Source organism: Mesoplodon bidens, assembly GCF_964165515.1.
Source record: "Mesoplodon bidens genome assembly, chromosome: 4".
In the NCBI taxonomy this organism is placed as follows: domain Eukaryota; kingdom Metazoa; phylum Chordata; class Mammalia; order Artiodactyla; family Ziphiidae; genus Mesoplodon; species Mesoplodon bidens.
In genome coordinates, this window is record NC_138160.1 from 150,057,973 (window position 1) to 150,125,031 (window position 67,059).

A 67,059-nucleotide genomic window follows, 5' to 3' on the forward strand; every position below is an offset into this window, starting at 1 on the left:
ATTTTATTTTAGTTTTCATTTTATTATTATTATTATTTTCATATTTTTTTTGGCCACACTGTGCGGCATGTGGAATCTTAGTTCCCCAACCAGGTATCAAACCTGTGACCCCAACACTGGAAGCGTGGAGTCTTAACCACTGGACCGCCAGGGACGTCCCCGTTGTTTCCATGTTTTTAGATAAGGAAACTGGGGGGCTGCTGACTTGCCCAAAGCTGCCCAGCTGGGAAGTGATAGAAAATTCTCAGTATAGGAATCCGGCCGGTCACTTGGTGGCACAGAAGCAGAATTTGAGCTCAGATCTGTGGGGAGGGAAGAAGCAGCCCCGCCACAAGTGGTGGGACGCTGTGCCAGCTGGAAGGCAAGGGGAGCAGTGAGGGGATGGGGGGGTGTGGGCAGGAATGCGCCATTCATTCATTCATCCTTGAATTTTTCCACAAATGTCTCCCAAGGACCTGCCACATGAGCCAGTCCCTTGCTGATGCCAAGGGCTCAGCGGTGGCCAGTGCAAGCAGGGCGGGACTGGGCGTCCCTGGCCTCTGGGCCGGCAGGGGTTAAGGTCAGCTGCTCCCACGTGAGAGCACCTTGCAACAGAGCCACACACCCAACCAGGTCTCTCTCACTCTCGCTGGTTCGCCTGCACCTGTCTCCCTGCTGGCGGGACCGGCTAGCCTGTGGCCACCACAGGGAGGCAAAGTTGGGCAAACAGGTGGGGAGACCAGAGCTCAAGCCTCGGGTCCCCTCCCCGCCCCTGATGCCAGGCGGAAGTCCAGGCCCTAGCTCCTGTCGCCTGCCCAGAGGCCACCCAGCCTCCTAGACAGGTGAGTCCCCCACCCCGATCTGCCCACCATCCCGAAGGCACTGCCCAGACTGGGCTCCTCACTGTGGGGTCCTGGGCCCCCTGTCACCTCCCCCCACCACCAGGCTCCCCGGAAAGCAGGAAACTGACACTGCTGTGTGGGCATTTGACATAGTTTCTAAGGGATTATCTGGCCTGCAGTTACTGCCCCTGGCAGCCTGCCAAGGATGCCATAGCCACAGACTTCAGAGGGTCATTGTTGGCCCCGGCTGTTGCAGGGGGGCTGAGGGGGCACAGACTGGCCTCTGATCCCCCAAACTGAGGAGGCTGGCGGGGAGATGGCAGGTGAGGCAGCCTGGCACCTGCTTGGTATCTGGGCCTCCTGGTACTTCTTAAGAGGCCCCCAAGTTTTCAGACAATTGCATCTCATCTCTGTCCCCTCTCCCGGTGCTGGAGCGAGGGGAACGGGGGGGTTCTTGGGAGGCTTATCTTGCTTATCTTGATTTCTTCTCTGGGTGAAATCTCCCAGTGGAGAAGTGCAGGAAGGGGCAGATGGATGGTTGTCACAATAGTCTGCAGAGCTGACTGTGGGCAAGGAGCCAGGATGGTCTCCGGGCAAAGGAAGCTTAGACCCAGGAGAAGACAGGGATCCAGTGGCAAGAGCTTTTTCTGGGTCATTTGCTCCCAAAAAGTGCAGGACAAAGAGAACTTCCTAGCCAGCCAAGTGTCTGATTGCACCTCAAGGCCTCAAGGCTCTTTGTCTGGGCCCAAGAGGGCCCTCTGGGGCTCGGGAGGCATGAGTGTCCCAGTTGCAGGGTATAGAGCTGGCCTGGCATTTGGGGTCACTCCCGGGAAGCAGAGCTGCTTAAGATCTGGGTTCTGTGGGGTTGGGAGGGGGGACATCTCGACTGTCAGATCCCACCCTGCCTGGGTTTGGAGAGAAAAACCCATGGAGTCAAATAGAGCTGGCTTCAGTTTTCTACTCTGTAAACTGGGTATAATAGAGTCACCATGTTTCAGGGCTGCTGAGAACAGCATATGATAGAGCAAGTAATAGATTCCCAGTCATGCAGGGATCAAGGTAAACTGTCCCACCCCAAATCAGAACTCATGCCAAGCCAATGGTAATGTCCCATCGCCTTCCTGTTTTGTGGAGGTTGAACCCGGGCTCAGAGAGGGGCAGCCACTTGCCCTGGGCTGCAGAGTAAAGCAGGGCTGTCAATCTGATAGGAGTCAAATTGCAGAGAGTGGGGAGGTCTGGGGGCTGCCTATGCCCCCAGCCTATACCCCAGTTTCAGCATCTGTAAGAGTCCTGCCTCCCCGGCTCAGGGCTTCTGTGTGGCCCCAGTTCTGGGGAAAGTCCACTGCGGGAGTTTGGGTTCTTGTTCTTCCACCTCGGGTCTGGCCTGGCGCCAGGGGAGCTGTGTTTGCTCAGGGAGGAGCCTGACACCCTTTGGAATGGGCTGAGGTTAGCGGGGAACATGACTGGGGGGCGGGGGTGCCCAGGGAATGAACCTGCATTTATGGAGCACTTACTGTGTGCCGAGTGCTGTTCTGGGGCTTGAGGATTCAGGGGTGATCAAGAGAAACAAAGATCCCTGCTCTTGTGGGGCTTGTGTTTTGGTGGAGGAAGACAGGCAAGAAACAAGAGACACAATAAGGAAATAAATTGTATCCTAAATTGTATCCTGGGTTAGAGGATGGTCAGTCTTACAGGAAAAAAAAAAAAAGTGAAAGACATACAGGGATAGGAGTAAAACAGGCAGGGGGATGTTTTACAGTCTTAAGTAGAAAGATTAGGGGAGAATTCATTGAGAAGGCGACATTTGAACAAAGACTTGAAAGAAGTGAGTAGTTGGTGGAGGGGCATTGCAGGCAGAGCACACAGTCTGTGCAAAGGCCCTGGGGCAGTACCATGCCTGGTGAGCTGGAGGAACCGCTAAGAGGCCTGTGTGTCTGGAGCAGAGTGAGTGAGGGGGAGAGACGGAAGAGGGGAGGGCAGGGAGGGGATGGGGCAGGTCGTGCAGGCTGGAGGGCTGTGGGCAGAGGGGCCTGGGCCTGACTCAGGTGCTCACAGGCGCCCTCTGGTGGCTGCTGCATGGAGGACAGACTGTGGGCGATGAGGGCGTAACCAGGGACCTGGATGGAGGGGACTGAGCTGGTCCAGGTGGGAGAGGATGCGGTGGACCAGGTGCGGACTCAGAAGTGAGGAGAAGTGGGCGGATTCTGGACAGATTTGGGGAGAACCAACAGCATTTGCTGACTACGAAAGACAGAGTTCAGGATGATTAGGAAAAAAAGTGGGAAGAATGCCCTGGGACTTGAAGATGGTAACAGGTAAGACGGAGTAGTTGGGAATCTCCTCACGGAGGAGCCTTGGATGCTAGAGTGAAGGCTTTCGGTGTAATGGAGCTAAGGGATCATTTTTTTTTATCAAAAATGTAAAGCATGACTCTATACTAATATAAAACAAACAAGTGCTTTATGAGTTTACTTAACTCATTAATTAATATGAGAACCAGCAAGATTTTACAGATTGTTTAAAGGAGAGAACATTGGGACTTCCCTGGTGGCGCAGCAGTTAAGAATCCGCCTGCCAATGCAGGGGACATGGGTTCGAGCCCTGGTCCCTGGCCCGGGAAGATCCCACATGCCGTGGAGCAACTAAGCCCATGCACCACAACTACTAAGCCCACGTGCCACAGCTACTGAAGCCTGCGCGCCTAGAGCCCATGCTCTGCAGCAAGAGAAGCCACCGCAATGAGAAGCCTTCACCCCCCTCGCCGCAACTATAGAAAGCTCACGCTCAGCAACGAGGACCCAACTCAGCCAAAAATAAATAAATAAATAAATAAAAATTTTAAAAAGGACAGAATATTGAGAAAGAACACACACACAGGCAATCAATGCTGAAATGAATTTACAAATAGTTGTAAAGCTGGTCAATAGCCACAGGGTAATAATCAGTGGTCTCCACGGGACAAAATTCATTTGTATTTCTATGGACAAGAATCCTTTGAGATACCACCAGTTTCTTATAATTTACAGACTTGTAAAATAGTTCAAAGACCATAAGAAGCACAGATAACTAGAGAGGGTACCCAGAGCCTGGCATTGATCAGATGCTCAATAAATATCCTTGACCGAATGCTAGGGAGCTATGGAATATTCTTGAGCTAAAGCCACAGATTGTTAACTGCACGCTCATTGCTGAGACTGTTTGTTTACTTTTTGGTTTGGGGATCTTAGTTCCCTGACCAGGAATGGAACCCACGCTCCCTGCAGTGGAAGCGCGGAGTCTTAACCACTGGACCGCCAGGGAAGTCCCGACTTATTTGTTGAATATCTGCTCTCCGTGCTGGTCTGTGAGTTCTACCTCTGCAGTGTCCTAGGCTCCCAGAACAGTGCCTGGTATGCAGTAGGCGCTCCATAAATGAATGAATAGCTCATGGGGAACCACCTAAGATTCTGAACAGAATAGAAAGACCAGTGCTGTGTGCTTTAGCAGGACAGATTCCGGCTGTGGCAGGCTCAGCCTCAAGGCAGATAAGGGTCAGCAACATGAGGGGTGGGGTCTCAGGGGACCTTTCATGGGGTGTGGTGGGGGGAGCTGGTGTGGGTACAGGTGCAGAGGCCAGACTGAAACCAGGGATGGTGAGGAAAGTGTCAGGGGCCTGGGTTCTTCCCCCAGCCATTGCACACAATGATGGAAGCTTGAAATAGACAGTTTTGCAGGTGGTCCCCATCCAGCTCTGGAGAACACCATAACTCCCTTTCATTTTTTCCCAGTGGGGGCTTGTCTCCCTCCTTCTGGCCTGAGTGGAGGAACTTCAAGAAGCACCCAGGCAAACCTTTCTGTGCACCTGCTACATGCCAGCTGCTTTAATTTGTGAACCTTCCCGATCATAGCGCTCAGAGTCAGAACCAGGTCCCATTATACAGATGAGGAAACTGAGGCAGGAAGCAGAGGAGCTGGGATTCTCGCCAGGCACTGCTCTGCCCCCTGCCGTGGAGCTTCCTTCTAGGGCTTCCTCCCACCTAGGGGGTGGGGGGGGTGACACCCTCTGTGAGCCCCCTCCAGCCACCCCCCAGAAGGGTCTTCACCCCTCCTCGCCTTCCCCTCCCTCCAACAACAAAGTACTCGCCCTAAGGTGTCCCGGGACCCGCATGGTGCCAACCGCTGGGCCATTCCTCAGTGCTGTGCTCATCAGCAAGCCCACCCCACCCAGAAACTGCCCTTCCTCTTGCGCCCTCTGGCTGAACCCATAACTCCAGTCCAGGCATGAGGAAAGCATCAGACAAACCCCAAATGAGGGGCATCGTACAAAATCCCTGACCCGTCTCCTCCAGACGGAAAATGTCACGGAACAAGGGGAGCGGAGCCCCAGAAGACGTGATCCCACAGACGTGAACACACTGTGGGATACTGGATGCGCTCCTGGTGCAGATTTCACACGAGTAAAGCCTGAATACAGCGTGGAGTTTAGTTAATAGTGATGAGGATGTGGCTTCTTAGTTTTGGCAAATATACCGTGGCGGTCATGTAAAATGTTAATGTTGAGAGAAACTGGATAAGGAGCATAGGCGGACTCTCTGAATTATATCTACAACTTTTCTGTCAATTTAAAACTAGTCCAAAATAAAATGTTTCTTTTGTTTTTTGGCCACGCTGTGTGCCTTGTGGGATCTAAGTTCCCCGACCAGGGATTGAACCCGCGCCCCCTGCAGTGGAAGCTCAGAGTCCTAAACACTGGACCGTCAGGGAAGTCCTCAAAATAAAATGTTTATTTAAAACCTTTTTTTTTCAGGGCCTCTGGGTTTGGAGTCACTGCTCCCCCAGCTCCCGCCTACGGCCCCCAGTCTGTCCTCTCGGAAGTGGCCACCAGAGGGCGCCTGTGAGCACCGAGTCAGGCCCCGCCCCTCCTCTGCCCACAGCCCTCCAGGGTCCCACTTCCCTGGAGGTAAAAACCCAAATCCTCCCCGCATACCACAGGGACCTGCACGACCTGCCCCGTCCCCTCCCGGCCCTCCCCTCCTCCCTCTCTGCCCCTCACTAGCTCTGCTCCATCCACACGGGCCTTCTACATGCCAGGCATGGTCCTGCCCCAGGACCTTTGCACCAGCTCTCCCATGGCTCCTCCCTCACCTCCTTCAGGTCTATCTGTTACTTCTGCCCAGATACCTCTCACTTCGGTCACTCCTATTAATCTCAGTACCACCTCCTCAGAGAAGCCCTCCCAGAGCCCCCAGCCCAGGTTGTGCCTCTGTACCTATGCTCTCAGAAGTCTAGGTCGGACTTGTTATTTCTGTTACGTGATGATCTGATTATTGTCTGTCTCCCCTGAGGACCCTTGGCTTCCTTTAGGGCAGGGACTGGGTCTGCGTCAGTGCTGGGTATACACAGTGGGCGATCAGTAAACCTCGAGTGAATGAGCCAGCTCCCAGCCAGGCTGCAGAGCTGCTTCATTCTTGGGCTCTGGTCAGACCTGTTAGGCCACAGATAAGACCTCAGCCTCCTGCAGCCCCACAAAGCAGCCTACGCCAGGGAGACCCCAAGCTCCCAGCGTGAACGAACCCCCCAGGCTCCCACCCCTCCTGGCGGCCACGACCCACTGGGAGACCTCAACCCAGTCCCTACCCTCTTTGGGCCTCAGTTTCCCTGTAGGCGCTCAGAGGGGGCAGAGGAGGATCATCCCACAGGTTTCTCTGAATCTTCCCTTCCCCCACACCTTCCGGCCATGCGCACGCTGCCCCCTCCTGGTTGTAGTTGGCACTGCAATTTCAGACGGGAATTCCGTCCCCCATCACTTCTACTTTCTGTACTTGGTGCATAGCAGGGGCTTGCAATATTTTTGTTGAGTGAATGACTTGAATAGGTGGGAAAATGAATGCATGAATGACACCGCCTCTGGCCTGTGAGGCAGCACTGGATGCACCCTTCTCCAAAGCCCTGCATTTGAGCACAGCGTCATCCGACGGGTACTAGGAAGACACTGAGTGTTCTTTTTTTGAAATTTATTTATTTATTTATTTTTGGCTGCGTTGGGTCTTCGCTGCTGCCCGCGGGCTTTCTCTAGTTGCGGTGAGCGGGGGCTTCTCTTGCTGTGGAGCACGCGCTCTAGGCGTGCAGGCTTCAGTAGTTGAAGCACGCAGGCTTCAGTAGTTGTGGCTCCCTGGCTCTAGAGTGCAAGCTCAGTAGTTGTGGCACTCGGGCTTAGTTGCTCGGAGGCATGTGGGATCTTCCTGGTCCAGGGATCAAACCCATGTCCCCTGCATTAGCAGGAGGATTCTTAACCACTGCGCCACCAGGGAGGTCCCAGTGAGTGTTCTTGAGCAGGGCATGAATATGTGAGGTGGCTGAAGGAAGACCATGTATCATGTGGTGGTTGCCCCCCTTCTTAGAGGGGTTTAAAGTGGGGTTTCTCTATCTCAGCACTATTGGCTTTTGGGGCCCAACCGTTCCCTGGGGTGTCAGGCTGGGGGATGGGGGGCAAATTACCCTACAGTGAGAAGCACTGGTATAGACTGAGCGGTGTGGGGTCAAACAGAGCCAAATCCAGGGCAAAATCCAGCTCTTCTAGTTGGGCTTGCCACTCGACCCATCTGGCCTCAGTTTTCTCAGCTGCAAAATGGTCACGTGGATATCTGTGTAACAGTGGCTGGAGCAAAGCAAACACTCAATAAACATGAGCCAGCTTATTTGTCTGATTTTGCCAGACCTACATCCAATCAGTAACTCCTGCCCAGTCCTCCCCAGTAATCGCAGCCACGAACCCCTGCATGCACGTGGCAGTGGGGAACTTATTTATGTTTTGTCCTGAGTCATTAAAGCAAATACACATCTATTTAGAAAATATTTGACTTTCTCCTACCTAAAATCATGCTGTGTGCCACCTGCCGGTGACCCAAGGTCATGTCGGGAAAGGCTGAGCTTTCCCCTTTAGCCATGAGGTTCCAAGCAGGTCCTTAGAAGGGGGCTTCTGCAAATGTTTATTGCCTTGGGGACCTTTGGGGACCCTTGAGGTGTTGATTCTGGCTAACTGGGGTCTCCAGACTAGGTTTTGGGGGATAACTGCAGTGGGGAGTGGTGAGAAATCAACTTTGGGGGCCTCAAAGATTTTGATTATATTCTCTGCCTTGTACACTTGGCAAACTCTTATCCAACCCTAAAAACCCTAGTGGCAATACCCCCTCCTCCAGGAACACTTCCCTGATCCCCCATTTTCCCCTCTGCCTCCCCCTTACCACAGTCTGGTGTTCCTCTCTGCCCAGTGTTGACTGGATGAGGCTGGGAAGGGGTGTCTATGCCCACATTTGCCCCTTCAACCTTGGCCTGAGATGGGGCACAGGAATAGCTGGGCCTCAGGGTCTATTTTTTTTAAGCACAAAGGAATGTGTGGGTGGGGCCGATGGTGGCTCCACCCATCCAGGTGACTTCCTCCCTCCCTCACCCCCAGGCAGAGTGTTTCTTGCTCTCCTCCTGTAGTTCCTAGACCGGGCTCCTGAGGGTGAGGCTGGGTGAGGAGAAGGAAGCCTGACCTTAACTCAGAGGAGCCTAAAGAATTTCCTCCGCCCTCGCCGCCCCGCCCTCCCCAGCGGGGGACCCAGCCAGGTGCCAGGTGTGAAGACAGGCGGGTACCACTGGATTCAGGGCAGGCCCAGAGGCGGCCGCTGTGCACCTTCAGAGAGTCCATGCCCCTGGCCTCCCTGGGCCTCCGTTTTCTCTCTCTAAAATAGGATAAACCTCCCGAAGATGGGGGTGACCCGAGAAAGACAAGCCCTATGCTCCTGAGATCTCTGACCCTTGACTAGCTCCTAATCCAAGAGGTCTCCCTACTGAATTTCAACATGTAGAGTTTTTCGCGGATGTTAAACTTTCCGAAGCGCAGGCTCCGTTCCGAACGCGGCTGTAATCCCTGCCGGGTCTTCCTTGCAGCCTTGCCTGGCTGGTCTCCAGCCCTGCCGCTGGCTAGTGCTCAGCTGGGTGGAAAACCGGGCCTGGAATTCCCACCCCTGGGCCTGGATCCTGTGTTGGGAGGGGAAGGGGGGACGAAGGCTGCCTCGGCGGCGTCCCGAAGGCGTGTCGGGGCGGGGGCGGGGCCGGTAGGGGCCAAGGAGGAGGAAGAGGTGCAGGTGCAGCCGCGGCGGCGGAGCGGGCTGGAGGAGGGCGAGAGCCGGGCACCTGCTTCTCCGCGACCCTCCAGCCTCCTCCCTCACGCCAGGGTGGGGGCCAATTGTTTCTAGGGCCCCCTGGGGCAGAGGCACTGGACGGCCCCCGGGTGGACTATGGCGGTGAGATTCCAGGCGAGTACCCTGCCGAGGGCGGGAGGGGGAGGGGACCGAGCTGGGGTCAGGGCTGGGACCTGGATCCAGGACCCCAGATCACCCTCTGCCTAGGTAACAGATGGGGAAACTGAGGCGCAGAGGAATGTGGTGGCTAGCACGAGGCTGCACGGGCAGAGGCGTCCGCGCCCACTGGCCTCCAAAGCAGCCTCCGGGGCTTCCTCTGTCCTGGGTCTGCCTTCGCAGGTAGACCTGGGTTCAAATCCCATTTTTTCTGCGTAACTTAGGGCCGGTGAATCCATGCGTCTCCGAACCTCATCTATAAAGCGGACGATGGTCACTTTATAGAAGGGCGTAGGAAGGATTCCAGGACAAAAGTGTGTTGCAAAGCGCCTGGCACGTAGTAGGTGCCCGGTTTCCCGGGAGATCAGCGGAGTTAGGCTTGAGCACTAAGGGCGGAACCGTGGGCAGGGACTTCATTTGTGGGCGGGAGAGGCTTTGGCGAATGCGGCGAGGCTGCGGACGAGGGGATCCCCATTTATTGGGTGCCTACTGTATACAGAGCCGTTCACTTGGGCGACCTGGTAGACATGGGCGTCGAGAGCCCCGTTTTGCACCGAGCAAGCCGACCGGGGCTGCGAGAGGGAATCCCTGTGGCTCTGTCTGGGGGGACTTCACTCTCCAGGGCTGAAGCTTGAATCGACTTTGTCACACCCACCCCACTGGGTCTCAGGTCGGGCCCCAGAGGGGTAAACTGGCCTAGGCTGTTTACTTGGCTCGCCCCAGGCCGGACGGCCCGAGGCTCTAGGGCCGGGCAGTTCTGGTTCCCACCGCCTCCTTCCCGGCAGCAAGGAACCGCTCCCAGAATCCAGTCCCCAGCTCGAGTATTTGTGACCCCCCTTCCCCTCCCCCTCCCCACCCCCGCCGTTGTTCCCAGAGGTTGGAGTGGGGAGGGGGAGAGCGGACAGCAGCCTGGTAGCCAAGTGTCCGGGGCGGTGTGACTTGGTAAGACCTGTCCCTCTGGAGACGTCTCCTCTCCGGTGTTTCTGTCCCGCGCATGACAGGGGGCGAGGACGAAGGCCCGGGCCCCGCCCCCTCGGAGCGCACCTTGACGGGGGCGGGGCTGAGGAGGCTAGGAACTCAGGACGTACCTGGTTGAGTTCCTGGCGCAATCAGCCTTTTATTCCACCATTCACGCATTCCTCAAACTCCCGCATGCCTGGTCTTGTGGGGACAATGCTGGGGTCCCAGGGCCCCCAGCCCTGCCCACTAGGAATCTCCCTAACTAGAGGGATGTAGGGGAGACAGGTGGACTGGGACAACCCAGGCCCCAGTAATCAGAGACGTAAAATGTGTGTGGGTGGAGGGCGGGGGGGCCTTGAGGACTCATTTCCTGGAGGAAGAGACAGTGGCACTGGGGCTGTGAAGGATGAATAAGAGTTTGCCAGGGAGCGCAGCATGTGCAAAAGCCTGGAAAGGAACTGATTGGAGGGCCCGTCACCAACGTACCCAGAGAGACAGCCCCGCCCAGCCTTCACAGCCCAAGAGGAAAGACCAGAAACTCACTAATTGATGATTAAACAGGATAATTTAAGATGGTTTTGGATGTCATGAATAAAACCTCATAAATTAAGTAGGGAGGGGTGGTAGGGTGCCAGGGAAGATTGGCTAGTCTAGTAGGGTCCCCTGGGGAGGTTGCGTTTGAGCTGAGACCTGAGTGTCCGGGGCAGCTGTGTGCATCCTGGGAGGGTAACCAGGCACAGGGGACTGCCAGGGAAATGTTTGGAGGTGAACTAAGTTGAGGTGGGATGTGGCGTTAGGCATGACCCCATGGGTCACGGAGAGTCCTTCAGTATCCCTGGAGGCAAACCTACACAAGCTGGGACAAGCCCCAGCCACCTGTGCCTGCCCCCTTAGGGGCCCTGACTCCCTGTGGGCTGTTTCTTAAAATAAGGCCAGGAAATCAAAATTCTGGGAGGCTGTTTTTTTTTTTTTTTTTTTTATAATAGTGTTTACTTTTACTTGTTGACAGTTTGCTTTATTTATTTATTTATTTTTGGCTGTGGTGGGTCTTCGTTTCCGTGCGAGGGCTTTCTCTCATTGTGGCAAGCGGGGGCCGCTCTTCATCGCGGTGCGCGGGCCTCTCACTGTCGCGGCCTCTCTTGTTGCGGAGCACAGGCTCCGGACGCACAGGCTCAGTAATTGTGGCTCACGGGCCCAGTTGCTCCACGGCATGTGGGATCTTCCCAGACCAGGGCTCGAACCCGTGTCCCCTGCATCGGCAGGCAGATTCTCAACCACTGCGCCACCAGGGAAGCCCTGGGAGGCTGTTTAATGACACTAAGCATAAAATCAAAGCAAGTGAAAAGATTCTGTTCTGAAAAATAAGTTCAGAAAGAAAAAAAAAAAAAAGCAGAAGGATACTGTAGCCTGGTGGTTAAGATTAAAGGTATGGGATGGGCTGCCAAGGTTTGCGGAGCGCTGTGTGAGCTCCAGCAAGTCACTGAACCTCTATGGGCTTCCTTTTCTTCCCCTGGAAGGCAGGAAGGCAGGAATAGGAGAAGTGCCACTTTCTGAGGTCACTCAGGAGTAAATGAATGGGTACGTGTAATGCGCTCTCTGGCAGCGCACGGAATAGTGTTGCTTAGTGATATTATGCAGAGGAAGAAGGTCATTATTATTACTTCTCACAACAACACTGTCCCCTCTCCTAGAGGCTCCTTCTGCTATTCGTGCATGACTCCATGCCCGCTTCCCACACCTCAGTGCTGAAAGATGGGGCGGCAGGGGTGAGGGAGGTACCCATTTCACAGATGGGGAAGATGAGGCTGGGAGAGGCACCACCACAGCCAGCAAAGGGCAGACTGTAGGATTTGAGGCTCAGTTGAGGGAGCAGACCTGGCTCCCAGGAGTGTCCGTAAGGCCCTGCTCTTGGCTTTGTTTCCCTCTTCTCTGCCCCCTTCCTACCTCGGGGTGGGGGGCAGCCTGGAATGCTGCTCTCCCAGGAACCTCTAAGAAAAGGCACCAGAACACATCACACCAACGGAGGGCTCACAGGGAATCCCCCGCCCTTACAGTGCTGAGCTGCGCAACCAGGCTGGGGAGGAAGCGTCATTTCTACAAGGCCCCCAGGGTAGTGGGACAGCCCTGCAGAAGGTAAGGGATGGGTGGGGGCTGGCTTCCCGGAGGGCTTCACATCCCTTGCTTCTGCCAGCATCTCCTGGCTGAGTGACCTCTACTCCCAGAGCCTGTGATCTCATCTATACCCTGGGCTTGAAAATAACAGAATCCACGCCCTGCAGCCCCACCCTCCAACTGCTCTGTTGTCTTGGCAAGTGACTTCCCCTCTCTGTGCCTGGCTTTCCTCTTCTGTGACGGGGGATAATAGAATGCCCCTTAGTGAGCAGATTAAATGAGATCTTACCTGTGAAGTGCTTAGCGCAAAGGAAGTACTTCATTCCTTCATTCATTCCTTAGATAGTTAGAATTTCTCCTATGATCCAGGCACTCAGGCTCAACTTTGAATGAGGCAGATAAAAATCTCTGACCTCTGAAGCCAATATTCTAGAGGGAGAAGGGCAGTGACCAGATTTAAAAAATCTAGAGAGTGTCAAGGGATCACAAGTTCTGTGAACGAGGAATCAGGGAAAGGAGGATAAGCTGGTCTGTTGTGGGATGGCAAGCGTTCCAGTTCCAGAAGGGTGGTTGGGAGAAGGAGGTGAGGGAGCCAGCCAGGTGCAGATCTGGGGGAAGAGAGATCCAGGCATAGGAGATGGCTCGTGCAAAGGTCCTGGGGCAGGATCGGGCTTGGTGTGAGGGAGGAACATCGAGGAGCCCTGAGTGTCTGGAGCAGAGTGAGACCCTTGTGTCTGCAGGCCCCACCACCACCACAGGGACTGAGCCAGACCTTCCAGAGGGACAGTGACAAGGACTAACATTTCCTCTGCTCCCACGACAGTATGGCACTATTAACATTTGGAGATGGATCATTGTTTGTGGTGGGGTCTGACTGTGCACTGCATGTAGGGGTTTGAGCAGCACCCCTGGCCCCCACCCCCTCGATGCCAGGAGCACCCCCCAGTCATGACAACCACAGATGTCCCCAGATACCACCCAGTGCCCTCTGGGAGAGGGGGTAGAATGGTTCTGGCTTGAGAACCACTGATTTAAGTCCATTTTGCAGATGAGAAAACTGAGATCTCAAGAGAGGTAGCAAGTAACTCACAGACTTGGGCCATGGGAGTGTCAGAGCCAGGCTCCACACCCACCCAGGTATGGGGAGCCCTGATTGCTCTGATAGACCTCATGTCCACCTTCCCTGTCACCTCCCACCAGGTGCTGGACATGGAAGAGCTGACCATTTGGGAACAGCACACAGCCACGATCAGCAAGGTGGGGCCTCCCTCCCTCTGTGTGGGTGCTGACGGGAATGGTGGGTTGGTTCCTGCAGGACAGGCTTTGTCCCAGTGAGAAGCAAAATCACGTTCTGTCTCTCATCCCCCCTCAGGACCCCCGCCGAGGCTTCGGCATTGCAATATCTGGTGGCCGAGACAGGCCTGGTGGATCAGTGGTTGTGTCCGATGTGGTGCCCGGAGGACCAGCTGAGGGCCGGCTACAGTAAGTGTCAAGGCAGCTGGGTTCCGGCGGGAGTGGGGGTGGGGGGACACATCAAGAGGAGGGAATTGTGTGGGCCAAAACCAGGAGGCTGGAAAGCGCCTGGTGCCTTCCAGCTCTGTCAGTACAGGGCTTGGGGCTGGCAGAAGGACAGACAGTGACTAGCCCCCACGCTCCTCAAGGCACTGGTCCTCTGATGAGTTCTGGGGGCCATAGTGGCCCCAGGATGCTCCCGGAGCAAATATCCTGGAAAGCTCTTTTTGGCTGGAGGGAGAGAGACCCAGTGTCCTAAGCCCTTGGGGGTAGGAGGCTCCTGGGAGTTATGCTGGGAAAATGGTTCTGGGACCCAAGAGGCTGACGGGTGATATGGCTCAGCTCAGAATCAGTGACCACCTTCAGAGAGAGAGAGTATGAAACGGACAGGGAGAGAAGGGGAGAAAAGCAGGAAGAGGGGGCCCGAGAGAAAGAAGTGAGGGGGTACAGGGACACCAGGTGTAATTGCAGCTTATGTTCTATGATTTCATTTCACTATTATGTGGGTTCTGCAATCAGCCCCATTTTACAGATGAGGAAACTGAGGCCCAGAAAGATAAATGTCTTCATGAGTCTGGGGACACCAGTGAATCAAAACCAGGCTTTGTACACATGGGGGTACCTGCCACGGGAGAGGGGCTCGTGGGTGATGTCTCCTCCCTGAGACCTGGCCTCCTCCTTCAGGACAGGGGACCACATCGTTATGGTGAACGGGGTCTCCATGGAGAGTGTCACCTCCACCTTCGCCATTCAGATACTCAAGACCTGCACAAAAGTGGCCAACATTGTGAGTGGGGGCTCAGTGGGAGAGGCAGCCCCTGGCTCAGGTGGCACTTCTGCCCCTGGCTGAACCCCACTTCTCCTGGTCCTGCTGCCCATGGGCAGTGTGAGTATAAGCTTCCCCAAGCAAGTGGAATCTTGTTGCCATTCACAGCTTGGATGTTAAGGCCCAAAGGGACCAGAGTCCCCCAGGGTTCCCCAGGGTCCGCCATGGGATGGGGCAAAGACTTGAGCTGCTCCCTGCCACCCCGACCATCTCTGCCTGCCCTAACAGACAGTCAAGCGTCCCCGGAAAGTCCAGCTGCCCGCCACCAAGACCACCTCTGGCCTGGGACACCAGGACTCGGATGAGGAAGATGGGCCGCGGCAGCTGGACGAGGCTGACCACGGCCAGGGCTACGAGGGTGACACGTCCAGTGGCTCTGGCCACTCCTGGGGCGAGCGCTCCCGCCGGCCAAGGACAGGTCGCCGGAGCCAGGCCAGCAGCCATGGGCGCAGGAGCCCGGGTGGCGGCTCCGAGGCCAACGGGCTAGCCCTAGTGTCTGGCTTCAAGCGGCTGCCGCGGCAGGACGTGCACATGCGTCCCTTGAAGTCCGTGCTGGTGCGGAGGAGAGAAAGCGACGGTGAGCATGGGGGCCACGTTGTCGGCAGTGGGGCTTGGCATCCCCGGAAACAGGCAGCACTGCTGCTCCAAAATCTGATCACATATGGTGTGTGGTCAGCAGAATAACGGCCTCCAAAGATACCCACATCCTGGTCCCAGGACCTGTGGACGTGTCACCTCATAGGGCAGAGGGGACTTTGCAGGTAGGGTTAAGTTAAGGCCCCTGAGATGGGGATGACCCTGGATTCCCCAGGGGCTCCTAGTGTCATCACAGGGTCCTTATAAGAGGGAGGCGGGAGGGTCAGAGGCAGAGAGAGATGGGAGATGCTGCGCTGCTGGCTGTGAGGATGCAGGAGGGGCCGTGAGCCAGGGATGCGGCGCCTCTAGGAGCTGGAAAAGGCGGAACCAATGCTGCCCTGGAGCCTCCGGAAGGATCAGCCCTGCCCACACCTGGATTTTAGCCCCATGAGGCCCATTTCAGACTATTCGATAAATTTGTGTTGTATTATAGCCATTACGTTTGTGGCAGTTTGGTACAGCAACAGGAAACTCACACATCATGACATCAGTAGACTGTCGAGGGATTAGTAGGTATAGACTAGTAGGGACGTGATCTCTCATTCCTGTCTTGAGTCAATGGCAGTATTGTGACCTTGGAATTCTGGTCATGATGTGACAAATGACTCTGGGATATCTACCCCACGTTGTAATTTTAATAATCCTGGAAATGCTCATCGTGATGTCACTGAGTATTGGGGTTGTGACCCCTAAGTCGCTTTGGTGATGTCATCAGGGTGTTGGGGAGGGACAACCTGAGCTCTGCTCCTTCTCAGGTGCCTGCTGCTGACGGCTGTGCAATGATATCAGAATCCCTGCCCCAGGGCCTTTGCACGGGCTGTTCCCACCACCTGAAATGACCTTCCCAAGACCCCTGCAGGGTTTGCTCCCTTGCTTCATCCAAGACCCAGCTCAGACATCACCCCCTGAGAGAGGCCATCCCCCAACCACCTGTCCCCAAACTGCCCCTCCGCGGCCACTCTCTCCACCACCTGGCTTACTCTCTTTCTCTTTTTTTCTTTTAATACTATTTATTTATTTATTTATTTATTTATTTATTTATTTTGAAAATTTATTTATTTTTGGCTGCGTTGGGTCTTTGTTGCTGCACGCGGACTTTCTCTAGTTGTGGCGAGCAGGGGCTACTCTTCAGTGCGGTGCGCGGGCTTCTCATTGCGGTGGCTTCTCTTGTTGCAGAGCAAAGGCTCTAGGCACGTGGGCTTCAGTAGTGTGGCACACGGGCTTAGTTGCCCCGCGGCATGTGGGATCTTCACGGACCAGGGTTCGAACCTGTGTTCCCTGCATTGGCAGGTGGATTCTTAACCACTGTGCCACCAGGGAAGTGGCCCAGCTTTCTCTCTTCCCAGCGCTCAGCATCACCGGGTGCTTGTGTGTTCCACCTCCCCCAACTACAGGGGACCAGGTCTGCTTTGTCACCCGCCGACAGGCACCTGCAGGGGGGAGAGTGCCCGCTGGAATGCGGCAGCAGGCTGAAGCCTGCCCCCTCGCTGCACGACAGCAGCCTGGAAGGTGGGATGGTTGAGGGCAGGTGAGAAGGCTGAGGTCTGAGAGCCCCTGGCAGCCCAGAACCCAGGCCCTGCCTCAGTTTCCCTCCTCTTCCCCCCACAGATTTTGGGGTCAAACTGGGCAGTCAGATCTTCATCAAGCACATCACAGAATCAGGCCTGGCTGCCCGGAACAGCAGCCTCCAGGAAGGAGACCTCATCCTACAGGTGAGTCCAGGCTTCCTGTCAGGGGGCAGGGAGACGGGCCAGAGGGTAACAGTGTTACCAAGGCATATGACACAGTCAGCAAAGCTGGTTCTGAACCACTTGCCTCCTGCACTGTGGCCTGTTTCACAAAGGTTGGAGATGGCTATGCAGGATTTTCCCCCCTTCCCCCCATCTGCTGCAAATCCATTGCCAAATGTCGGTTTCTAGCACCCGCTTTGGGTTGTCTGTTTCTAGTATCCCCAGAATCACATGCCCTGCTGGCTACAGCACTGATTCATGGGCCTGCCTTTGGTGCCTGGATGCTAATGGTCCAGAGACCAGGCTTTGAGGAGCAGCTCTGCCTTAAGAGCTTGGTTTCCTTCTAGACTCCTCCCCTGAAAATGTGTTTCTAGGGATTCCTAGTGTTTGATATCCAAATCATTTCTGGTTGATTGTTTCTAGAGTTTCCTCAGAGTTATCTGTTTCTAGTGACCCTGAAGAATTGTCTGTTTCTAGTAGTTTGGGGCTGACACTTGAAACAGAGCTTGGAGCTGGGGCTGGGGGCTAGAAGGGTTACTGAAAACAGACATTCCCAAGAGAGAATGTTAGCAATGGATTCCTGGTGAGCGGAGATGACACTAAACCCCTCCTAGGAATTGTATGTTTCTAATCCACTTCTAGATGTCTGTTTCCAGTACCTCCCAGAGATTGTCTGTTTCTAGTATCTACGTATTTACTCCCTCTCCCCCAATTAGAGTTGTTTTTAATATCTGTTCCCAGTGTCTCCTGAGAAATTTCCCCCTCTGGGGAAATGAGAGTCAATCCATTTTTAATTTTTCCCTAGCGCCGCCCCCCCACCCCTCTTAGAAAATTGTCTGTTTCTAGAATTCTTCTCGAGGTCAGTTATTGGCATAGTCTCCTGTCACAGCAGGAATGCAATTCTATCATTTTCTGTTGAGAATGTCTGTTTTTAGTAACCCCTGAGGGTTGTGTGTTTCTAGTCCCCCTCACCAAGGTATCTGTTTCTAGTATCCCCTCTCATGAACTTGCTTCCTCCTTCCTGATCCCTTTTAGATCAACGGGGTGTCCAGTGAGAATCTGTCACTGAGTGACACACGGCAACTGATCGAGAAGTCGGAAGGGAAACTGACTCTGCTGGTGCTCAGGGACCGAGGCCAGTTCCTGGTGAATATCCCTCCGGCCGTCAGTGACAGCGACAGCTCCCTTCTGGAGGGTGAGGGGCCAAGAGGCCGTCCCTGGGAGGTTCAAATGGAGGGCCAGGGAGGCAGGCTGTGCCAGGCAGGGCCAAGCAGGAGTTGGGAAGCCTGGCCCTGAGAGGCTCAGAGAGGGACAGAAACTTGCCCAAGTCCACACAGCAAGTTAGGGCTGGAGGCCCTCAGCTGAGCCTGACTCTGGTCTGGGCCCCTTTGCTTAGAGGGGCCTGATGTGCCCCTCTGTGAAATGGTAGCCTGGAAGGCGTGCCCGTGGCTGAGACACGCTTTCCCCCACAGACATCTCAGACCTCGGGTCAGAACTGTCTCAGGCGCCACCATCCCATGTACCACCGCCACCCCAGCATGGGCAGCGGAGTCCGGACGCCAGCCGAACCAGCTCCCCCATGTATGTAACCTCATTGGCTAGAATGGCCAAGTGGGATGGGAACATGGGCCTATCTTTTCCAACATGGGGTAGCCTTGAGGGTGCAGTCATGGCAGCCTGCCTGGAAGAGGCCTCTCCTTTCACACACAGTCCTTCTTGCCTCCTTATTGTGGCTCAGGGTTCTTGGTCCTGGGAGAACCAGATATAGGCAGACTTAAAGCAGAAGGGACAACAGAATTTTACAACAAGCCCTAGAAGACTTCAAAATGCATAAGCCCTGTCACCGAGCAAGGCTTTTAGAGAGTTCTCTTGGGGACGAAATAGCCACAGCTGTGTGCAGGGATTAGAGGATGCTTATTCATTATGATGATGTTTATAAAAGGGACAGAGTGGCAGTTATTTTGTTAGCCTCCTGGGGCTGCAGTAACAAAGTGCCACAAACTGGTCAACTTAGAAGCACAGAAATTTATGGTCTCAAAGTCCTGGAGACCAAAGACCCAAGTCACGCTGTCAGGGCCACGCTGCCTCTCAAGGCTCTTAGGGGAAAATCTGTTCCAGGCCTTTCTCCTAGCTTCTGGTAGCCTCCGGAATTCCTTGGCTTCCAGGTGGCCGTCTCCCCGCTGTGTGTCTTCATGTCATCTTCCCCCGTGTATGTGTCTCTGTGTCCAGATGTCCCCTTTTTATAAGGACACCAGTCAGACTGGATTAGCCACCCCCCCCACCCCAGTATGACCTCAAGTTCACTAATCACATCATGATGATCCTGGTCCCAATCTGAGATCCTGGGGGTTAGGACCACAGCAGATGAATTTTGAGGGTACACAATTAAGTGCCTTAAAAAACATGACTGCACAACACTTGGGGATTAGGTAACAGGCACCTCATTTAAGCATGCAGTCTCCTGTGAAGTAGGGGGTTGTGTCTGTTATCTACAGCCGTATAACAAATGACCCCCAAACCTGGCTGCTTGAAACAATGGTAAACATGTATTACCTCACTGTTGCTGTGAGTCAGGAATTGGGGATGGCTTAGCTGGGTGGTTCTGGTTCATGGTTTCATGAGGTTACAGTCAAGACATGGTGTAGGGCTGTGGGCTTTTGGGAGTGGATGATCCCCTTCTAAGCTCCCTCGCATGGCTGTTGGCGGGAGGACCAGGAGGTGGGGGTCATTGCGGTCCATTTTAGAGGCCAGAGGAGGGCCCACGCCAAGGCCCCAGATCTTACTCCACACTAATTAGGGCACTAACTAGCAGTGACACAAGGAGATGGTGTGTGTGTGCTTGGCCCATAGTGAATGCTCTTTATTATGATTGTTAAAATATAATCCTTGCTTGGGAATATTAGACAGCCATGAAACAGGATGTCTCCAAGAGTATATTGAAAAGGCCTTGGGAAAATGCACTTGGCATTGTGTATGGTGAATGAACCGGATTGCAGAATGACACAGGGCAGCATCTCAAAGGGTTTGGGGGACTCTTGTGTGATCTTCCCAGGGATTCCATGGGCACACAGAAGGATCTGTGGACAGATGGCTCCAAGTAGCTTGATGTGTTTCTCCGATGCAGACCCTGTACTCTTTGAACCTGCCCTGTGAGACCTGGGCTGTGGGTACATCATTCTCAAGTGTCTTTCCCCACCCCCAGTCACTCAGCACGGGGGGTTCACAGGCTGTATATCGGAAATGCTAACATATGGCCTGATCTTGATTTTCTTTCAGAAGTATATATTTCCTCACCGTTTCTTTGAAAGCATCTGAAAGATCTGGAAAGTAACTCTTCTGTGCTAACAGTGGGTTGATTTTGCAGGGAACTTTCTCTCCGTCCTGTGGTTTAACTCTGTGTTAGTCTGCTCAGGCTGTTAACAAAATACCATAGGCAGGAGGCCGGAAGTCCATGGCCAGGGTGCTGGCATGGCCGGTTCCTGGTGAAGGCTTCTTCCTGGCCCATGGACGGCCGCCTTCCTGCTGTGTGTTCCCACGGTGGAGAGAGTGATCTCTGGTGTCTTTTATAAGGACACTAATCCCATCGTGGGGGCCCCACCCTCATGACCTCATTTAAACCTGGTCACCTCCAAAGGCCCGCCTCCTAAGACCATCCTACTGGGGGTTAGGACTTCAGCATATGAATTTGGGGGGACACAAACATTGGGTCAAGAGCACCTTCTATAACTTTTCACTAATATTAAAACAATAAACATGACTGTTTGTCACAGGCTCACCTCATTTTGAGGCCTTGACTCGACTCAGCCATCCCAGGGCTCGGAGGAGGAAACGGGCTCAGAGAGGGGAAGCAGAGGGCCGGAGGTCATACAGCTGCAGAGGGGCAGGACCAGAATTAGAACCTGAGTGCTGATAAATTAAAATTCTTCTAAAAATTGCTACTCAACATCCCCCCACCCCCACCTCACCCCAAATCTGTTCCCCACCAGGGAGAGCCCCCAGCTTCCGCAGGAAAGTTCAGTGGATTCTAGGACTGCGTCAGAACCAGGTGAGCAGAGGGTGGTGACTCTGAGCACCCCTTCTCTGATTTTTCTGATCGCAGACAATGAGGCTGTACCGAGCAGAGCGGGGAAGGCTGACACGGACCTAAGAGGCCAGGGACAGTTCCCTGGGAAGAAGTGGGGGGCTGGGGGCTGCATTCCAAGGGGCAGGGACACCCCCCAGCAAAGGTTTGGCGGCTGGACCAGTCAGTGTGCTTGGGGAAAACTGGCTGTTCCCTTTCAGACTCCCCGAGGCAAAGGAGCTGTGACATGCACAGCGTGCCTAGCGGTCAGAGCGTGGAAGACCATGGGTATGTGCCCCAGGACAGAGCCCCCCAGCTGAGGACCCGCACACCCCGGCTGCCTCCTGGTTCCCGTCACCTGCCTTCTCGCACCAGCATGGGGGTGGGGCTCTACCATCCACGGGCCTGACGCCGTCTGTCACTGCCTCACTGCTCAGGTACAGCCCCGCCTCGCGGGTGGTCCGCTTCCTCAAGGGCGCAAACATTGGGCTGCGGCTGGCCGGAGGCAATGACGTGGGCATCTTCGTGTCCGGGGTGCAGGCGGGCAGCCCGGCAGACGGGCAGGGCATCCAGGAGGGAGATGAGATTCTGCAGGTAAGCGGGGGAGGCTGGTGGTGGGCCTGCTGGGTGGTACCCGAGTCTGTTACTGCTTGTGTGTCCTCCCCCGGGGACCCCCTGGGGACTGGCAAGACCCCCAGAGACATTCAAACATTTTAAGGTTTCCCAGCCTGGGGCATGACCTTGATGATTGGGTCATGACCTTGTGCATGTCACATCCTTGTCAATGTCATGACATCGATGTTCAGCTCATGACCTTTCCCAGGTCACTGCCTCGTTATCGATGTCAGTCTCCTTGTTTGTGTCACTGAGTTGACCGTGACCATGTTGCCTGGGCCTCACCCTTGATCCCTGCGTCCATCCACAGTCCCTTTCTGTGCCACCTCCAGTCTGCCGTGTCCGGGTCGTGGCCCTATCCAGGTCGCGCCTTCGTGGTGTGTCTTTACCTCCATGATAATCAGTGTCTGTGACCTGCCGTCCGGGTCTGTATATTGTGTCCCTGTCACGACCGCATGTGTGTCTTGACCCTTTCAAGTATCACAAAATTCTCACCGGTGTCCTGGGCCTGTCACAGCTGTGACCCACCGTTCCCATGTCTTGATGTTGACAACCTACAGAGCCTCGGTTATGCCTGTACCTGTATCCTGGGCCAGACCTTCGCGCGCGCGCGCGTGCGTGCGTGCGTGCGTGCGTGCGTGCGTGTGTGTGTGAGAGAGAGAGAGAGAGAGAGAGAAAGAGAGAGAGAGAGAGAGATGCCCAGGCTGCCACAGGGCTGTGCCCCTTTCGGAAAGCCGTCCCCCAATCTCTGGGGCTCTTGACAGCAGCTCTGGAAGGAGTTGGGTGGAGGGCTTTGTCTGGAGGAAGAGCTGGGATCTTGTGCCCTGGTCCCACCCCTGCACCCACTTCCCGGCAGGTGAATGGTACTCCCTTCCAGAACCTGACCCGGGAGGAGGCTGTGCAGTTCCTGCTGGAGCTGCCCCCGGGCGAGGAGGTGGAGCTGGTGACGCAGAGGAAGCAGGACAGTGAGTGTGTGAGACTGTGTGTGTATGTGAGAGTGCAGCTGGGATCCACGGCCAGGCCCTGGGGAGGGGTCGGGTCTGGGCTGTGGCCCTGCTAGCTCATGGAGCCTCCCTGTCCACAGTCTTCCGGAAGATGGTGCAGTCCCGTGTGGGCGACTCCTTCTACATCCGCATGCACTTTGAGATGGAGCCCAGCCCGCCGTCTGGCCTGGGCTTCACCCGTGGAGACGTCTTCCACGTGCTGGACACGCTGTACCCCGGCCCTGGGCAGAGCCATGCCCGCGGAGGCCACTGGCTGGCGGTGCGCATGGGGCGTGACCTCCGGGAGAAAGAGCGGGGCATCATCCCCAACCAGAGCAGGTGCGGACTGCCCACTGGAACAGGGCACAGCATTACTACTTAGCATCCTTGGTGATTCACTCCGGGGAGCCATGCAGAAGGCTCAGGGCTGACCAGTCAGTGCTTGTATGAGTTTCCTGCAGGTGCTGTAACAAATTACCACAAACCTAGGGGCTTTGAACAACACACTTTTATCCTCTCATGCTCTGGAGGTCAGAAATGAGTCTGATGGGGCTAAATCCAGGTGTGGGCAGGGCTGGTCCTTCCGGAGGCTCCAGGGGAACATCCATTCCTGCCTTTTCCAGCTTCTAGAGGTGCCGCATCCCTGGCTTGCGTCCCCTTCTGCATCCTCACAGCCAGCAGCGCAGCATCTCCCGTCTCTCTCTGCCTCTGACCCTCTCGCCTCCCTCTTATAAGGACCCTGTGATGACACTAGGACCCCCGGGGAATCCAGGGTCATCCGCACCTCAGGGGCCTTAACCCCACCTGCAAAGTCCCCTTTGCCGTGAGAGGTGACATATTCACAGGTCCCGGGATTAGGCCTTGGACATCTTTGGGGCTGTGATCCTGGATCCCAGTGCTCACTCATCTCCTCTCTTCTCTCCAGGGCGGAGCAGCTGGCCAGTCTGGAGGCTGCCCAGCGGGCCGTGGGGGTCGGGCCTGGAGCCTCAGTGGGCTCCAGCACACGGGCCGAGTTCTGGCGGCTGCGGGGTCTTCGTCGGGGAGCCAAGAAGACCACCCATCGGAGCCGTGAGGATCTGTCAGCTCTGACCAGACAGGGTCATTACCCGCCATATGAACGCGTGGTGCTGCGAGAAGGTGGGCCAGGGTGGGAGGGGCCGGGGGGGGCCTCAAGTAAGAGTGTTCAGAAGCCACAATCCTTACTTCTGTCCTTCCACCCAAAATATCCCCTTTTGGTTACTTTAGGATGAAAATACACACGCACAAAACCAGCACATAGATCCTTTCCCTACCTGAGAACCAGGGATAAAAATACACCTCATTCAGATTTCAGGAAGGGAAGAGATTAAGCTCTTGCCCACAGCCTCAGGGCAGAAGGATTAAAACCAGGTGCTGAGGCTTTTTAAAGAAAACGGCGGGAGGGTGGGAATAGCAGGTGACCCAGGACGGGAAAGGGCTGAGCTGCTTTCCAGCTGCTGCTCCGTCGTCCAGAAGAAAAAGGCTCAAACATAAAAGGCTATGTACTTGGGTTTCCCTGGTGGCGCAGTGGTTGAGAGTCTGCCTGCCGATGCAGGGGACACGGGTTCGTGCCCCGGTCTGGGAGGATTCCGCATGCCGCGGAGCGGCTGGGCCCGTGAGCCATGGCGAGCCATGGCCGCGGAGCCTGTGCTCCGCAACGGGAGAGGCCGCAACAGTGAGAGGCCCGCGTACCGCAAAAAAAAAAAAAAAAAAAAAGGCTACTTAATTTCTACCCCCAGCCAATGAAAGTTTAGAAATCTGAACGTATCGAGTTTTTAAGAGCAAGAGAGAGGCCTGGAAGGAGAGGAGAAAAAGAGAAAAGGGTCAGGTGTAAAGAGCGGTCTGCTTACTCACTTTTCTCTGGCCAAGATGCCTTCTGCACCCACTTCCTCACTAGTAAAAGGGAGTATTGGTGAGGCCAGGGGTCAAACAAGCTCTTCCTGCAAAGGGCCAGACAGTATTTTAGGCTTTACAGGCCAGATGGTTTCTGTCCAAATGACTCAACTCTGCAGGAAGGCAGGAGAGAGGGGACATGCTGGATGTGGCTTTGTGCCAATAAAACTTTATTTACAAAAACAGGCAGTGGATTGGATGTGGCCTGAGGGTTGTAATGGTGGTTGCCAATCACTGAGTTAGCTGGGTTCAGCTGCTCTGACAGACCCCAAACTGTATAAACAAGAAGTTTCCTTTTTAAGTAACAGTCTCAGTATAAGAAGGCCAAGAGGTCTCACACCTTCCCTTGAAGGATACAACCCAGATTTCACACATCATTCTGCTTGCATCCCATTGGCCAGGATGTAGTCACATGGCCATCCTTAGCTTCAAGGGAGACTGGGAGTTGTAGTCTTTAGCTGGGCAGCTATGGGCCAGGCTAGATCTACTATGGAGAAAGTGGAGAGGCAGTTGCACAAGAAGCTAGCAGACTTTGCCCCGCATGGGATCCTGATTCTTGTCATTGATTCTCTGCCCCACAGCCAGTTTCAAGCGCCCGGTGGTGATCCTGGGACCCGTGGCTGACATTGCTATGCAGAAGTTGACTGCTGAGATGCCTGATGAGTTTGAAATTGCAGGTGAGAAACCAGGTCCCATAGCAACCTCATTGGTGAATCATTTCATAACCCTTTCCTAGGTTGAGGCAGCTTGATAAGGGGGCTGCTAATGATGCTGTTTGGGGGAAAGAGTTAGAACAACCATGCCAAACATGAGGCAGATCAGCCGCCAGCACCCCCTCCAACCCCTGGGCCAGACACCCTCAAACAATCTTGCCACCCTTTACCTGGATAGAGCCTCAGAATCCTTCTTTAACACAGTTCACCAAGCAGCCATTGCCAATGGAGCCAGTTGGACAATTGCCAGTTGTCTGTTTGTTCAAGAAATTTGTCTATTGAGCTATAGACACAGCATCGAATGAATACACAGGGTCTCCCGAGGAGACCAAAAATGAACAACCTAGGAACAATTAAGCTAGAGTAGAGAATCAACAAATTACAGCTCCTGGGCCAAATATGGCTGTTTTTATTCAGCCTGCTAATTAAGAATGGTTTTCAGAGACTTCCCTGGTGGTGCAGTGGTTAAGAATCCTCCTGCCAATGCAGGGAACATGGTTTTGAGCCCTGGTCTGGGAAGTCCCACATGCCGCAGAGCAACTAAGCCCATGCGCCACAACTACTGAGCCTGAGCTCCAGTGCCCGCGAGCCACAAGTACTGAGCCCGTGCGCCTAGAGCCCGTGCTCCACAACAAGAGAAGCCACCACAATGTGAGAAGCACATGCACCACAACGGAGAGTAGCCCCCGCTCACCGCAACTAGAGAAAGCCCGCGTGCCACAATGAAGACCCAATGGCAGCCAACAATAAATAAATTTAAAAAAAAAGAATGGCATTGATATATTTTTTAATTTTATTTTATTTTTGAAATAGGTGTGGCTCTTTTATTTATTTATTTATTTTTGGCTGCATTGGGTCTTCGTTGCTGCACGTGGGCTTTTCTCTAGTTGCGGCGAGCGGGGGCTACTCTTTGTTGAGGTGCGTGGGCTTGTCAGTCCAGTGGCTTCCCTTGTTGTGGAGCATGGGCTCTAGGCGCACGGGCTTTCGTAGTTGTGGCACACGGGCTTCAGTAGTTATGGCACACGGGCTTAGTTGCTCCATGGCATGTGGGATCTTCCTGGACCAGGGCTCGAACCCGTGTCTCCTGCATTGGCAGGCAGATTCTTAACCATTGCACCACCAGGGAAGCCCAAGAATGGTATTGATATATTTTAAATGGTTAAAAAGAAGTTAAAACAATTTTTTTGTGACATGTGAAAAGAGCTGAAAGCTGCAACTTGAACAGATACTTGTACATGAAGATTCATCATGATTCACAGCAGCCAAAAGATGGACACAACCCAAGTGTCCATCGACAGGTGATGGATAAATAAAACGTGCTCCATGCACACCATGGAATATTACTCAGCCTTAAAAAAGGAAGGAAGTTCTGACACTCACTACAGCATGGATGAACATTGAAGACATCATGCTCAGTGAAATAAGTCAGATACAAAAAGACAAACACTGTCTGATTCCACTCACAGGAGGTCCCTGGAGGAGTCACATCCACAGAGACAGGAAGTAGATGGTGGGGGCCAGGGGCTGGGGGAGGGGGATGAGGAGTCAGTGTTTCATGGGGACAGAGTTTCAGTTTGGGAAGATGAGAAAGTTCTGGAGATGATGGTGGGGATGGTTGCACCACAGTGTGAATGCACTTAATGCTACTGATCTGTGCACTTAAAAATGGTTAAGGTGGTATGTGTTACGTTACACACATTTTACCACAACAAAGAGAAAAAAGGCAAGTATGCGTCCCCCTCCTTTTAGGCCCCAGCGTGCCTTCTCCCTCAGCTGCCATGCTATCTAGGAGGGCTTTCTAGAGGAACCAGTACTCCATCTCATGTCCTAGAGGACAGATACGGGATGGGAGAGTAGCTTTTTTCGGGTCACAGCCCAAGCAAAGGTCCAGAGTCGGGACCGAGCCTGGGAAAGAGTGTGTGGAGCACAGACTCTGCATCTGTCTCCCCATCATGCCAGTCGTTGGCTCAGTGACTCTGAGCTGGTGACTGTATGTCCCTGGCTCAGTTTCCCCATCTGCCAGTAACAGCCACTCCTGTTCAGGAGGAGGAGGTGCGGGTCGTGGTCAGGAGGGGACCCAGTGTGGTGTCAGGAGTGGGGCCAGCAGGAGCTGCTGCTGCTGCTGCTGCTGGCGTTAGGATTTCTCTCAAGGGCCATGGGGAGCCACGGTGGGTTCTTGAGCAGGGGAGGGGCAGGGAGACATGAATTTGAAGGGCCAGTGGACTGCCCTCCCAAAGCTGCCAGTCGCCTCTCCCCTCCACAGAGAGCATGTCAAGGACCGACAGCCCCTCCAAGATCATCAAGCTGGACACCGTGCGGGTGATTGCAGAGAAAGTAAGCAAGGCTCTGCTGTGGGTCCCATTTCACGGATGGGGAAACCAAGGCCCAGGACTCCAACCTGTTCTGGCCCCACACCCTGCAAGTGTGGTTTTCCCCCTCTTGGAGGCTTTGTGATGTGGGGGACTTGAGGGAGACAGAGCCTGCCCAGAGTGACACAGCAGCAGGTCCTGGGAAGAGGCAGAGACTCAAACTGGGGCTCTGGTGCTCAAGACACTGTGGCCTGGTCTATCACCAAGCCCCACCCCAACATGCTGGCCTGCAGATGTGAGAGGCTGAGGTCCACTCTGACCTCAGACTCTTCATCTCTGTCTCTCTGATTCTTCACCTGTCTCTGATACTCTGTCTCTGGGTGTTTTTCCCTCCACTGTCTCTCTGTCTCCCTCCCCGACGGCCCCCAACATTGGCCCGGCCCAGGACAAACACGCACTCCTGGACGTGACACCCTCAGCCATTGAGCGCCTTAACTACGTGCAGTACTACCCAATCGTGGTCTTCTGTGTCCCCGAGAGCCGGACAGCCCTCAAGGCACTGCGCCAATGGCTGGCCCCCACCTCACGCCGCAGCTCCCGCCGCCTCTACGCTCAGGCCCAGAAGCTGAGGAAGCACAGTGACCACCTCTTCACAGGTGGGGCGGGAGCTGAGGGTCTGGGGTGGGCGGTGGGTCCTGGCCTGAGTCTCCCAGCCATGCTGATGCCCCTCCCCCTGCCCGCAGCCACCATCCCCCTGCAGGGCACAAGCGACTCCTGGTACCAAGAACTCAAGGCTATCATCCGTGAACAGCAGACGCGGCCCATCTGGACGGCCGAGGACCAGGTACCTGCGAGGGTTTGGGATCAGTCGCAGTTAGGGCTGGGTTAGGGGCCATGGCCAAGGCCCAGATTTGACCTGAGGCTAGGGTCTGGACCTGGTTCCTGGGGTGAGATGGGATTGGGGTCTTCTCCTGACGCTGGAGTCGGGGTTGGGGCTCAGCTCAGATGTGGCGGCTCAGTCTGGACCAAGGTCAATGTTCAGAACTCACCTTGGGGTCAAGGGTTAAGGCTCACTTTGAGGTTGAGGACTGGAGTTTGAAAGGTGGTGTCCCAGGTCTGGGGTTTTCTCTAAGATCAGGGAGGGCCGGGGCTCGGCTCAGCCAGGCCATGTGCACCCGCAGCTGGACAGCTCCTCAGAGGACAACCTGGACCTCCCTCATCGCAGCCTGGCTGACAGCTCCGCGGATCTGAGCTGTGACAGCCGGCTCAACAGCGACTATGAGACAGACGGTGAGGGCGGCGTCTACACGGACGGCGAGGGCTACACGGATGGCGAGGGTGGGCCCCACATGGACGTGGACGAGGGGCCCCTGGCGCCAGCCCTGGCCCGATCCTCGGAGCCCGTGCTGGAGGATGAGCCTCGGATCCTGCACGATCACGGGAGATCCTCGGGTCACCAGGGGACCCAGGTGAGCAGAGTACCAGGCTGGCCCCAGCAAGGGTCTCGGGACGGGGCTGAGACACCCGGGGAGTCTATGTTCTGCCAGGATGTCGAGGAACAGATACTCCCCCGACCAGATCAGTAGCTGGGACCTGGATCTAGGGTATTTGAACCACTGAGTCACTTAAAGCAAATATTCAACCTCTGCATGAGTTTCCTTATCTGAGATACAGGGACTGATGGTAAAGTCTTGACGTCATGAGCTTGGCCTTGTGGGTGGCGGCCATCCATCTTGCAGAGGGAGAAAGGAGGTTAACGCTATTTTGTTGTTGTTGTTGTTTGGCCACGCAGCTTGTGGGATCTTAGTTCCCTGACCAGAGATCAAACCTGGGCCCCCTGCGGTGGAAGCTCAGAGTCCTAACCACTGGACCACCAGGGAATTCCCACAAGCTTGTTGTTTAAACAGAATACACTTAGTCCAAGTCCCGGCCCACGGGAGTCGGGTGTTTAACAAATATTGACTTAGCACTTATTCTCTGTGCGGCTGCCACAGCCTCCAAGGTGCCTTTCTGTGAATTTGACAAATTCCTCCAGACCCTCTCTAGAGAAATGTAAAACTGCACGAATCTATGATGTCTCTGGTAGAATGGTGCTCCGTGGGGTTGTGCAGTACCCGACCTGCTCAACTGTCCATGGCATCCTGATTATGGGGTAGGCTCTCTTCTAAGCACTTGACATATACGAACTCATTTATGAACTCCTGACAACAGCCCTCTGAGGAAAGTCACAGATGGGAAACCCCACTCCCCCTTTGCTCACAGGCTGGGAGATCACAGCCAAGGCCTTCCCCTGTCCCAGGCTGTTTTCTCATTTAAAATTGGGGATGAGCTCCAGACTTCTGTGGGGGCAAGGAGAAAGCCTGTGGGTAGCACTGCCGGGGGCAAAGGTGGGGAGGTGGGATGGGGTGGTTACTCATCCCAGCTTATCATACTTGGGGGATAAGTGTTAACCTCCTTTCTCCCTCTGCAAGGTGGATGGCCACCACCCACAGGGTCAATGGCGGCAGGACAGCATGCGGTAAGGACTCCTGTACTCCACGTTGGGGGGCCTCAACCCTCACCCTGGGACTCAGGGTGTCGGGTGGAGAAGAGGCCTAGAACCAAGCTGTGCCTTTGTGGTGTTGGGAGCCTACTGAGAGAGACAGAGCCAGACAGAGCCACTCCAAGCCCCATGTAGTTAGGGCCATGGGAGTAGGAATCCTCTTCCTGGGAGGATTGGGAGGGCTCCCTGAAGGAGGGGAATTTGGAGTGGGCTTTGAAGGATGTGTAGGAGTTTGTCAGTCTTGCTCATCTCTGACTGCACCCACTGTGCCTAGCCCAGAGTCAACTCAGATAATGGTAGGTAAGTCCACCCCACCCACAACCTCTGTTCTATTTTCTGATCCGCAGGACATATGAGCGGGATGCTCTGAGGAAAAAGTTTACACGAGCCCGAGATGTGGAGTCCTCTGACGAAGATGGCTATGACTGGGGACCAGCCACTGACCTGTGACCCCTCCCAGGTGGCCAGCTGGCCTGTCCTCCCTTTTTCTCCCTGGAGCTGAGACTCAGCTTCCCACACAGAACCTGGAAACCTGCCTCCCTCTGCCCAATCTTTAATAAATGGAGTATTTTCACAGCACTGGCTTCTAGTGACTTCCAGGGACAAGGGGCCAGAGTAGGGTGCTGTCTTTCCTCCCTCAACCCCACAGACCCAGATCTGAGACTTTGCCCATTCAATAAGCTTTTAATTTTTTACATAAGAAAATAATGTAGAACCAAGAAACTTTTGGGGCCCTGGCCAGCCGAGGAGGGTCCGCGGACAGAGTTCCAGGGCTGGCGGGGGCTAAGGCACAGTGGTGGGGGGAAGGTGGCCGGTCACAGGTACACCGGCTGCTCCTGGCCTGTGAGCAGGCGGTAGGTGGCAGCAGGCATCGTCTTGATGTGGACCTGGCGGCGGAGAGGAGGCGGCAGCTGGAGGTGGCCTCCTCCCACTCAGGCCCCGCCCACCACCCCTGCGCAGCGCACCTCAATGTGGGCCTCCGTGAGCAGCTCAATGATGCGGGCGTGGGGCGTGGCCACCACACTCTGCCCATTGATCTCAATGATGCGGTGCCCCACGCGGACGCCCCCGCGCTCGGCAATGCCACCCCGGAGGAGGCTGCAGATCTGGGGGGACAGGAAGGGCCACGCTGCTCAGGGGGCCACGCCTGGGGCCGCCCACCCCCCACCGGGTCCCTGGGCTGGGGACTCACTATGCCGTCCTCCACGCAGAAGCCCAGCTGCTCGCGGACGTGGGGCCGGCGGATGATGGCCGTGGTGACCGGCGGGCAGTGGACGATGCTGAGGGTCACCAGCGTCTGAGACTTCACTTCCTGTGCAGGATGGGGGCTGTTGGCCTGGCTGGGCCTCCGGGGGGGCTGCCAGACTTCCTGTTGGGCTGCAGCCCCTCCTGGGCCTGTTTACCCACTCATAAAATGGAACCTATAGATTCTACAAGACCCCTTGAGAAGTGGTTAAGAATGCAGACCAGAGCTGGGCGGCCTTGGAGTCAGAGCTGTGCCACCTCTCACCTCCCTGGGCCTCAGTTTCCTCATGGTCAAAAGCAAGGTTCTAGCAGTGCCCACAAGGCACGGTTACAAGCACTCAGTAACACACTGCGTGAACCGTGTCAGACTTGCCCTTCTGGCCTGGCCAGGCCCCTCCCCATCTCTGAACCTCAGTCTCCCAGTCTGGGCAACTCAAGAATACACTTGCTGCCTCATGGCAGAGAGGACAGGCCTTGTGTTCCAATCCTGCTCCCGCACCAGAGCGGTGTCCCTGGACTTACCCTCTCTGAGCCTCGGTTTCCCAGAGTGCACGGGAGCGGGTAGGACTTGAAGCTCTACTTGCCCGTTCTGGACTGAGACACAGAGACCTGGCCTCGGGCTCACCTCCCTGGCCACGTGGGGAAGGGGGGCCTGCCATCTGGGGGGCCCTCGCAGGCCCTCTGCCCCGGCCACCCCGGAGAACTCACGCGGACGGCAGCCTGGCAGGCGGCGAGGGGCAGCCCCACCAGGCTGGTCCCGTTGATGGCAGTGATGCGGTCTCCGATGCTGAGGGCCCCTGAGCGCTCGGCGGGGCCCCCGTGCAGCAGGTTGGCGATGACGGCCGTGGGCAACAAGGAACCCCAGCCCGACTCCACCAGGGCTACGCCCAGACCCTCACCCCGGCGTTTCTCGATGCACACCTGGGGGGTCACAGGTGGCGCTTCAGGGCTGCTTGGAGGAGGTAGGAGGAGGTGGGTGGGGGGCGCGGGAGGGCTTCAGGGCCATTTGGTGGGCCGGGATGGGGGGACCTGCTTGCTCACCTCCCTGCAGTTCTCACTGTTGGAGAAGTGGTCGAGGTCCCCGTTGTGGAGGTGGCCGGGGCCCGTGGCCCCCTGGCTCTGCTGGGAGCCCACCTGGCTGGGGTTGATCCCGCTTTCCCGCAGGAACTGGCTGTAGGCCACGGCAAAGGCCTGGCCGATGGCCTGGGCGATGAGCTGGGCCTGTGGGGTGGGCGGCACCTCTCTGGGGGTCCCACCCACCTCCTTCAGGTCCCCCCCCCAGCCACTGACATCCCTACTACCAGCCCATCCACCCCCAAGTGGGACTGGCCTGCCAGCCGCTGGCCAAGCATCTAGGGGGAGGGGAAGGGAGACAGGCCTGGGGCAGGGAGGGTTTGGGGAGACGGCTGCCAGTCTCAGGCTCTTACAGGAAGGCCTGGAATATATGGCTCAGGGCCTTCAGGAGGGTGAGGATGGAAGGACGCTGGGGTGACAGTGCGACCAGGTGGGGCTTTGGTGGAGAGCAGGGGCCGCTGTGAGGTCCCCCTCGCCCTCAGGACACCCGGAGCCCGCTGCTCACGTCCTCTGAGTGGAAAACGTGGCAGATCATCTTGTAGAGCCGGCGGCTGTGGGGCTGGGGTGCCGGCCGCCGGGCCAGCCGCCGCCGGGCCATGAGCACCAGGACGCTGCCGATGTCGGCGATGTAGGAGATGGTCTGCAGGGCATGGTCCATCAGGGCCTCCTGGAGGGGGCGGGGAGACCGGGCTGGGTGGGCTGCGGGGGCCTCACTCGGCCTCACCCTCAGCAGAGGCGCCCACACTCCAGAGGCCAGGCCTGGGCCCCGTACCTGGGAGTCAGCCGTCAGAACCTTGACCCTCTTGGTGGAGACGAAGAGGTCTACCTCTGTCATCGGCTGGGTCTCCCCCTCGGGGGCCTGCGGGGGGCGGGGTGGGACGTGGAGGCCCCCAAAGACCCAGACTCTGACCCGCCAGGCTCAGAGGGTCTCGGGGGACCCGGCCTGCAGCCCACCTGCCCCCCACCCACCTGCCAGCCCCTGGCTTCACCTTGACGCGATCCATGGCCTCCTGGGCCTGCGCCATGCGCGTGCTGGGGGGCGGGTTTCGCTCGGACACCAGCTGGGTGGAGCCCAGGTATTTGGCCCCGAATATGACACCATCTAGGAGGTCTTCGTGGTCACAGGGGCCGGACGCTGAGGGCGACAGCAGAGACGGGTCAGCCCCCTAGAACCTCTGCCAGGCTCGCCTACCCCTGCGGGCTCTGCCCAGAGCCCTGAATGGTCTGGAAGCACAGAGAGTTCTGCCCCACGGCTTGGCACTTGGAGCCACACACGTCTGCCCACGGTCCCAGAGCCACCCTATCAGCCGGAGCCACAGATCAGTGGCTTGGCCCTCATGGATGTAGAGCCCTCCGTCAGTCTAGAGCCAGCTCCGTCCACAGCTCAAGGACTCCCAGGCAGAGGACGCGGTTTCAGGAGCAGGCTCTGCATCCAGAACCACGGCCAGAAACAGCTCTAGTGCCCATAGACAGCACCACCCTGTGTTGCTAGAATTCCAGGAATCAGGCTAGAACCAGACAGTCCCACTCCTATTTCTAAAACCCTTGACATTATAGAACCATAGTCAACTCTGCTGGATGAATCCCAATCAATCTACAGCCAGTCAGCTCTGCCCACTGCTCTAGAATTCTCTATCGGCCCAGGACCACAGACAACTCTACTCCATGGTCATAGAACTGCCCAAACAGAGTAGAAAGAGGAAACTGTCCATATACCTCAGACTCTCATACTGTCCAGAAACCCAGGTGGTTCTTGATCTGTGATTCTAGAACTCCCTGACACGTCTCAAACCACAGAATTCTGCCTGGGATTTTAGAAACCTACACTGCTCCAGAATCACACTTTTCCACTACGTGATTCCAGAACGTCTTGATCAAGATAGCATTGGGAGGGCTTCCCTGGTGGCGCAGTGGTTGAGAGTCCGCCTGCCGATGCAGGGGACACGGGTTCATGCCCCGGTCTGGGAAGATCCCACATGCTGCGGAGCGGCTGGGCCTGTGAGCCATGGCTGCTGAGCCTGCGCGTCCGGAGCCTGTGCTCCGCAACGGGAGAGGCCACAACAGTGAGAGGCCCACATACCGCAAAACAAACAAACAAACAAACAAAACAAAACAACAAAAAAAAAGATAGCATTGGGAAACTCCTCCTGTGGTTCTAGAATTCCCTCAATAACTCACAACTGCAGATGCACTGGGCAATTCTAAGAATTATCTGAAAAATCCAGAAACGAACAACTCTGCTCATGGTTCTAGAATCCCCCCAACCCAGCTCAGAACCACAAAAAGCTTTGCCCCCATGGCTCTAGAATTCCCTGAGCAACCTAGAGCCAGACAGCAGTGCCAGTGATTCTAGAATATTCTAACCAATAGCTATTGCTTTTTGGAGAAACACAGGCCACAGGGAATGAAACCACATTCCCGTGAACTTAAAGGATAGCCAGTTCTGCCCACTGTCCTTCATGATCTAAGCATTCCAGAACAACAGATAACTCTGCTCTGGGTTCTAGAACTGCACCATCCAATATGGTAGCCACCAGGCACATGTGGGTATTGTGCACTTGAAATGTGGCTGGTCTGGACTTAGATGTGCTGTAAGTGTAAAATGCACACCAGATTTAGAAGCTCTCATTAAAAAAATGTAAAATTATAAAATGTTGACTGTATGTTTAAATAACATTTTAAATATATGAGCTTAATTTAAATGTTATTAAAGTTAATTTTTAGTGTTTGCTTTTTTTTTTTTTTTTTTTTTTTTTTGCAGTACGTGGGCCTCTCACTGCTGTGGCCTCTCCCATTGCAGAGCACAGGCTCCGGACGCACAGGCTCAGCTGCCATGGCTCACGGGCCCAGCCGCTCCGCGGCATGTGGGATCTTCCTGGACCGGGACACGAACCCGTGTCCCCCGCACCGGCAGGCGGACTCCCAACCACTGCGCCACCAGGGAAGCCCAGTGTTTGCTTTTTTAATGTGGATAACTAAAAAATTTCAAGTGACATGTGGCTCAAATTCTATTTCTGTTGTATAGCTGTAGAACTTTCTAGAATTGGACAGTTCTGCCCAGTTCTAGTACAGCTCCTAAAGGTCTAGAACCAGAGATAAATTCTATTCACTCCATGGTTCTAGAACTCCCCAGTCTGAGTAGAACCTGACAGCTCTGTTCATCATTCCAGAACACCCTCATCAGCTGAGGTCACTTTAATCTAGAACCACAGGCAAAATGCTAGGTTCTGGAACTCTCTAGGTGAATCACAGCTCCACCCATGACTCTAGAACCTTCTTGGAACTACAAGTTCAAACCAGCTTCCTTTCCCACAACCACAGAACTTGTTCTTTGACCTAGAGCCTCAGATAGTGTGGGGGAGAATGTTCTAGAACATTCCAGGTGGCCAGAACAGGTACTTCTCATGCCTTGAGAGCAGATTGGCAAGCTTTTCTGCAAAGGCCCAAAGAGTAAATATTTTTTATTTTGTGGGCCAGATGGTCTCCATTGTAACTACTCAGTCTGGCTGTTGTAACATGAAAACTGCCACAGACAACATGCTAATGAATGGTCATGAGTCTGTCCCGATAAAACTTTATTTGCGGATGCTGAAATTTGAATTGCCTATCATTTTCACCTGTCAAAAAATGTTCTTTCAAGTTTTTTCAACCATTTAAAAATGTATGGGGGCTTCCCTGGTGGCCCAGTGGCTAAGAATCTGCCTGGCAATGCAGGGGACACGGGTTTGAGCCCTGGTCTGGGAAGATCCCACATGCCATGGAGCAACTAAGCGCATGCACCACAACTACTGAGCCTGGCTCTAGAGCCCGCAAGCCACAACTACTGAGCCCGCGTGTCACAACTACTGAAGCCTGTGCGCCTAGAGCCCGTGCTCTGCAACAAGAGAAGCCACCGCAATGAGAAGCCCGCGCACCGCAACGAAGAGCAGCCCCTGCTCGCCGCAACTAGAGAAAGCCCATGAGCAGCAATGAACACCCAACACAACCAAAAATAAATTAAAAAATAATAATAAATAAAATAAAAATAAAAATGCATGGGCTTCCCTGGTGGCGCAGTGGTCGAGAGTCCGCTTGCCGACGCAGGGGACGCGGGTTCGTGCCCCGGTCCAGGAAGATCCCACATGCTGTGGGGCGGCTAGGCCCGTGAGCCATGGCCACTGAGCCTGCGCATCCGGAGCCTGTGCTCCGCAACGGGAGAGGCCACAACAGTGAGAGGCCCGCGTACAGCAAAAAAAAAAAAAAAAAAAAAAATGCATGGGACTTCCCTGGTGGTCCAGTGGTTAGGACTCACGCTTCCACTGCAAGGGGGTGCAGGTTCAATCCCTGGTCGGGGAACTAAGATCCCACATGCTGCGTGGCGTGGCCAAAAAAAAATAAATTAAATAAATAAATAAAAATGCAGAAGCTGTCTTAGCTCACAAAACATACCAGAAAGTCCACAGATGGTAATTTACCAACCCTTGCTCTAGAATCAAGTCAAGTGCTACAATTTGCCAAGTCTGCCCTAACGCTCCCTATTCATTCTAGAACATTCTCAGGACTGTCTCTCTTCTTTCAGTTGTCTGGAATCTATTCAAAACCAACCTCAGAACCTCTCTAGAAGCAACTTTGTGCCAGGTTTTGGGAGCTTGAGTCGGGCTGTTCTGAAACCCCGAAGTCCCTGGGGCCAGTGTGGGCGGAACACTCACCCTCCTGGAGGGCAGGGTAGGAAGCCAGGGTCTCGGGGCTCTGGAAGAAGACAGAAGAGGGGTAGGCCTGAGTCCTCCTGCTTGGCTCCCAGCAGTGGAGCGGTCTGGGGGGGCGGGGCGGGCTCTACCTGGGCACTGGCAGGTGGCTCTTCAGAAGTGACTAGAGGTACTGTTTCCAGCCAGGGTTCTGGGGAGCTGCTTGAGCTCCTGCCCTCGTCCTGCTCGACAGAGGCTCCTTCTGCCCACTCCTGGGGGCCCATATCCCCCTCTGGGTCATCAGGGGGCTGCAAGAGGCGAGGAGCAGGGTCTGGAGGTTCCTGGGGACCTGACTGGGAAGGAGGGCGTTCGTCTTGCTGCAAGAGGCTCAGCAAGTCTTCCCGGCCAGCCTCGGCGGACAAGAGTCCATGGGCATCAGTGATGTCCTGAGAGGCCAGGCCGTGGCCAGTGGCAATGTGCAAGGGGCATGGGGGTCCGTCTGGGGACAGGCCCACCAGATCACCTGGCAGAGCTTCAAACTGTTGCAGCAGGTCCTGAATATTTAGCCCATCAAGTTCCATCTGACTCAGGCTGCCGGGGCCTCCTGGTGCCGGGTCCCACTGGCAATCAGGGGTGAGGTCCTGAGAGGGTGAAAGTGTGTCCCTGGGCTCCTCCAAGTCCATGGCTGGAGGCCCTGGAGGGGGTTGGGAGGTTGTCAGGAATTCCATGCCTGGACCCTGGGCTCAAGCCAGCATCTGAAAGAGAGAATCAAAGATGAGATTTCCTGGTTGCCAATTTGGTACCAGGCTCTCACCTGGTATGTATTCATACAGGACACATAATTTAATCCCCATCATACCCCGCAAGGAAGGTTCTGCTATGATCCTCATTTTACAGACAAGGAAACTGAGGTGCAGAATGAGCAACTGTAAGGCTGTGGCTTCCCAGGCTCCAAACCCCGGGGGATTCCCCTGTACCCGTTGCTCCAGACCACTCCCCATCCGTGGACCCTGTTCACCCCGGCCCTGGTTCTTCCAAGTCTTCCTCCACGGGGATGTGGAGGCTGGAGACATACTCTGACTATATAGACCCGACCGGTGTAGGTCGCCGAGACCCAGGTCTCAAGACCTCAGTCCAAGACTTCAGACCCATAATTTCAGACTTAATTCTAGAGTTCCAAGATGCCAGAAAGCGGACTCTCATCTCAAAACCTCCAATGCCAACCTGAGGATCGACCCCAGACTCAGACCTGGAACTCAGACCCAGCCTGAAGACACAACTCGAGCCTAAAGCTGAGTTAAGACCCCAGTCCTCTAGCAGACCCCAGACTCAAGACTTCAGACCCGTGACCTCAGGCGCTGGCTCCAGACCTCGCTCTGCTCCGCCGGCACACTCACTTCCCAAAACGAGATGGCCTCAACCCGCGAGGCCCCCAGGTCCCCGCTCCCTGGCTCGTCCGGTCCTGCCAGTCGCCGCCGCTCGCCAATTCCCGGACTGGGCGCTGGCAGATCTGTCCGCACAGCGTTCCTGGACCACTGGGCATGCGCACGCCCGCGGGGCTTGCTGGGAAATGTAGTTCTCTCAGCCAGCCTGGCCGTGCGGGGGCGCTAGATGTTGGGACAGTGAGTTCGAATCCCGAACCTTCATTTACGCACAGTGAAAGCTCGGACTGGCTTCTGAGCCTGTTTCCTGAACCGCAAAGTGCGGTTTAAAACCACTGCTTGACTGCTACGGCTTTGTTCATTATTCCAAGGAATGGCAGATGGGAAGAAATGGGACTGGAAAATACTAAAGGAGCGTGAGAGGCGGACTCTTTCGACTCCAGGGACACCGGAAGCGACGCGGGGACCATATTATAGACAGACTTCCGGTGTGGCACTCAGTAGGGCGGCCGAATCGCTCGCCTGGCTTAACTTTACCTCCCTAAACTTCAGGCTTCCTCAATTGTAAGGATAATAATAGTACCTACCTCCTAATTAAACGAAATCGAGCTAGTTACAGATTTAGCAATAGGTTTAGAAAATAATGAGCCTAATAATAGTGTTAACTTTTATTAGTTCTAGGTTTTCAGTAATTGCTCATTGACTAGAATCAAGGATGTATAAGTTGTGATACTTAAAGTAAGTGATAAGTAACTGAAGGGCAAGAAGTCGGACATCCTTTGGAAGTCGCCTCGTGCAGCACCTGGGGATAGCTACAAAAGTTTAAAGAAATCACAACGTATGCTTACGGCCGGAATACTACATTTCCCATAAATCTCTAGGAGCCTACAACTCCCAAGCACCCCTCGGCCGCAGACGTCCTCCGGAAACGTGCACGTGCAGGCGGCCGGGACACGTCATGGCGGCCAGGCGCCTCTTCGGTGCTATGTGGAGCTCGGCCGGCTGGCGGGTTTGGGAGCTCCCGGATCCCGCCGCTTCTGTAAGACTCCATGTACGAGATTATGCCAAGAGACCGGGTGAGCTGGGTTAGGAGGGACCAAGTTGGGAATGGTAGGGACATTGGGGAGTTGGTAGTGCGCAAGCGCTGGTTGGGGAGGCACGTCCTAGAGTCAGCGCGCAAGCGTAGAGGCTAAGCTGTATGCGCAGGCGCAGTTTGAGATACCTAGGGCGCGATTGGACTCAGCGCGCAGGCCCAAGTGTTTTTTGTTTGTTTGTTTGTTTGTTTTATGTGGGGGCGGGGGTAGGAGTAGGTCATGGACTTGGGTCCCTATGACGTTTCTGCCTCCAAATCAGTCACCTTTGGCAGGTTATCACCAGAAATTGGGACCCATCTAAGTATTAAAACCAAAACAAGGTTATTTAAATTTTCTCTGGTTACAGCCTTGCCCGATCTCCTTTGTTGAAAGGAGGGATTTGGCAGACGTGAGGTTTTAAAGGCAGAGCAGCCAGCGGAGGCTCTTTTTTCGTGAGATAAACAGAAGGAATGAAAATGGGAAAGAGGAATGACTTGGTTACTCTGAATATCAGTGTCATTTAATGCAGTATCCGTGTCCCAGTTAAAATCATTTTGAATGCAGCAGACAGGGTCCAGCCAGGGCGGAAAGGGACGGCTGGCCTCCCGAGGGTGGAGCTGGGCTGAAATGATTCTCCCCCACCGTAGTTATTAAGGGGGGCAAGGGCGCTGTGGTCGGTGAGGCCCTGAAGGACCCAGAGGTGTGTACAGACCCCATCCGGCTCACCACGCACGCCATGGGTGTCAACATCTACAAGGAGGGCCAGGATGTGGTCCTGAAGCCGGATTCCGAGTACCCTGAGTGGTGAGTGGGCCAAGACTGGGTACGGAGGGCCTGGCTAACCAAATCTGAGGATCTGGGAGGTGGTGTGTGAGTCGACCTGAGTGGGTGGACAGAGCTTTAGAGGTGGGCGGGAACAGCCAGTGCAAAGTCCCCAGGCAGAACTGCACCTGGTTTATTAGTGGACCCCGGGAGGCAAGGTGGAGAGTAGGGGGAGACAGGGCAGGAACTTGATGGAGCCCAGCTTTCAGGGGGCTGCAGGGGGAATTTTGCTCTTGGCCCTGAGAGCACTGGCAGGATGCAGAAGCCGTTGCCACCTGCCAATCCTTCGAGCTGGGGAAGGTTTAGAAAGGTTGAGTGAGTGGGTGGGGAGGCCTTACAGGTGGGCAGGCGGCACGGACAAAGGCCAGGAGGCAGAAGGTTTGGCGTGCGCCCACCTCAGATCCCAGCACCCTTGGGATGGGGGCGCTCCCTTGTTCCACAACCCGGCACCCCCTTGTTCCATGTCCTCAGGGTGGGGAGAGACTGCCCTGAGGTCAGGGGGTCTGGGGTGGGGGAGTCGCGGGGAAGGGGGTTGATCTGCAACCCCGACTCCGCCCACTCCCCCGTCAGGCTGTTCCAGATGAACGTGGGTCCCCCCAAGAATCTGGAGGAGCTGGACCCCGAGACCCGGGAGTACTGGCGGCTGCTGCGGAAACACAACATCTGGCGCCACAACCGGCTGAGCAAGAACCAGAAGTTCTAGTGGGGGAGGGACCAGAGCACCCTGACCCTCCAGTGACCTGGAGATGCTCCCCGAGCCCACCCCCTGGACTTTTTTTCTTTCTTTTTTTTTTTTTTTGCGGTACGCGGGCCTCACTGTTGTGGCCTCTCCCGTTGCAGAGCACAGGCTCCGGACGCGCAGGCTCAGCGGCCATGGCTCACGGGCCCAACCGCTCTGCGGCATGTAGGATCTTCCCGGACCGGGGCACGAACCCGTGTCCCCTGCATCAGCAGGCGGACTCTCAACCACTGCGCCACCAGGGAAGCCCCCCTGGACTTTTTATTTTCTGGAAAAACAGACTTCTCCGAGAACAGAGGAGACTACCCCCCTCACTGGGGTTACTGGGTGGCCCCTACGTTGAGGCTGAGTCAGGGCCCTGGGGGCCAATAAAGACTTCTTGGGGCAATTGTTGGCAGGCTCCAGATGCCTCTGGGTGTTGTCGCATGTCAGGGGCAGGCAGTGGGGAGGTGGGCACTTCAGACCCAGTGGTCCCATGGCCCAGCCTCCACCCTCAATGATTGCTGGGCATCTGCAGGTCCATCTTCCCCTCCCGGCCTCACTGAGCTGCTCACCCTCATTCCTGGAATTCCTAGCGTTGCCCAAGAGGCCCCAACCTCCATCCTCAAGGGGGAGGGTTTCCTAGCCAAGCCGCTCTGGGGTGCACTGGACTCACACCTGAATCAAGTCATCCCGAGCAGACGAGAGTCTTTGTGAGCTTCAGGAACTGAAATGTCCAGGGGTACGGTCTGACTTCAGGCACGGCTGGATCCAGGTGCTTCAGTATTTAGCTATGTGGCTCTCCGTCTCTGGGTCCTTTTAACTCCAGTGGGTAGTTCCCTCGGGCAGGGGTGGCTCCAGGGCTTCTAGCTGACACCCCCTATCCAGCAAGCCCAGCCAGAAGGAAGGGACTTCTCATTCCTTTCTGCCAGGGTCACGGGTTATCTTCATTGGCCAGTCACTTGAGCCAAGGGACCTGGGCCTACTCACTCTCCTGTCCATCCACCCCCACTGGTGCCTACCAGATTGAAGGAAGCTGGAGGACACACACAGTGCCAGGACCACACTGCTTGGGGGGCTGGACCAGGGCCCTCTCGCCCTCCAGGCTCCTCGAGAGCTGGACGGGTCGGGCAGGGCAGGGTCCCCGAGGCTAATTCTGTGTGGTCCCAGGAAAATGAGGGCCCTTATCCTCTTAGGAGGACTCTGCCAGGCGGATTACCCCACACCTGCCCTCGCTGGTGGCCTGTTCTGAGCAGGCGGATCGCCCGGACCCTCCCATGGTTCCCCATGGCTCTCGGTAAAAACAGAAGTTGTAATGGCCATGGGCCTCCTCACTGTTCATCCAACGTGCCAGGCATGGTGCTGCCCCTGGGCCCTCTGCCTGCACCTCTCTTCCCCCGGATGTTCTCAAGGCTCCCTCTTTCACCTCCAGGCCTTTGCTCTGATGTTGCCTTCTCTTTGACGCCTCCCCTGACTACCCTATTAAGTTGCAACCCTGCCACACATTCTTGATCGCCCTTCCTGGTTTTATTTTTCTCCCAAGCACTCATCACCAGCAGGTGTTTCATGTTTTACTTATTTTTAAAATCATGGTTCCTGTCTCTCTCCCACTGGAGTGGCAGCTCCACTAGGGCAGAGATTTCTCTGCTTTGTTCAGTCGTGTCCTCATCGTAAGTTGGATGGGTGGACAGATGATTGGATGGGTGGTTGGCCTGGCTGCTGCAGTGTAGACAGCACACAGGCCATCGGGTTCATGCGTGAGGTGCCACCTGAGGTTGGAGGTGAGCAAGCCAGCTGAGAGCCCCAGTGGGCAGGCGATCTGGGTGTGAGGACCTAGAAGTGAAATTGCTGGAATGTCCTGGTACCTGTGGAAACTTCCTGGACAGAGCCTGGAACGAGTGGGGTGCTGCCCCCGACCCTGCCTCACGGCACTCTCCTGTCCTGACCCTGGCTGCCCCATCCCATAAGGAGGTGCCCTGTCATGTGGGCACTGGGCCAGCCCCAGGCAGCAGTGACATCCCATTCCTTGCCAGCTCCCCGCTCCCCCCAACCTGGAGTGCAGCTCAGCCCCGGGAAGGCCAGTCATGATGCCTTCGTGAGCAGGACCACACATCCCCATCTGAGCAGGTGGGACCCCAGGACGGTCCTTGGAGGCTCCCAGGGGGCGGTGTTTTCCACCGAGTCTGGCCTCGGCTGTGGCGCATCTCAGGTGGGGTCAGCAGGGACGTGGTCAAGGACAGACTGAGCTGCAGGTGACAAATGTCTGTTCCAACTGACTTAAGCAGAAGAGGGAATCCACTGGCTCAAAGTGCAAAGTGTGGGCGAGGACAGGGTCCTGGGGAGGCCCCCCTCGCGGCCCGGGTTCCTCTGTGCTGAGCGGCCTTACTCTTCTGAGCAGATCCGTTTGCCCAGCGGCTCGTACTCTCTCAGTTCCAAGTCCCGGGGGAAACAATTTCTTTTCCAAACGGTTTCAACAAGAAGTCATGGGCCTGACAGCACCCGTGTCCCCTGCATTCATTGGCAGGCGAATTCTTAACTACTGCGCCACCAGAGAAGCCCTGTGTGGGTTTTTTTTGTGTGTGTGTGTGGTACGTGGGCCTCTCACTGTTGTGGCCTCTCCCGTTGCGGAGCACAGGCTCCGGATGCGCAGACTCAGCGGCCGTAGCTCACGGGCCCAGCTGCTCCGTGGCATGTGGGATCTTCCCGGACCAGGGCACGAACCCGTGTCCCCTGCATCGGCAGGTGGACTCGCAACCACTGCGCCACCAGGAAAGCCCATGTGTGGTCAATTTTTGATAAGACCTGATCTTACAGGTGTCGCCCACCCCCTCCCCCCGCCAAGGCTCAGAACCCGTGTTCTAGATGGTGTGGATGGAGATGTTACCTGTTGCTTTGTGCAGTCATGGCCCCCAGCCCCATGTGGCCAGGACAGCTGAGGAGCGCAACATGTAATTTGTCGTCACCAGTTTGAACTTTCCAGCCACGTGGCTGGCGGGGGGCCCCAGTGGACTGTTCCAGAAATCCGAGCTGGCCCCTCTGCTCCAGCCGGTCTTGCTGCCTCTTCTCTGACTGGGAAACTCCCAACTTGTCACCAGGGATCGTTGCCTCTGGTCACCTCCAGCTCCCTCGCTCTGCAAACCCGATGCATCCTGAGCTTGGCCAGTTCTAGGGCTTCTGTAGCAGCTGTTCATTCCCCTTGAGGGGACAGTGGGGGACAAAGCCCAACAGGCTGGAATGAGCTGGGGATGAAAGAAGAGATGGTGGAAGCTGAGGCCATGTGGCCAGGGGCGGCCTCGACAAGACAGGAAAACTTGTCTTGAGGCTAATGTACCCCAAAGTCACCCTGGGACCTGTGGACGTGTCACCTCACGGGACAGAGACTTTGCAGGAGGGATTAAGTTAAGGCCCCTGAGATGAGGAGGACCCTGGATTCCCCGAGGGACCCAGTGTCATCACAGGGTCCTTGTAAGAGGGAGGCGGGAGGGTCAGAGGCAGGGAGAGACGGGAGATGCTGCGCTGCCGGCTGTGAGGATGCAGGAGGGGCCGCGAGCCAGGGATGCGGCGCCTCTAGAAGTTGAAGGCGGGAACCGATGCTGCCCTGGAGCCTCCGGAAGGACCCGCCCTGCCCACACCTGTGGGACCCACACAGTAAGGGTGAGGAGGGTGTCCAGGCAGCTGGGGAGGGACCCTGCTCGCCCTGGGCAAGGCAGACCCTCTGCTGCCCGCAAAAAAACAATCTGGGGTGCCTGGGCAGGTGAGGGGCCAGGGTTCTCCCAGCTCCCGCGCCCTGGCTTTGGGTCGGGAGAAAAGCCAGCAATGACCACCCGACCAGGGGTGGTGGGGCAGCTGAAAAGGGGGCCGGTGTGGCCGATGTCCTAGCACCGCCCTCCCCAGCCACCTGTCAGCACTGGCCCAGGCCTGCAGGGTCAGCTCAGCTGCACCCTCTCCCCTGCCCCTGCGCTGGGCTGCGAGGAGCCCCTGCTGAACTCCCGGCGTGGACCCTGCTGACAGGTCCTCGTCTCTCCCAGGAAGGACGTGGGTGCACCTGGCATCAGCCCCGCCCCCACCGCAGATTGGGCAGGGGCCTCCGAGGGAGCTGCAGGGACTGTGCAGAAGGCACCCAAGTGTGCCAGCTTTCTGGAAACCTCCACACCCAGCTCATGCCAACACTGCTGGGGCCAGAGTGTCAGGAGGCCCCACTTGGGGCCATGGGAAGCCCGCCTGTCTGGGAGAGGCCAGGGGTCTGCCATCCCCTCCCATCCCCCAACCCAGGGCAGGAGGATGAACTTCAGGACACAAAACCTGGGATTCTGATAAACCAAGGCCCCAGACCACGTTCGCCCGACACGCTTTATTCAACACCGCCCACAGGAGCCTCCCTCGGGCCCGCAGCCTGTGGAGGGGCGTTTCTGGGGCCCGTGATGGCCTGGACCCCGGCAGTGTCACTGCTGCCACCACAGTGCAGCGGCCGCGGTCCTCAGGGCTTTGTGCTTTGACTGGACTAGGAAGGATGCAGTCAGCCCAACCTCCTGGGCCAGAGTCCTTGGAGGGAGTGGGCAGCGAGTCCCACCCCCGAGGGGCTCCCACTGCCACTGTTGCCCCGCCGGGCAGGCCACGGCACCCCAGGGTGTCTGGCCCGATGAGGCAGCGACCCAGGCCCCGCCCTCCCCCCCTCCACCGACAGTCACGGCCGCGCGTGTGGCAGGGCTGGGACAGGGCTGGTGGGCCCTGGGGCCGCAGCGGCCCTGGGTTTGTGTCTCCAGGCTGATGGAGGGGCTGGGGGCCACCCCAAGGGCATTCCTGGGGCTGAGGGGAAGGGGCCTGGCCCGGGGTCCACTCAGGGTAGCAGAAGCTCCCCTGGCCCGGGGCACTCACTGCAGGGAGGGACAGCACGACTCTGCCTGCCTCTAAACCCCATGCTCCACGGAGGCCACTGCCCAGGCCCGGCCAGGAAATGTGCCTGGGATAGGGATGCAGAGGCCCCCGGTGGTGGGAGGCCCCACACCTGCCAGATCAGTGCCACTGTCCCTGTTCTATGAGGCGAGACCGAGGCCTGGAGGTCAGCCGATGGCGGCGCTGGCCTGGAGCCTGGGCCGAGTCCGGCCGTGAGCAGTTAGTTCTCTGTCCGCGGCGCTGACCATCAGGCTGGGCCGGGCTGCAGACAGCGAGGTCTTCAGGCGCTGAAGCCTGAGTTCCTGTCTGTGTGCAACAGACAGCAGGTTAAGCAGCTACGTGGACATCGGCCTCGCCTCTACCATGAGTTTTACTGAAGGAAAATGTCCGGGTTGTGCCATTTGCTCTTGGGAGCACTGTGCCCGCCAGGTGGGCCCCGGGGAGCCATGCTGCATCCCCTTCTGGAAGGGCTGACGGGCGGTCCGGGATACCGTCCCTCACGTGTGCAGGTTGGGAGGGGAGACTGTTCCACAAATGTTTCTCCAGCCCCACGGGGAGCCTCGCAGGCGGCCCAGTGGCAGCTGTCCTGTGCGAGAGGTCCAGGGCAGCAGCCACGGAGACCAGGCTGGCCTGAGTTCAGTGCGGAGCCATGTGACCCCGAGGAGGGGCAGACGTGGGGGGGTCCATCGGGCGAGAGGCCATGCTTCAGCCATGTCCCCGTGGCCCAGGGGAGGGGACACGCCTGGGCAGGGTGAGAGCCGAGTCTGCAGGTGGCCCCGTGCAGGAGGGCAGGCGGGTGGGGCCCGTGCAGGGACAGAGAGGGCGCCATCCGCGCCTGGCAGGCTGTCCTCCTTGAAGACAGGTGCTCTCGGGAGGCGCCCGGCCCAGCACTGCTGCCACTGGCACAAGGCAGGTCCCAGGGACCCGGACCACCCCTCACCCGTGGTCGCTGCTCACGCGAGCTGGGGCCTGGGACCCGGCCAGTGCCCGCTCTACACGTGCTCCATCTCCTGGTCCTGGTCGGGCCCCTCCTCCTGGTCCCCGTCATCCTCATCCCCGTCGGTGCCCGCCCTGTCCAGCGGCGCCTCGCCGTCCCGGGCCAGCTCCTCCACGTGCGCCAGCATGTCGGCCATCAGCGCCTCCTCCAGCCGCTTGCGGACCTGCTGCACCAGTTCCTCCTGCCTCCTGGGGACACAGGAAGACCTGCTGGCCAGGGCATGTCCATCTCTGGGGAGATGGGGGTGCTGCGAGCGCCCTGTCCAGACAGACACCCCCATCCCCAGCACAGCCCGCAGGCCCTCCCCAAATCAGCGCCGCTGAGAGGGTGGCTGCCGGCCTGGGCCAGGGACCCCTGTCCCCTCCCTGCCGCCTCTACGGTGCCCCCCTCAGCACGTGGACCTGACTCTGTGCCTGTCGCTCCCCTCCACCGGCCACGAGTCCCTCCTCCCGGCAGGACCACAGCCACGGCCACTGCTGGACCTGACACCTGCGGTTCCTACCTCACTTTCTATTTCTGCAAGTTGTGCTTTAAAGATCTGCCTGGACTTTTCAGACAGTCGTGTTCTTTTCCTGCCCTTTTCCTAGGGATGAGCCCTGTGCATACACGTATGTGAACGTGCACACGTGTATGTGTGTGTACGTGTACATGCATGTGCAGTGCATGCATTTGTATGTACACGTGTGTACCTGTGTGTGCATACGTGTGTACACATGTGTGTGGTCTCACCGCCGTGTCCTTGCCTCTCTCGGGGCACAGAGCTGCCCTCTCGCACCCACCTGGCTTTTACCTGCAGTCCCGAGACTGCCCCCCACAGCGCTCCAGGTGCAGTTGCTCTGCCTTCTAGCCCCTCCTGTGGGTTCCTAAGCAACCCCCCCACCCCCCCGCCTTCTCCCAACCTCAGCTGTGAACTGATGTTTCAAAGCTGAACACGACACATGTTCTACCCTCTCAGCACCTCTAGATGTTTCCTGACCAGGAGCCACTTCCAACCACCTTCCAGGAGGCCCTCCCTGACAGCTCTACCCGCACCTGGACACCACCCACGGGGTCCTGGCCAAGCACAGGCCCAGCATTCAGGGCCCGGGACGCATCCCGCTTCCCCTCAGCCCACCCTACCCGGTCCTGCGTGTGCCAGCGCCCCCTGACCCAGGGCCTCACAGCCCACGTGCATCCCTGCTCAGGGGAGCCATCGCAGGGCCAAGAGCCCCGTCCTCTCCCGCCCCCACAGGCTGCCCCACCCCCCAGGCGCCCGCCTGTCTGAACCGAGCCCTCCCCCGGCCACTTCCACATCACACCTGGACACTGGCGGGGGGAGCTACCTGATGTCCTCGTCGGTCACCATGAAGGCCTTGCAGAGTGGCTGGGCTGTGTTGAGCCACACCCCGGGGTTCTTTTCCACGGCGGCTGAGAGCTGCCCGGTGATGGGCATGGTGCTGGTGTGCAGGGCGCTGGCGATGGCCGAGAGCAGCGTCTCATCTGTGCAGCCGGGACCCACGCCTGCCGGGCAAGGGAGGGTGGTCGCTGCGGGCACCAGCCTTGCCCCCTCAGCCCCGATTTCATCCTGAACCTCCCTTTACAGCCAGCCCTGCCCGGTCCTGCGTGTGCCAGGGCCTCACAGCCCACGGGCAGCCCCGCTCAGGGGAGCCGTCGCAGGACCAGGAGCCCTGCCCCCCAGGCGTCTCCCTGTCTGAATCGAGCCCTCCCTGGCCATTTCCATGTCACACCTGGACACTGGAAGGGGGCAGTCACTCCCACGACATACAGGCAGACAACTACCCTCTCAGGGACAGCAGGGATGCTTTTATGGCACGGCAGGGAAATCAGACCCCCAAGTGTTTTCAGGACCCCGTGACCAGACGCGGCCCCAGCGTCAGGTGCAGCCGGGCTGGCCCCAGGCTGGGGGAGCACGGGCCTCATCCCTCCTCCATCTCCCCGCTGCCCCCCGCAGGGGGTCACCTTGCAAGCCCTTGGGGAGGTCCATGGTCTTCACGAGCTCCTCCGCGATGTCAAAGGCATTCAGGCCGCTCAGCTTCTTCTCCCAGAAGAGCTGCCGCCACACAGATAGACATCAGGCCAACGGGATGGCTAGGCCACCTGCTCCCAGAGCAGGCGACCCTAGGCGGCCAGGATGGGTGTCTCAGTGTGACCTCTGACCCCCACACTTGCTGGGGCTGCTCGCACCCCAGGGTCCTCGCAGGGCACAGAAACCCAAGCCCCGTTTCCGGCAGGACGAAGACCCAGGACATCAGCTGTGCCATCGGACCGTCTGTGGCTCCCCTTCACCCTGGAGTTGGGGGTTGGGAGGTCCAACCTCTACCCCGGGCCGAGCCACGGGCCGAGGGCAACAGCCCCAGCCAACCCCTGCCACAGCCCAAGCAAGCGCTGTCCATGGGCACTGCCTGGTGCAGACAGGGGACCCAGGAGCCCCCGGACGGGCAACAAGCTCACACCCTCGACCGCACCTCCAGACTCTGGGGAGGGGGGCGACAGGCAGCCCCACAGGCTTCTGACCTGTTACCTAGAGGGCTCCAACCCAAACGGCACAGCACCCAGGGTGGCTGCCCATGGCGGGGCCCATGCCCTGCAGGGTCCCTGAGCGTCTCCCCCTCTGACGGCCACGGCCCCCTGCTCTGGCCTAGCACCTCCACACCCTGCTATCTACCAGGCGTTTGTAAAGATGCGTGAAAACACGGCTAAGGCTCAGTTTTTGGAAAACAGATCACTAAACTGCATTTGTGGGATCTTATCAATCTGTTCAAGACAGCGGCCGGCCCGAGGAGGCCCCGCATACGCGTGTTGGGCACTGGTGCCCACAGGACCGTGCCCCGGGGTGACGGCTCCTGACTGCGGCGCTGGGGCCCTGGGCCCGCGGACTCAGCTCTGAAGAGTAGACCAAGCGCCGGAGCTCACCTGCCGGGGCTGCTCCACGGCCTTCTGGGGGTCGCTCTTCACCTTGTTGCTGGGGTGGTTGGTGATCTTGGTCACTGGCTGCTTGAAGATGGACGCCGTCTGCCTGACCGGGAGGGCCGTGTTCAGGTCGGGCTTGCCCTGCAGGGTCGGGCAGGGTCCTCAGCGGGCTTTCCCCGTCAGCGAGAAAGCCGTGCCCCGCAAGGGGCTTCGGGGAACAGGCCCCGGTCACCAGCACACCCCGTGGCACCCACGGATCCAGAGGCAATGCCAAGCCCAGGCCCAGCCGCTTCGCTGCCCTCAGTGTGGCCGCAGCGGGGGCTCTGGACACACACCTGCCCTCTCTCACAGCCACCCACCCCCGCCCCTCACCTCCCGCCCCTCTCACCTCCCGCGCCTCGTTCTCCGCAGAGCATGGGCCTGGGGGCGCCCTGGCCACCTGTTTTGCAGCTGGGGCAGGGAACAAAGTCCCCTGAACACGCGTCCATCAGAGACCCACAGACACACTGGTCACCAGGCACCCAAGTGTGGACCAGAGCTGAGCCACCTCCCAGGCCCCGTGCCCGAGCCTCTCCTGGGGACAGATGATGGGCAGTTTCCTGTCTTCTTTCCCACAGCTGCTGAGCTTCCCCCAGTGAGTAGCTAGGTCTCTAACTCCAGGACGGTGGGTGAGCCCTACCCAGGAGTGGTCGGCGTGGGCTCACCTTGACCTGGCTCGGGGAGTCATAGCGCACCCGCTGCCGGCTCTTGTTCATCTTGCCCATCAGCATCTTGCCCGTGCGGAAGTCGAAGGTACTCAGGTCCATGGAGCCGCCCAGGTAGCGCGCCAGCTGGGGCTTGCTCCGGAACTTCTTCCCGCTCGGGCTGCGGACACAGCGCGGTCAGTGGAGGGGGGGGGCCGGGGGGGCCCAGGCCAGGCCGGTCCACCCTCTCCCCAGCGCAGCAGATGCCGAGGCCGAGAGCAGGGATGGACGCCCCGACCTTCGGAAGGATGGGGTCCAGCCCTGGGAGCCTGGCTGGAGTTTCTGGAACATTCCAGAAGCAGAATCTGGCCATGTTCTCGAGAAAAGACCCAAGGACAGCAGGTCCATTACAGCATTATGGACCTGTCCTGGGGCGGGGCTGGGCTGTAAAACCTCAGTTTTGGGGCCAGGACACCAAAGAGCTGTCCAGGCGGGACCTGCTGGGAAAGCCTGAAACCTGGCTGTGAAGCTCTGCCATCCTGCTCACCCCATGGACCAGCGCAGGGGACTCGCCTTTCTAGAAAAAGCTAACACGAACCTCTAGCTGCAGTGCAGACTCAAGAGTTCATGCTACAGGTGACCAGAACGGGACCCAGTGAGCATTAATAATGACACGTCCCTGGGCACGGGGACTCCTGCAGCCACTTTGGGAAACAGTCTGGTAGTTCCTCTAATGGTTAAACAGCAATTCTACCCCTAAGTATCCAAGAGAAATCAAAACACATGTCGACATAATAACTTACACCTAATTACTCACAGCAGCATGACTCACTGGGCAGAGTGAAAACAGCCCAGATGTCCCTCCACACATGGGAGCATCACTCAGCCATGAAAAGGAAAGAAGCCCTGACACTTGCTACCACATGGATGGACCTTGAGAACATCATGCTCAGTGAGAGAAGCCAGACACAGAAGCACACACAGTGTGTGATTCCATTGATGGGAAACATCCAGAAGAGGCAAATCCACAGACACAGAGAGTGGGTTCCTGGCTGTCAGGGACTGGGGCTTCTCTCTGGGGTTATAGAATGTTCTGGAATTAGTGGTGATGGTTGCACAGCCCTGAATGTACTAGAAACCAGTGAATGGCACACATGAAGCCTCCAGCAGGCCTGGCACCCGTCTAGGACGTCCCTGTCACTCTCCATCTGAGGCTAACGAGAGCCTGCACTTTGCTGATCTCCCCTGAGAGCCTCTAGGCTGAGCCTGAATTCAAGCCAGCACACGCCCACCCCCTCCAGGTGTCCCTGGGCACTGAGGACAAGTGGCAAAAGTGGGAAGAGTGGAACCCGTTCCAGCCCCACCAGGGCCTCACCTGGGTCAGGGCCAGCCCCACCACCTTGGGTTCTGAGACTCCCGTGGACTCTTCTGGAAGATCCATTTTTCCATTATGCTCTGTGCTGGCTGACGTGAACAGAGTCCACGTGCCTGGAGCAGCGGAAAGGACCCTGAGTCCCGACTCTGGCTCCAACTATGGCCACAAAGAGGGCCAGGACCCTGACAAGCACTCGCCAGCACTTCTTGGCCTCCAGTCACCCCACCTGCTGCTGTTCTGCTTTAAAAAATGCATGAGGACAGGGAAACAGAAACGCAGAACTGTAGATTAGGGGCTGGGGAGCAGGGCTAAGGGCAGAGATAGTTAAAGGTCTAGGGCTTTTCTGAGGGGAGGAAAAGGCTCTAACTTTGACCATGGTGGTGGCTGCAGCTACCTGTGAATTGTACGCTTTAACACGGGTGAACAGTATTGCATGTGACTCCTACCTCGATAAAGCTGTCACAAAAGTGAACGCAAGACAGAGAGTGGATGGGGGCTACGAGGAGCTGGGGAGCTAATGACACAGGGCTCATTTTGGGGTTATGAGAACGTTCCAGAACTAGAGAGTGGTGATAGGTGCATGAAAACTGAATTGGACACTTTTAAAGACTGAATCGTATGGAATGTGAACTATATCTCAATTTTAAAAACAGGTTTTGCAGATCTGTATTGGGACAGAAAAATGTCTGAGCTGTTTTATCCAATGAAAGAAAAAAACTTCTGTAGTAAAACCACAGGTGTAGAACAAAAATGAGCACTGCGGTCTTTCTCCGGAAACAGGCCTACCCGGTGGGTAGACAGGTAGCCAGAAGCCGGGCAGAGAGCAGCCCTGGGCTGAGTCGGTGGGACCCTGAAGCATTGGGGCCATCATGGGGATGGAGCCAGCACCAAGCGCAGAGCCCAGGGCCTGGGCCGGATGCAGGGCTGTACAGGGGTGATGAGTGGGTGTTGACCCCAGGCCTATAAGGAGGCTTGTAACCTGAGATGCCCAGTGAGGCCCAAACAGCAAGATGAAGCTGGTTCTGGCTAAGCTGAGCCCGCTGCCCAAGGAAGGGGGGTCAACCTGCCGAGCACCTCCTGCTTTCCTGAGTATTTGCACCTTTAAAATGACCTCTGGGGTCTTCCCTGGTGGCGCAGCGATTAAGAATCCACCTACCAAGCAGCTCGAGCCCTGGTCCGGGAAGACCCCACATGCCGTGGAGCAACTAAGCCCATGTGCCACAACTACACAGAGCCTGTGCTGTAGAGCCCACAAGCCACAACTACTGGGCCCGCGTGCCATAACTACTGAAGCCCACGCACCTAGAGCCCATGCTCCACAAGAAGAAAAGCCAACGCAATGAGAAGCCCACACACAGCAACAAAGAGTAGCCCCACTCGACGCAACTAAAGAAAGCCCGCGTGCAGCAACAAAGACCCAATGCAGCGAAAAATAAATAAAATAAATAAATTTATTTATTTATTTAAAAAAAAAAAAAAAAAAAGAGCTCTGGGACTTCCCTGGTGGTCCAGTGGTTTAAGCCTCCACACTCCCAAGGCAGGAGGCGTGAGTTCTATCCCTTGTCAGGGAACTAGGATCCCGCATGCTGCAATGGTGCAGCCAAAAAAAACAAACAAAAAAAGCTCTGGAAAGTCCCCTCTATTCCACACACCCCAAAGAATGACGCTAACTTCCAAGTCCTCAACTTCTTGCCTGGATTGTAAATGTCAGGCAGGGAGATGATTTTTCCAAAGAAAATGCTAGGCTGTAACCAGATGCTCCACCCCCATCTCCCAGTCCTCAGGGCCAGGTCGCCAAGCTGGAGGGGCGTGTGGGTGAGTCCTACACAACGGTCTGTGAGGTCGCTCCACCTCTCCTGCAAAGAACACACTGGCTCTCTCCCACTCTCTGGACTAGCAAACCAAGGTTCCACATCCCTAGGGGCAGGGCTAAGATCCAAGGACAGGTCTGTCCGACTCAACAGCACCGGAGATCTGCCTTCCCTCTGCATTAAGGAACCAGGAAGGGACTTCCCTGGTGGTCCAGCGGTTAAGACTCCGCGCCCCCAATGCAGGGGGTCCAGGTTCAATCCCTGGTCAGGGAACTAGATATTTATCCCACAACTAAAAGATCCCACATGCCACAACTACAGATCCCGCAAGTGGCAACGAAGATTCCATGTGCCGCAACTGAGACCTGGCGCAGCCAAATAAATAAATATTAAAAAAAAAAAACAAAAAAAACAGGGAAATCCATCTGTGCTCCCTGCCTAGTCACCTGGCTCGGCATCAGGTGGTGAGAAGGCCAAGGGCCCACATTCCAGAAAACATATCACATCCCCCCCAGATCTCCGACCTGCTGGGACAGGGTAGGTCACCCACACCAGAGACCTGGGAGTGGCACTGGACCACGCACCCCGCATCCTGTCTCAGGCCCTCACCTCTCATTGGAGCCGTGGGAAACCTGAAATTCCACCTGTCCAGCCCCAGTTTGGAGCCCTTCCCTACCACCAGACCCCTATGCTCGGGGGTGAGGCCATGGAGCGGGGTCCCACTTGACGGAAGCCCGGAGAGGTTCCCAGGCAGGTGGGGACAAGAGGTGAGGCAATGACGGGCTGCGGCCCTCTAGCCACGCTGGCCCTGGTTCAGCTCCTGAGCCTCCTCACAGGCTGCTGGTGCTGCCTGGACCCTCCTCCTGGCTCCACTGCCAGGGCTCACCTCTGTGCTGCCTCCCCAGACAACCCCTCACTGACCCGCCCCCAGCTCGACCAGGCACTCCCATCATCTGCCCCTCACAGATCCCCACATCTCTCTGCATATGTCATCACCTGTTAACTATGAAAGCAAAGGGGTGATGGCTGGGGTACCAGCTGTCACCCAGGAGAGGAGGGGCCAGGTCTCACTCCCATGTGAATGGCCAGGACAGACACCCAGCATGTGCTGCAGAGGCGTCTGTTAAATTAACAAAGGACTAGAGGAACAGAGACCTGCCTCAATCTTCAGACCTAAAAGGAAGAAGTGAGAACACAAGTGGGCTCAGAATTAAATGAGGGGAGGTGGTGAGAGGCCTCTTCACGCACCCAGAAGGAAGCTTTTCTAAATAGCCAGCGAGGGAGTGACGTCACAGACAGCCGCAGTGAGGGGGAATACACACGTTTCCCTAAAAGATGATGATCGTAACCCCACTATTTCACGCTTGACATTACGGGAGGGGCAGCCAATTACAGTACACACTGGAGGGCCACCAGCACTCTTTGAACACTAGAACCTGAGCTTGTCCTGGATGAGCTGCCATCCTTACCCTGCTCATTTCCTTCACTCCTCCCAAAACGGGGACAGCAAAGGCCCAGGACCTGCTGCACCCCCACCCCAACACCTGGCAGGCATTCAACACGTGGCAGGTGTCCCGCCTGCCTTTCTTTTGTCAGGGTCCTAAAGCAAAGGGGAGGAAGCCATCAAGCCTGGCTCAGAAACAAAAGCATCTTCCACCAATCAGGAGGAAAAAAAAAAAAAAAAAGGAAGGAAAAGGCAAACAGCAGGTGGTTGACGGTCTGGGGCTGGGCTTCCAGCCGCCTACTGACTCTGTTTCACTGGGGGTGGGGGGGTCCCTGCCACCTCTCTCAGGCCAAGGGCAGCCCTCCCCCCAGTCTGGGTGAGGGAAGCTCACAAAGGCCGCGTCCCCGGTCTGGCGACTGGAGAGGCCACTACCCAAGGATGGGGAAAGGGCGGCTCTTAAAAGACACGCAGCTCCAGGACCAGGCCATCCTGTTAAGGGCCCAGGAACCTGCATCCCTAGGCAGCCCGCCCTGGTCCCCCAGAGCAAACCCTGCTCCCTGAAACCCGGGATCCCCACCCGACCGAGGCTGCGCGCGGCCCCAAGAGCGCCCCATGAGGACCAAAGGGACAGCCCAAGCCCCCACCCCCGCCTCCCAGCGGCGTCTGGCCCGCGCCGGGGTGCCCCTTGCCCAGCCGGCCGCTTCGCCGCGGCCGCGGAACAAAGGCCGCCGCCAGCCCGGGGCCGGTCCCAGGACCATGCGGCTGAGGGGGGAGCGCAAGCACGCTGAGCGAAGGCTTCGCCGGGCACGCACGCGCACTGGGACCGGGCCCGCCGGGCACGCACGCGCACTGGGCCAGGCGCCCGCCGCGCGCCGGCACGCACGCACGCATGCACGCACAACGCACGCGCGGGGCCCAGTCCGCGGCCCGGGTCGGGGCGCCCAGGCCGCCGCAGAGGCCGCTGGGAGGCGCCCGCTGGGGCCCTGCCCGGCCGGCACGTTCATTCACCTATAGTAAAAGACATCCCTGTGGCCGGCCGACAGCCCCGACCTTCTGGGCACTTCTTCCCTCTCCCAGCCCTGCGGGAGCGCCGGGCACTCCCACCTCTTCCGCTCCATCGCGCCCGGCTCCTCGGCCCGCCGCCGCCGCTGCCGCCCGGACCCCCGCTCGCCGCCGCCGCCTCAGCTGCCTCCGCCGCTGCCGCCGCCACTTGCCGCGGCTGTTCCGGCCCGTGGGCCTCCGCCCTCCGCCCTCCGCCCCCAGCCGGGCGCGCGCCGGCTTTGCCGCCCTTTCGGCCCCCTCCCCGCGCTCGCCAGCCCCCGCTCGGGGGGCCCGCTCCGCCCACCCGCCCGCGCGCGGGGCCCCGTGCTGCGCAGGCGCCGCACAGGTCCCGCCCCGCCCGTGGCCTCCGGCCCCGCCCCTCGGCGGCGGCGCCAATCAGCGCGCGGCCTGAAGGTGGGGCCTGCGGCCGCGCGCGGCTCGTCCGCTCCGCGCCTGCGCCCTGGCCCGCCCGCAAGTGGCTCGTGGTCCCTGCTTGCAGCTGCGCTGTCAGCCTTGGTCTCTCTCCCGCGTCTCCTCCGAGGCTCCGTCTATGTCCCGGGATGCCCGTCCAGTGCCGGACCGCCATCCCGGCCGCCTCCCTGGTCTCGTCACTGGCATCCGCGTTTAGGGTCATTGTCGGTGACCACCCACCTCCACACCCCAAGGCCCACCCGACGCTTTAATGACATATCAGAATCCGGCCTCCTCTTCCTGCCTCCTTAGTCCAGCCGCTTTCTGTCTCCTGGGGCTCCAGGCCCTTACTTGGGAATCTCCCGCTCCCCCTTGTGTCCCCTCCCCCTCCCCCAGGCCCTCTCCTGCCTGCCCTGCTCCCCCAGGGCAGAGCCTGGCCGGCCCAGGGCAGGTACTTAAGAAAAGACTGCTGAGTGAGTGACCGGAGCTGTGGGCAGTGCCAGGAGCGGTTCGGGCCTCCCGACGGGCCTGTCTTGGCGTCGGGTCCCTGGGGGAGGGGGAGGCTGCGGGTGGGAAGGCCCTGGGCTCCCCCGAGGGCAACAGGCCTGGGCCGCGCACCTGGAGCTCCCTGCAGGTGTCTTCGCAGCCTTGGGGCCCCCCAGGTCCCTGCTCTAGTTGGAGGCGGGGCTTGGGCGGGACACCGAAGACCATGGCCCGCAGGTGTCACTTGTTTATTTATATTAAGTCCCCGGGTAAGTGCAACTTCTCAATTCCTTAACGTCCCTTTCCCTCCTGGGTTCCCCAAGGGGTAGCTGGGCTGCTCTCCCACAGACAAAGGGCATAGTGGCCGGGAGGCACCCTGATCGGCGAACGGTCACCTCGTTACAAAGCTGGTTCGGGGCACTGTATGCCTGTGTGCAGGTCAGGCCCAAACCTAGGGCTCCCGGACCTGGCCTTCCACAGAGGGCAGTGCTGGTCGCTGTTGTGTTTTCTCCCAGCGTGTGCGACTTCGTTTTAATTTAAAAATCAAAGTTGCAAAGATAGACGCGTGCATTGTAATCAGTGAAACCACGTGAAGACGCTTAAAGGAAAAAGTTCTCAGCCTTCCTGTGACAGGAGACCCCAGCACCACCCCAGCCCTGCTTTTACTTCTCTTGGGTGCACACCCAGAGCTGGAATTACTGGATCACGTGGCGATCCTACATTTTAATTTTTTGTTTTGTTTTTGTTCATTTTTTGAGAAGGGCAAAACATTAATATATTTTTTGTAACTTTTATACAGTTTTCAAAGTGTGCTTTCCATTTACAGTTATTACTAAATATTGGCAATATTGCTCATGTCCTACAGTACATCCCTGAGCCAGTCTTACACCCAACTGTTTGTACCTCCCACCCCCAACCCCTATGTTGCCCCTCTCTCCCTCCACTGGTAACCACTAGTTTGTTCTCTGTATCTGTGAGTCTGCTTCTTTTTTGTTTTATTCACTAGTTTGCTGTATTTTTTAGATTCCATAGATGACCAGTATCATAAAGTATTTATCTTTGTCTGACTTATTTCACTGAGTGTAATACCTTCCAGATCCATCCATGTTGATGCAAATGGCAAAATTTCCTTTTTTATAGGTGACTAATATTCTATTATATATATGTACCACATCTTTATCCATTCATCTGTTGCTGGACACTTAGGTTGTTTCCGTGTCTTTGCTATTGTAAATAGTGCTGCTCTGAACACTGGGGTGCATGTATCTTTTTGAATTAGTGTTTTTGTTTCTTTTGGATATATACCCAGGAGTGGAATTCCTGGGTCATATGGTACTTCTGTTTTTAGTTTTTGCAGAAACGTCCTTATTGTTCTCCATAGTGGCTGCACCAATTTACAGTCCCACCAACAGTGTAGGAGGATTCCCTTTTCTCCACAACATTCTCACCAACATTTTTTATTTGTAGACTTTTAGATAATAGTCATTCTGACAGGTGTGAGGTGATACCTTATTGTGATTTTGATTGGCATTTTTCTGATGATTAGTGATGCTGAGCATCTTTTCATGTGCCTGTTTCCCTATGTTTAATTTTTTGAGGAACTGCCAGACTGTTGTCCACTGTGGCTGCTCCATTTCCCATTCCCACTAGCAGTGAACAAAGGCTCTGATTTCTCCACATCCTCCTTTGTTATTTTCTGGGTTTTGACAGTCGTGTACCCATGGACACGTGATGTTGGATTTGACCTCATGGTTGGATGATGGAAATGCAACGCCTCCACTTCAAAAACCAGCCCCGCTGGTCTCACTTGCTTCTCAGGGAATCTGACCCCCTCAGGCCCAGGCTGACCCCAGAGCATAGACAGTGGGTCTCTGGGTGTTACTTGGCCCGAGCCAAGGACTATCCCCAAGGGACTGGTCCAGAGGCCTGGCCGGGAGGGTGGCCGTGACCCAGGGTGCTGGCGGCAGATGCAGAGACGAGAGGCCAGGAGGCCTGGATGGGAGGGATGGGGGCTGCCCAGCTCCTCTCCCGTTGGGCTGGGCGCTGCTCCTTTGAGATAAACTCTTTGCCCAGGCCTGCTGGCCCAGTCCCCAAGCAGATGCCTTCTGCCCGTCTCCACAAGGTGAAAGATAGAAATTAAACCAGGAGGTGCCATGTGAGGACCTTGAAAAGACTTTCGGAGGCAGGGTCTCTCTGCCCTGCAACTGCTGCCATTGGGGCCAGTGCATTCTCTGTGGGGTCATCCTGGGCACTGCAGGGTGTGGAGCAGCATCCCTGGCCCCGCCCACTCATGCCAGGAGACCCCCCTGAGTCGTGACAACCACAGATGTCCCCAGCCAAGCATTCCTGCAAGCTAATATGAGGCATTCATGGCACTTACCTTGGGCAGAAAATTTAGTGGGCGCCAAAAACTTCAAGATTAGTGGCAGTTAATGCAATATTTTAACAATCCGAAATGAATGCAAAAAATCCATGATGAACAAAATGTCAAAAAATTTTTGAATTTTATTGAAGTATAGTTGATTTACAATGTTGTGTTTAATTTCCGCTATAGAGCAAAGTGACTCAGTCATACATATATATTTTTTTCATATTCTTTTCCATTATGGTTTATCACAGGATATTGAATGTATTTCCCTGTGCTATATAGTAGGAACTTGCTATTTATCCATCCTATATATAATAGTTTGCATCTGCTAATCCCAAACTCCCACTCCATCCCTCCCCACCCTTGGCAATCACAAGTTTTTTCCTCTGTGTCTGTTTTTGTTTTGTAGATATGTTCATTTGTGTTGTATTTTAGATTCCACATATAAGTGGTATCATATGGTATTTGTCTTTTCTCTTTCTGACTTACTTAGTATGACAATCTCTAGTTGCATCCCTGTTGGCTGCAAATGGCATTATTCTTTTTGATGGCTGAGTAGTATTCCATTGTATATGTACCACAACTTCTTTATCCATTCATCTGTCGATGGACATTTATGTTGCTTCCATGTCTTGGCAATTGTACATAATGCTGCTATGAACATTGGGGTGCCTGTAACTTTTCAAATGATAGTTTTGTCTGGTATATGCCCAGGAGTGGGATTGCTGGATCATATGACAATTCTATTTTTTGTTTTTGTTTGGCCACACCATGTGGCTTGTGGGATTTTAGGTCCCCGACCAGGGATTGAACCGGGGCCCTCAGCAGTAAAAGCACGGAGTGCTAACCACTGGACTGCCAGGAAGGTCCCTATTTTTAGTTTTCTAAGGAACCTCCATACTGTTCTCCATAGTGGCTGCACCAATTTACATTCCCACCAACAGTGTAGGAGGGTTCCCTTTTCTCCACACCCTCTCCAGCATTTATTATTTGTAGACTTTTTAATGATGGCCATTCTGACTGGTGTGAGGTGGTAACTCACTGTGGTTTTGATTTTCATTTCTCTAATAATTAGCGATGTTAAGCATCTTTTTGTGTGCCTATTGGCCATCTTTGGAGAAATATCTATTTAGGTCTTCTGCCCATTTTTCGATTGGATTGTTTTTTTTTTTGTTATTGAATTGTAGGAGCTATTTGTATATAAAATGTAAAAAATTTAAATACAGATTGAACAGTACTGTGCCATTTTAAAGTGAGACAAAATGAGGAAGATACGCCCTTTATACATTTTTAAGGCAATATTTACTGAACACCAACTTAGTACAGGACATTATAGGAAGGTATTTTTATTTAGTTATTTTTTAATTTAATTTAATTTTAATTTATTTTTTGGCCACTCAGCGCAGCATGTGGGATCTTAGTTCCCTGACCAGGGGAACCCACACCCCCTGCATTGGAAGCACAGAGTCTTAACCACTGGACTGCCAGGGAAGTCCCCCTTTATACAATATGTTTTTATGTAGTTTTTTTTTAGTAAGTTTATTTATATATTTTTGGCTGCGTTGGGTCTTTGTTGCTTCGTGCGGGCTTTCTCTAGTTGCGGCGAGCGGGGGCTACTCTTTGTTGCAGTGCATGGGCTTCTCATTGCGGTGGCTTCTCTTGTTGCAGAGCACGGGCTCTAGACACACAGGCTTCAGTAGTTGTGGCTCGTGGGCTCTAGAGCACAGCCTCGGTAGTTGTGGCGCACGGGCTTAGTTGCTCTGCAGCATGTGGGATCGTACCGGACCAGGGCTCGAACCCGTGTCCCCTGCATTGGCAAGTGGATTCTTAACCACTGCGCCACCAGGGAAGTCCTTTATGTGGTTTTTGATGGTTAACCTTCCCCTCCCTGAACACTGAAGTGGTTGAAAAAGTATTGAAATGTTGAAAAGGAGTTGTATGAAAACTCACAGAAGTTTAAGCCTAAATACTGTACTTAATCCGAACCTGAAGTTATTAGAATTTTACTTTTTTGGCTTTCACAGAAGCAAACTCAGATATTTTCATTAAAACCATTAGCCATTACAAAAATACATAAAAACTCTTGTATAGGGGCTCACATTTCCCTTTGTTTCAGGCTTTGATGGGGGGCTGTGGGACTGTCCACATCTGCATGAGTTAGAAATTTTTTTTAAATTGAGTAACTTATCTCAGAATCCATCACTTATAGGTATTTAAGTGGCATGTATTCATTTATGTCTGAAATAACATCACTCCACAGATACTGTTATAATGGCAAATGACAGGAAATGAATGTCCTTTGCTAATAGACTGGTTAGTAAATGTTGGTACCAGGCAGCCGTTTAAAAACTGAGGATGCTGTGTTTTTTTTTATTTAATTGAGTTGTAGATTTATCATGTGTTAGTTTCAGGTGTACAGCAAAGTGATTCAGTTATACACATGTATGTATATTTTTTTCATATTTTTTCATTATGGTTTATTATAAGATTGACTATAGTTCCCTGTGCTATAGAGTATGTTCTTGTTGTTTATCTATTTCATTTATAGCAGTGTGTGTATGTTAATCCCAAACTCCTAATTTATCCCTCCCTTCCCCCCTTTCCCCTTTGGTAACCATAAATTTATTTTCTGTGAGCCTATTTGTTTTGTAAATAAGTTCATTTGTATCATCTTTTTAGATTCCACATATAAGTGATATCATATGATATTTGTCTTTTTTTGGCTTACTTCACTTAGTATGATAATCTCTAGATCCATCCATGTGGCTGCAAATGGCAATACTTCATCCTTTTTTTATGGCTGAGTAATAGTCCATTGTGTATATGTACCACATTATCCATTCCTCTGTCAGTGGACATTTAGGTTGCTTCCATGTCTTGGCTGTTGTAACTAGTGTTGCTATGAACATTGGGGTCCATGTATCTTTTTTTTTCTTTTAATAAATGTATTTATTTATTTTTGGCTGCATTGGGTCTTTGTTGCTGTGCGCAGGCTTTCTCTAGTTGTGGGAAGTGGGGGCTACTCTTTGTCGTGGTGCACGGGCTTCTCACTGTGGTGGCTTCTCTTGTTGCGGAGCACGGGCTCTAGGCATGCGGGCTTCAGTAGTTGTGGCACACGGGCTCTAGAGCGCAGGCTCAGTAGTTGTGGCTCGCGGGCTCTAGAGCGCAGGCTCAGTAGTCGTGGCGCACAGGCTTAGTTGCTTTGCGACAGGTGGGATCTTCCCGGACCAGGGCTCAAACCTGTGTCCCCTGCATTGGCAGGCAGATTCTTTTTTTTTTTTTTTTGTGGTATGCGGGCCTCTCACTGTTGTGGCCTCTACCGTTGCGGAGCACAGGGTCCGGACGCGCAGGCCCAGCAGCCATGGCTCACGGGCCCAGCCGCTCCGCGGCATGTGGGATCCTCCCGGACCGGGGCACGAACCCGCGTCCCCTGCATCAGCAGGCGGACTCTCAACCACTGCACCACCAGGGAAGCCCGGCAGGCGGATTCTTAACCACTGCACCACCAGGGAAGCCTTCCATGTATCTTTTTGAATTAGTGTTTTCATCTTTTCCAGATATATGCCTAAGAGTGGAATCACTGTATCATATGGTAATTCTATTTTTAGTTTTTAAAGGAACCTCCAAACTGTTCTCCATAGTGGCTGCTCCAGTTTACATTCCCACCAACAGTGTAGGAGGGTTCCCTTTTCTCCACACCCTCTCCAGCATTTGTTTGCAGACTTTTAAAAAATATTTATTTAAAAAATTTTTTTATTTATTTGGCTGCTTTGGGTCTTAGTTGTGGCACGCAGGATCTTTCGTTGCAGGCTTCTGGTTGGGGCACACAGGCTTAGTTGTCCCACAGCATGTGGGATCTTAGTTCCCTGAACTAAGATCGAAACTGCAACCCCTGCACTGGAAGGTGGATTCTTAACCACTGGACCACCAGAGAAATCCCTTATTTGTAGACTTTTTCATGATGCTTTGTGCTTTCCAAAGTGGCATGGCTTCCAGGAAATAAGCCATAGGTGGAAAATGTTTGTGCAGAAAAGTGTGTAAAACATGCCACTACTTGTGTTAAAATATACAAAGCTGCTGTGGACTGAAAGCGTCTCCCTGAAATGTATATGCTGACACCCTAACCCCCAGTGTGGCTGCATGTGGAGATGGCCTCCCAGAAACAATTAAGGTTAAATGAGGTCAGAAGGGTGTGGCCCTGGTCCCCTAGAATTAGCATGTCCTAAGAGTCCCTGGAGAGCTCACTTGCTCACGTCAAGGAGAGGCCACGTGAGGATGCAGTGAGAAGGGGGCTGTCTGCAGGCCAGGAGGCGGGCCCTCGCCAGGAACCAACCCTGCCAGAACTGAGCTCAGACTTCCAGCCTCCAGAACTGTGAGACGTTCATTGTGTAGCTTAAGCTGCCTGGCCTGTGCTTTGTTGTGGCAGCTCAGACAGACTAATAAAACAGCTCTTCTTCACAAATAGAACGTTTCTAGAATTTTCCAGAACTTGGCAGGAGTTGGAGGGATCTGCCTGTATGCAGTATATCCTCGTGTACCCGCTCATTTTTGTATCCCCGGTGATGGTTTAACACGTCTACAGGTTCTGATGTTCCTCCTTCAAGACACAGAGCCTAATTCTCCTCCCGAATAAGGTGTGGAGCAGGGGATGGCCTGAGAGTCCTGAGTAGGTCATAAAAAGCACAGAGGCTCTTCCCTGCCTGCTCTCGGGCTGCTGTGTAGTAGAGAGGCTCAAGCAGCGTCTGGGAGGCCCATGTGGGGAGGAGCCAAGTGAGGGGGCCTCCTGGAAGCCCTGACTCCCCACCCCACCCCGGTGCCACCCTTCATCATGCAGCCGATGCCTCTACTGCAACCTGATGAGGGACCCTCAGCCAAGAACCCCCCAGACAGATCACTCCCAAATTCTCACTGAGAGATAATGTTTGTCTTGAGCCACTAGGTCAAGGATAACTTGTTAAGGCAGCGATCGATAAAAACCCCGTGCAGGTATTATCCACTAAACATCTGAAGTAATCAAACCATGTCTGCCAGCCACTGGGAAACTGCAGATTTGCAGTTTTGGAGTTGAAAGCCTCCCCGGGTCATCTGGGCCCCTGGGCCTGCAGTCAACATAACCAACCAAGCCCCAGCATGAGCACGTGCAGGCCAGCAGGTTTCAGAGTGAGGTTTAATGCCGTGTGTGTTCACACACCAAAGCTATTTCCACCAACGCAGGAAACCTAACTCGCGCCGTGTATTTCCTCGAGGTCAATCCCAAGAGCCTGGGCCGTTCCAGATGCAGATGGAAGGGGGCAGCACCACCAGACACCTGGAGGGGGAACGAAGCAGGGTGAGCAGCAGATGCTGAGCGCCCAGTAAGAGCACAGACGCCACAGACAGGCTCTAACACCAGATCTGGCTGTGCCACTTAGGAGCCTGTGAAATGGGGATGCACGTGCACTCTGGGCTGTCAGGTGGGCAGCACAGCGCCGGGCTCGTCAGTGCTCATAGCAGCCCGCCCAGGGAGGCCAGCCTCCACTTTCCTGTCTGTAAAACGGGGCATCCCTCCGTCCCACCCAGGGTGCAGGCTCAGCCTCCAGGACTGAGCCCCAAGGGGCAGCGCCCACTCCCCAGCCCCACAAACCGAGGCTGCTGGCTGGCAGCTCTGCGCCACCAGGCAGGAGGCTAGTGCAGGGCTCCGCCCTCAGGCAGGGTTCTCCAGGTGAGCCCCCAACACCTGCCGGCCCAGCCCTGGACCTGCGGGGAACACTGCTCCTCTGCTGCTCAGGAATCCCGGGCTACACCAGCCGACAGCTGCTGAAACTTACCGGAGGGGTCCGAGGGGGATGGGTTTAATTAATCGTCCTTCTTGAACTTGCCGTTGATGTAGGGCACCCAGTCCAGAATCAGCCGCCAGTCAGTGGCCCACACCAGCCCCATGGCTCCCACGGTGCCCCACGTGCCCACTGTGGGTAACCTGCAAGAACGGGGGTCAGGCCTCACCTGGTAGCGTGGCCGGATCCCCCCATCCCAAGCTGCCGTTTATCAGGTGCCCACCCCCCACCCCCCATGCACCTGGCCCTGCCCAGCATGTGGACACATCATGCTGATGACCCCGAGGGCAGGCACCAGGCAGGTGACCCTGAGTCAACTCCATTCCCAGCTGCCTTCATATTAGGATATGCATGAGGTTTTATTCTTTTGTTTTTTTAGTAAATTTATTTATTTTTGGCTGCACTGGGTCTTCGTTGCTGCATGCGGGCTTTCTCTAGTTGCGGAGCACGGGCTCCAGGCACGTGGGCTCAGTAGTTGTGGCTCGCAGGCTCTAGAGCGCAGGCTCAGTAGTTGTGGCGCACAGGCTTCGTTGCTCCGTGGCATGTGGGATCTTCCTGGACCAGGGCTCGAACCCGACTGGCAGGCAGACTCTTAACCACTGCGCCGCCAGGGAAGTCCCTGCTTAAGGTTTTATTTGAGGAATTCCACTAAAAAAAGAAAAAGCCCAAGCTTGTAAAGCATAAGGATATTTTAACTTTGCAGGTAGGCACGTTAACGTGGTTTGCGGCAGCTAGATCCCTGAGACAGCCAATGGACTGAGGGAGGTGTGAGTTATCAGGGTCCCTGTCTCACAGATGAGACCAAGGCACAGAGGGCAAGCCATGCCCCCGGGACACACAGCCCACCGGGTGCAGAGCCGAGGCAGGGACTACAAGACCACCACACTCCACATGTGCGTCCAGTGATGGGCAGGGTCCAGGATGGCCCCAATAGTCCCACTTCCTGGTGTTCACACCCCTGTACAGCCCCTCCCCTTGAGGTCGGCAGGATCCAGTCACTCGCCTCTGATGAATCAAATACGAGAGATGATGGGCTGTCACTTCTTTCGTTTTGCTTTGGTTTTCTTTGGCCGTGCCACACGGCTTGCGGGATCTTAGTTACCCGACCAGGGATTGAACCCAGGCCCCGGCAGCGAAGGCGCCGAGTCCTAACCACCGGACCGCGAGGGAATGTCACTTCTGAGATGGGCTTTTAGAGACTGGCTCTGTCAGGGCGTGCTCATTTGCTCTTACCTCTCTGCGGGGAGCCAGCTGCTAGTTTGTGAGCTGCCCTGTAGAGGGGCCCCTGTGTCAGAGGACTGAGGGTGGCCCCCTGCTGCAACCACAGGTGTGACCTGGAAACACATCCTCCAGTAAAGCCTTCAGATGAGACACTGAGCAGGGGACTCAGCTGTGTTCCAATTCCTGACCCACAGTAACTGATAATGAATGTCTGCAAAGCTGCTGCGTTTGGTGGGCTCTTTGTTATGCAGCGACAGAGAACTGTCACAGGCTCCATCGCTGGTCTGTGCAGGGGCAGAATTTGTGCATGGGTGCCCACTTCACCGGATCGCCATAGCCCATGGGCCTGGGGTGTTGGGGTAGAGAGATGGAAGCAGCAACACCCCCTCCCCAACCTGCCTCACCAACGACACCCCCTGCTCCCTGGGGAGAGGCCCGTACAACTCAACTTTGCGCCTTGATGGGGTCCCGGGTTACTGCTGCTTTTGGAACAGGCTCTGGGGCAGGTGTCACGAACAGAGAGGGAATCTTTCCTCTCACAGCCCAACAGCTTTGAGGGGTGTTGATGTCAGAGGAG

The 67,059-nt window shown here is 55.9% G+C and overlaps 5 protein-coding genes across 15 annotated transcripts in view; 2 read left to right on the forward strand and 3 right to left on the reverse strand.

Annotated features, from left to right (window-relative positions):
- Positions 1-666: 666 nt before the first annotated feature.
- TJP3 (tight junction protein 3) lies at positions 667-30,630 on the forward strand. 4 transcript variants are annotated; one of them, XM_081232272.1, is made up of 22 exons: positions 8,929-9,103; positions 12,160-12,238; positions 13,418-13,474; positions 13,590-13,699; positions 14,414-14,516; positions 14,784-15,132; positions 16,800-16,903; positions 17,957-18,116; positions 18,394-18,502; positions 20,908-20,966; positions 21,203-21,269; positions 21,419-21,575; positions 22,453-22,561; positions 22,681-22,918; positions 23,505-23,716; positions 25,072-25,167; positions 27,467-27,537; positions 27,958-28,168; positions 28,256-28,356; positions 28,694-28,981; positions 29,984-30,030; positions 30,402-30,630. In XM_081232272.1, exons 3-22 carry the CDS (start codon positions 13,427-13,429, stop codon positions 30,502-30,504), a joined length of 2,742 nt encoding a protein of 913 aa, XP_081088398.1. In that variant the 5' UTR covers positions 8,929-9,103; positions 12,160-12,238; positions 13,418-13,426; the 3' UTR covers positions 30,505-30,630. The 4 variants fall into 4 exon arrangements, with proteins under 4 accessions (XP_081088399.1, XP_081088398.1, XP_081088397.1 ...); XM_081232273.1 differs by lacking the exons at positions 8,929-9,103; positions 12,160-12,238 and adding an exon at positions 667-821; XM_081232271.1 differs by lacking the exon at positions 12,160-12,238.
- An 88-nt stretch (positions 30,631-30,718) lies between these two features.
- APBA3 (amyloid beta precursor protein binding family A member 3) lies at positions 30,719-38,556 on the reverse strand. Of its 5 annotated transcripts, none has more exons than XM_081230742.1 (11): positions 38,435-38,554; positions 37,190-37,731; positions 37,062-37,101; positions 33,363-33,508; positions 33,146-33,232; positions 32,879-33,040; positions 32,341-32,520; positions 32,008-32,220; positions 31,247-31,366; positions 31,020-31,160; positions 30,719-30,941 (listed from the first exon to the last, which is right to left on the reverse strand). In XM_081230742.1, exons 2-11 carry the CDS (start codon positions 37,718-37,720, stop codon positions 30,870-30,872), a joined length of 1,692 nt encoding a protein of 563 aa, XP_081086868.1. In that variant the 5' UTR covers positions 37,721-37,731; positions 38,435-38,554; the 3' UTR covers positions 30,719-30,869. The 5 variants fall into 5 exon arrangements, 4 of the variants coding, with proteins under 4 accessions (XP_081086868.1, XP_081086867.1, XP_081086870.1 ...); XM_081230741.1 differs by having other exon boundaries at positions 37,190-37,792; positions 38,408-38,554; XM_081230744.1 differs by lacking the exon at positions 32,008-32,220 and having other exon boundaries at positions 37,190-37,792; positions 38,408-38,556.
- Positions 38,557-39,327: 771 nt separating this feature from the next.
- Positions 39,328-41,441, forward strand: MRPL54 (mitochondrial ribosomal protein L54). The gene is made up of 3 exons (XM_081232296.1): positions 39,328-39,495; positions 40,140-40,296; positions 40,885-41,441. Exons 1-3 carry the CDS (start codon positions 39,378-39,380, stop codon positions 41,015-41,017), a joined length of 408 nt encoding a protein of 135 aa, XP_081088422.1. The 5' UTR covers positions 39,328-39,377; the 3' UTR covers positions 41,018-41,441.
- Positions 41,442-45,368: 3,927 nt separating this feature from the next.
- Positions 45,369-56,447, reverse strand: MBD3 (methyl-CpG binding domain protein 3). Of its 4 annotated transcripts, none has more exons than XM_081232293.1 (6): positions 56,154-56,447; positions 50,537-50,696; positions 49,836-49,934; positions 48,882-48,972; positions 48,245-48,422; positions 45,369-47,128 (listed from the first exon to the last, which is right to left on the reverse strand). In XM_081232293.1, the coding sequence occupies exons 1-6, from the start codon at positions 56,261-56,263 to the stop codon at positions 46,918-46,920; spliced, it is 849 nt and encodes a 282-aa protein (XP_081088419.1). In that variant the 5' UTR covers positions 56,264-56,447; the 3' UTR covers positions 45,369-46,917. The 4 variants fall into 4 exon arrangements, with proteins under 4 accessions (XP_081088419.1, XP_081088417.1, XP_081088420.1 ...); XM_081232291.1 differs by having other exon boundaries at positions 49,836-49,973; positions 56,154-56,441; XM_081232294.1 differs by having other exon boundaries at positions 49,836-49,973; positions 56,250-56,438.
- An 8,154-nt stretch (positions 56,448-64,601) lies between these two features.
- Positions 64,602-67,059, reverse strand: part of UQCR11 (ubiquinol-cytochrome c reductase, complex III subunit XI) — a 3,750-nt gene continuing 1,292 nt past the window's right edge. The window contains exons 2-3 of the mRNA XM_081230967.1: positions 65,256-65,404; positions 64,602-64,756 (exon numbers count right to left, since the gene is read on the reverse strand). Of these exons, the coding sequence (XP_081087093.1) occupies positions 65,284-65,404 (121 nt within the window). The 3' untranslated portion in view covers positions 64,602-64,756; positions 65,256-65,283. The remainder of the gene's footprint in view (positions 64,757-65,255; positions 65,405-67,059) is intronic.

Bases quoted from the DNA above. Each gene is read 5' to 3' on its own strand.
- TJP3 (XM_081232271.1), top strand. The intron at 21,576-22,452 runs GTAAGCGGGGGA...ACTTCCCGGCAG, and splicing joins AGGGAGATGAGATTCTGCAG to GTGAATGGTACTCCCTTCCA. The intron at 22,919-23,504 runs GTGCGGACTGCC...TCTTCTCTCCAG, and splicing joins ATCATCCCCAACCAGAGCAG to GGCGGAGCAGCTGGCCAGTC.
- APBA3 (XM_081230741.1), bottom strand. From the start codon at position 37,765: ATGGAATTCCTGACAACCTCCCAACCCCCTCCAGGGCCTCCAGCCATG. The intron at 37,102-37,189 runs GTAGAGCCCGCC...GTCTTCTTCCAG, and splicing joins AGCCACCTGCCAGTGCCCAG to AGCCCCGAGACCCTGGCTTC. The intron at 33,233-33,362 runs GTGAAGCCAGGG...CGCCCCCCGCAG, and splicing joins AGGCCATGGATCGCGTCAAG to GCCCCCGAGGGGGAGACCCA.
- MRPL54 (XM_081232296.1), top strand. From the start codon at position 39,378: ATGGCGGCCAGGCGCCTCTTCGGTGCTATGTGGAGCTCGGCCGGCTGG. The intron at 39,496-40,139 runs GTGAGCTGGGTT...CCCCCACCGTAG, and splicing joins AGATTATGCCAAGAGACCGG to TTATTAAGGGGGGCAAGGGC. The intron at 40,297-40,884 runs GTGAGTGGGCCA...CTCCCCCGTCAG, and splicing joins GATTCCGAGTACCCTGAGTG to GCTGTTCCAGATGAACGTGG.
- MBD3 (XM_081232291.1), bottom strand. From the start codon at position 56,263: ATGGAGCGGAAGAGGTGGGAGTGCCCGGCGCTCCCGCAGGGCTGGGAG. The intron at 49,974-50,536 runs GTGAGCCCACGC...CCGACCCTGCAG, and splicing joins ACTCCCCGAGCCAGGTCAAG to GGCAAGCCCGACCTGAACAC. The intron at 47,129-48,244 runs GTAGCTCCCCCC...CCTGGCCAGCAG, and splicing joins GTGACCGACGAGGACATCAG to GTCTTCCTGTGTCCCCAGGA.